At 38.1% G+C, this 72089-nt stretch overlaps 2 protein-coding genes across 2 annotated transcripts in view; one reads left to right on the top strand and one right to left on the bottom strand.

Annotated features, from left to right (window-relative positions):
* Positions 1–3516: 3516 nt before the first annotated feature.
* On the top strand, positions 3517–55430 carry MME (membrane metalloendopeptidase). Its single transcript, XM_062582236.1, has 24 exons — positions 3517–3585; positions 5845–5925; positions 6858–7027; positions 8301–8336; positions 15147–15308; positions 16551–16631; positions 17369–17464; positions 17566–17684; positions 18707–18772; positions 21719–21853; positions 24251–24352; positions 27427–27563; positions 27663–27756; positions 30812–30940; positions 32336–32434; positions 34361–34441; positions 35399–35502; positions 38941–38999; positions 44170–44289; positions 44973–45106; positions 47252–47317; positions 50709–50804; positions 51266–51342; positions 54574–55430. The coding sequence occupies exons 3-24, from the start codon at positions 6868–6870 to the stop codon at positions 54671–54673; spliced, it is 2253 nt and encodes a 750-aa protein (XP_062438220.1). The 5' UTR covers positions 3517–3585; positions 5845–5925; positions 6858–6867; the 3' UTR covers positions 54674–55430.
* A 16395-nt stretch (positions 55431–71825) lies between these two features.
* STRIT1 (small transmembrane regulator of ion transport 1) overlaps positions 71826–72089 on the bottom strand; it is a 5550-nt gene continuing 5286 nt past the window's right edge. The window contains exon 2 of the mRNA XM_062582239.1: positions 71826–71920. Coding sequence (XP_062438223.1) covers positions 71826–71920 — 95 coding nt within the window. The remainder of the gene's footprint in view (positions 71921–72089) is intronic.

Genomic DNA, 72089 nt, shown 5'->3' on the forward strand with positions numbered 1-72089 from the left:
ACCCACACTTGGATTCATGGTAACCCTACTGAAAAGAACTGAGCCTACACTCAGTGCGTTTAAACTTTAGCATCTAAATTCTCAGTACAACAGCACTGAACATGCACCAGACCAAGGAAGTTAGGCAGAAAAAATTTCCAGGCAATTTCTTTTTCTACTTTTGACATAGCAGATGACAGAAGAATATTACAGGATTAAAAAGGACAGTCAGAATCATACAGGCAACATTAAGCACTGACTTCATTACTTTGGGAAAGCGAGCTTTCCCTAAAGGAAATGAAACAATTACTGTCAACAATGTTTCATAGTAATGTAGATGATTCCTAACTTCCTAAACGTCATCCATTATTGATAATAAAAAGCCTTACTATTGTCAGTTTGGACCAACTGGAGAAAACAAAATTGAATGGCTTATTGGCTTTTCTTCACTTAACAGCCTGCGAAGTGAAGTTAGGCTATTGTGTCACAATTTGTTTTTCAGAATGCTGCACAGTGCATCAATTTTTGTACATTTTTCTGAACTACCTGGGAGCACAGTTTTTCACGACGCATACTTCACAAGCTACAGATCTTAAAGAAAGAATATTACTGCTATCAAGGTACTGTCACATCTTCTTAAGTTAGTATTAGGCAGAAACCTTTATTTTTCAAGGTCAAATACTAATTTAATTACAGTATACTCTCCCATTAACTCTTCTTTTCTCATCTGACTCTGTAAACTGTCTGCTGTTTTATTTGGTTCTATAAATTTACTATTTTAGCTGGTGGTTGTGCATGAGAAGCGTAGAGAACTGTATAGGGAAATACTGAGAATTGTCACATAGCAGCACCAGATTCCATTTATCCGTAATGGCTGGTCCTACAAACTCTTACTCCTGCTCTCTTTTTCACTGAAAGCAGTAAGACTTCTCAAAGAAGTATTAAGATAACTTGGAAGGGTTTATGAGGACAGATTATTTATTATCTCTAAATGGGAAGGTTTAATTACATTGTCAGTTCAGGAGAGAATCTTCTGTTGTGAGTTTGGGGTTTTTTTTCTCACTTAAATCAATGTACAGAATATTTTCACTAACAGTGAAGCTGTAAGTCTCTATCTCTAAAATTATAGGGCATAAAAATGGTCAGATATATTTGTGATCTCTTCTTGACTAGGAATTTATATTGGTGTAAATTTCTCATATGCTGAGCTTGGAGATCAGTGAAAGAGAGAACTTAATGCGTATACAGCCTACTGAAAACCATCTCGTCAGCTGAAGGACACTTCAGTGAGTAAGCAGCATACATTACAGAGCAGTAAATAGCTGTTAATAGATGAAGAGCCATCTTGTAGCAATAGTGTTACAACCATGTTGATCTAAGGATTTTCCAGCTATATCGTAAGCCTAGTGTAACGTACTGTCTCCTGCTACAAACTTTGCTTCTCTGATTGTTCACAAGAGCATAGATACTAGGTTTTTGCTCATTTCTGAGACAGAATATTACAGTTCACTTGATGAGAGTTTTCTCTAAATAAGGTCTGAACAGGAATTACAGTATTTGACTCACAGATCACACATCCTTAAGCCTGTGTATATACAAATGTCTAATTCTTCTTTTCCAAGCACAAGGTTCTGCAAGAGTGGAAATTCTCATAGTGTGTGTGTGAGGCATACTAGCCCTCTTTGAACTATTTACAGATTTCCAATTGAGTTTCCCCTCTTTCTCTCTCTTGGAAGTGGCAGTGGCACATTTTTGATTTATCTAAAAATTTTGAAGCAAATCCTCTTCTGCCATTTTATTTCAGACTAATTCACCTCATCCTTTACTTTCCAAGCTTTGCTATATTTAAGGGCACATAATGGGCATCTAGTTACAAAATTGCATATGTATTTTTAATGATTCATCTATTTTTATGGTGAGTGGTGAAACTTTGTATTATTGTGTCAGGGATGACTTTAAGGCACCAGCTAACTGTCAGGGCTGCAGGAGCAGATGGCTTGTCCTGCTAACCGAAATGGAAGTTTACAAGAATTAATGCAGGGCTACTGAGGTAGTAATATTAATTTGAACACTGATTCTGGAAATGACAGGAACAGCATTTTTTCCACCCTTAACTGCAAAAAAAAAAAAAAAAAAAAAAAAAAAAGCAGTATTTTTGTTCCGTAGTCTTTTTCAGAATGTTTTTCTTATGTTTACTACTTTTACTGCCTTTTCAGTTCAGTGAATAAAACACATCTTCATTCTTGTTCCTTTTTCAGGTGGTCATTTTGCAAATATGCTTAATTTTAATATCTTCTCAGTTGATGCTTTTATCACTTTCCCCTCTTAATTGCATCTGCTCTGTGGATCATTTGCTGTGCAAACTCTAGAAAATGAGTTCCCAGTTTCCATCTTAGGGAGGAGAAAGAGTACACCTCTCAAGCAGCAGATATTTTAATGTATAGCTGGTAATAAAAGATTGCAAAAACTTCAGGTGGTATTTCTGTCTGAGAGATAATAGAGGTGCCCTGAGGAAGGCAGCAGAAGCATACGATATCTGGTTTGGGACAGAGGTCTGACAGCAATTTGTCTTGCCTTTCCCAAAAACAAACTTTGCCAGTTTGTTGGTAAAAGTGAAACTTGAGGAAGAGAGGTCTCTTGATACTTGATTTGCTGTTAAATGTTAAAGCAGAGTTAGGGCTGCCTCTCCATGCAGAAAGTCACATCTCTCTCTCTCTTGAAAAGAAATCATTAAGAGAATGAGGGCATATGTTCTTGCAGAGAGTATGACTGCATTAATTTGACAAAGGCAGTGAGTTTACAGGGGAATAGACACCAAGCATTCCAAAAAACAGACCTTATGCATCCTCTCTCTGTCCCTTTCTTGAACTGAGTGGAGAGAAAGGAAAAGCCTGAGGAGGAAGGAAGGTGCAGCCTGCTTTTGCACTCCAGCCCAGCTGTTGCTTTGCATACTGCCTCGGTGCCTTTCACCCTCCTCTGGGGAGAGCGTAGGACAGAGGTGGCCTCCCAAGCCTGCAGTCCCACGTGGAGAACGGGGCAGCTCCATCGGACATAATGCACACCCGCACTGCCCGTGCCCGGGCTGCAGCCCCTTCTCTCTCTTCTACCTAAGCGCTCGCGGGAAGCTCTGCGAGGTGAAGAGCGTGGTTTACTGATGTCGAGCGGGGGGGGGGGGTTGTTTGTTTGTTTCCTGCCCCATCACATTTCTGTGATCGCAAAGAGGAAGAAGCCTTCAGGTCACCCGGAGAACTGCTCGTCCGGCAGCCCGGAGACAAGGGCTCCTTTGACTGCAAGCAGCTTCGCTCGGCGGCGGCGGCGAGCAGCAGCCAGCTCCCACCGCAGCCGGCGCGGGGAGCAGGGAACGCCCGGGCTTTGATGTCCCGGCGATGCCGGCGCCCCGCGCCCCTGCCGTTGCCGGCGGGCGGGCAGGGCGCTGAGCCCCGCCGGCGGCCGCCCGGCACCCCGCCAGCCTAGTCTGCGCGCCGCCTTCCCCGGGGCTCCGCGGCGCTGCCCCGCCGGCTCGGGGCGCCCCGCGCCGCCTCCGCCCGGCGCAGCTGGGGGATGTGCGTGGCGGCCCCAGGGCCGGACCGCTCCGAGCGCCAGTCGGTGAGTGCGGGGCCGCGAGCGCGGCGGGAGCGGGACGGGCGCGGCGGTGGCGCGGGACGGGGCCGGCAGCTGCTTTCCTGCCCCAGCCGTCACGCTGGGGCTTCCAGCCAGTCCCGAATTAGTTCCGTCCCTAAGTTGCGAGGTTCCCTGAGGCGCGTGTTCTGGGCACCGGGAAGTTGGGTATGGGCGGCGGCGTGCTACACCGGCCGCGGGTCGCGCCTCCTTTGAGCAGCAGCCCTGCTGCCCGGGCCACCTCGCCATCCTCGCCGCGCTGGAGCGGCGGCGCTGAACCGCCAGCGCTGCGGCTCCGCAGCCGGAGCCGAGCGCTCGCGCCCTGCCCGCCCGGCCGGAGCGCGGCGCGGCGCCGCCGCGGGCTCCCCCGCCGCCGCGGGCTCCCCCGCCGCCGCGACCCAGGGCGCCACCTAACGGCGGCGGGCGCGGCCCCCAGCTCGGCTGCCCCGGCTCGGCTCGAGGCCACCACGGGGAAGACGGCGCCTGGTTCGTATCCAGGGAACAGACCTGTGCGGCGAAGCACCGCTGCAGGCTCCTCACCAGCCTACCCGGCTGCTCGTTAAGGTGGGGGGAGCGGCAGGAGACAGTAGCCCACACTTCGGCTTACCACAGTGATGCTGGGTGGCACTTGTTAGTCATCCTTAACAGCTGTGTCTTGCTCTTGCTGAAATAGTCCTGGTGTAGCTCATCCACATGCATACAATACACGCTGTGAAAGTAAAAAAAATATATAAAATTTATGTAAAATAATACATATATATATCATTATATAGTGATTTTATGACATGCTATATTTTTCTGCAGAGACTAGGCTCAGAACTAGGTAAGCCACAAATAAATTTTTAACATGCACATTCCAAAATGAAAAGCTATGCATTAATTAACTCGCTGTGCCACCTAGGCCAGGGTAAGTCAAAAACTTATAGCTGTCTGTTGTATCTAAGCTTTAGAAGCAGCTGGTAGAAGGGATCACAGGAGCACTCCGAGAGAGGGAAGAAAGCCACAATATGTCAGTTTTTATCTGCTTGAATTGTTTTTATATTTTTGCAGTGCTTGCAATTAGCACATAAAGCAGCTTTTACTACGCATTCTTTAATGCAGGCACAATAGGCTCTCCAAATAACTAGAGGTAAAAACTAGTCAGTGGGATGCCTTAAAATATGAGGAACACTCCTGCAGGAACAGAAAGATTAGCTTAGAAAAACTCAGTTGACTGTAAGAAGCACATCTCCACATGAAAGGTACACTATTTCTTGCTGCTGTAATAGACTATTTTCAGTGCTTTAAGACACTTGCAGAGTCAAAAGACAAGCATCACTTTTTAAATTAGGCTTCAAGTTTCAGAAGATTCTGGGAGTGGTCAGCATTTAGTCAATGTGAAGATCTTCTGCTCCTTATTATGACTGGAAGTGAGAAAGGTGTAATGCTTCATTTGCTTTTATATTATCTGTGATTTTCTAGTTCACAGTTAATGCAGGGCCAATTTCTCCAAAGAGTTCTCACTTTTATCTGTTGTTTGATATTTCAAATGTAATAATGTAATGTAATAAGCTTATTTCTCAGAAACCACTTGCTGACTGGACCAAAAACTTACTCTTCAGAGCAAAACAGTGGCTTATCAGGAAAGGTCTAATGGTCCCTATAGGCTTGCAAAGATAGAGCATGGACAGACCTTGCAGGACTTGGCCTCCTGACCTACAGAAGACCTATGATTCTGGGACCATCTATTGCTTAACACATCTTGATGTCCTGAGAGCAGTGACAAAAATGGAGAAGGGACACTGAAATAATGATAGTCTCTCATTCATTTAGATAAATACTACTACTTTGAAAGAGTCAGGGATCCACTGAGCCAGCATGAGACAAACTCATGAAATACAAAATCTCTCTTTACTGAGATCCATGAAACTGAATTATTCGACATCTATTAGGGGAGTTCATCATCAAACATACACACTTTAGTTATGTATTTTTCAGTGGAGGAGCTAGCTTGTAAGGTAGACATGAAAGATAGAAAGAGCTTATTGAAACCAAGAAATGAGAATCAGATAGAAATAAAAGGTGAAGAGGAAAAGCAAGGACTAGGTATCTGAAAGACCACAGGAACTTGACAAAACTGAACAGAGGCTAGCAACACACAACTTAAAACCAGTTTGAAATAGTTGAAGTTCCAGTCTTGGACCTGAATGTATGATACGTACCAGCTGAGAAGGGCTCCTTTCTTACTGCTTCTATTCCTACTTACAGAAAGTGGGAAATAAAGGATGTGATGAATACAAGAGGACTTTAATGCCCTGACCTACCCCTGCACCATTGGTTGAGCTTCCTGTAAGTCTGGTCAATATAGGTATTTCCATTATTCATCCCAGTGGAACACTCATATTCTTCCCTGTGGAATGAAAGGGACAGGGGGAACTCCATCTCTGTGAATGCTGTGAACTGCAACTGTCAAGAACTTCCACTCATTGCTATATGTATAGGAACTGGAATCTGCATTAGCAGAAGAAATGGTTTGGTCCTAAGCAAGTGAGAGTGTACAAGGACAAGGCAAAGAATTTTAGAACAGCAGTACTGCAAAAAGCAGCCAAAATAATCTTTACAGAATGGCAGAAATGCTATCTCAAAATCTATTATTGAATGTACACTCTGTGAGCAAGCATGTCTGAGTCTGTTCTTACTCCCACCAGTTCTGCATCTATGTATTGTGATTGCTTCTAGTTTGCATTGGTCTAACCTCAAATGAAGAGGACCTGGTCACATGTTTTTTTTAATTAGTGTAAAGATTCATTATCTGTGAACCTGACAGGATCTCAGCAGAGCCTGTTCTTTTCTCCCTTATTTTTAGTGACAGCTTTAAAGCTATAGTCAAGAATTGCTTACATGATTTTTTAAAATGACAGCAAAGCACAATGGCATATTTTGACCTTTGGCATTAGATCAGCAATTTTGAGATTAAGTTAATTTTTATTCAAGCAGTAAAACTTGCCTTTTGCTTGCCTGTGAACTCCTGTACCATTGTAACAGATTAAATTACATGAGTGTTAAAAACAGGTGTTCGTTTGTTGGCCTTCCTTTTGTATTTGGTGGCCTCTTCATGTGAAGGAAGCACTCTTAGGTGGTATGTATTTGTGTATTTTTAATTCCATGACTGACATTCTTACTAAGTAACACTTCATGTTTGTAAGCCTCTCACACAGGAAATATTTTTGTTACTGTGTAGTTGAAGAAGTCCTCAGTGAATTTTCCCTTTTCCTTTTTAGACTCTGGGTTATGGGCAAGTCAGAAAGCCAGATGGATATAACTGAAATGAATACTCCAAAACCAAAGAAAAAACTGCGATGGAGTGCCCTGGAAATAGGGCTAGCTGTTGTAGTGGTTCTGCTAACTATTGTAGCTATCACAATGATAGTTCTGTATGCAACATATGATGGTGAGTACATTTAAACTGTCTTCAAATGAATAAATGTATTTGAATATGAAAATATTTTATGAAATTACACAAAAATGTTTTAACAAATAAAATCCAATTGTTTGAATTAAAGATAATATTGAAGTTGCAGTATATTAAAAGGTGTGAGAAAAGACAGTATGTTACATCGTATATATAGCTGCATTACATTCAGGTAATAGAAAGTATCTTAGTTCAGCTGAGAGTTACTCACCTGATAATACAATGCTTTACCTTACCTAGTACATAAAATCAGATGATAGTAGCTGCTCCATTGTAATCCTATTTCATATATATATGTATATATATATATACACATTTTTATATATGTATATATAAATTACAGGAAAATGAGCCAAACTCTACAATATATCACACTCTTCTGAAGAAAACCAAACTACAATGCATCCTTCACATTCCTATCCATATAAGAAAAACCTTTTTTCCTATCCTTTTTCAGGATATTGAGGCAAAGACTCTTAGTGCGTATAGTCACACTAATAGGTTTTCTGATTCAGTAGTCATACCAAAATGTTTGAAAATAGTTCATTTCAGGCAGAAATACTTTGGTTATTTTTGCAAAATACGATATAGAGAAGCTGATAATTTACATTTTGGGTCAAACTAGACCGTTCCGTTACATTAGAAATTAAATTCTTTGTTTTATTTTGAAGTACTTACTTTTAAAAACTTTTTACTATGGTCTAGTTCAATTATGGAATGGGAAAATGCCGTTCTGAAATTAAAAATAAAAATTGTTGTATTTTTAAAATTTTAAAAGGAAACATTTTCATGTTCCTGAGCTTTGTATTTTGTTTAGAAGCGTGAATGTCTCAAAATTATCATATAATTCCTCCAAAATCATCTTCTCATTGCAGTGAATTCATAAATTCAAACTGAATTTGCAACTGTCTTCAGTCCACACGAACTGTTTTTGTTTCTTGTTTTTCATAAAAATAATATTTTGCCCAGCTCTAAATTGAGTGATAAACATTTTCCTGTAATGCCTACAAAGATTCCACATGATGGTAGTCACCTAGCACTGAATGACCTTAAAACGAAAAAGATCACAGTATTTTTAGAGCCAGATCCTATAAACATTCACTTACTGAATGCAAGGTCTGGTTCTTTGTTTATCTTACTGTATACTATAGTGAAATGCAATTATGACTGTGTCAACGAAAATAAAACTTAGAGTAGCATTTACTACATTGACTTTCAGAAGAAATTAAGGGCATGATTGTCTCCTTTTTAGATGGGGTCTGCAAGACATCAGACTGTATAAAATCAGGTAAGAATGAAAATACATACCTTATAAATGGATATACTTAAAAAAGAAATTATCCATTATCACCACGTAATGCTAGCTGCAAACAAATATGGCAAACTGAGCCATGAGGTCTGCTAACCCAAGCAATTTTCTTAACATATTTCTGGCAATGTGGTATTATGAAATTTTACAAAGTCATAAGGGTCTGGCTAGTTTAATATTACAGACTTGCCGAGGAGTGCCACTGGCTGCAGAAAACGATTTAATTGAATTAGAAGGTGGCTCTTCCCCCTCTGAGTCAGAATTCAAGTGGGGAGATGGTGTGGTGCTGAGAGACTCTGTTACTGGAAAAGCTAAGTCATAAAATCTTGATCACTGATAGCCATTAAAGGTGACTTGCTACTGTCTGAGGAGATGCAGTATTGATCTTAATGTCCAGGAAAAATTCCAGATTTCACAGTCTACCAAGCTGACTTCATACTTTATTAATAACTGCATAAAAATTCTTCCTTATATCCTAGTCTAAACTCTACTAGAAAGCTACTAAAAAGCCCTAAAGAAATGCTGAGCTCCATATTACGTATCTCTCCCTTTACCTTCAGCTGTAGTTCTCTTATCCTTTCTGTCTTCTTTTGCTGATCAATTAATGCTGCTCTCCCTTTTTTGCCTGATCTACTTCTAAATTTCCCCATTCTATTCACAATGCTTCCTAGTGGAATCATTCATTAGTGGTGCCTTGGTGCAGTCCATTGTCTGAGTAACTGAAACATTGCTGTCCGCATAGTGTAGATATCTCTTAGAAGTTATTTCAGGTAATAATCACCGTGTCTTAGTTACACCACCGAGGTTTTTCTCTGCCATCTGAAAGCTCATACTGTGGTTTGAAAAGTCATCAAATTAGATACGTAATTTGATTACAGCATTTTCAAGAGAAAAGGTGAGTAAATGCTACTACATATGCAAGAACTGCACATTCTGGTTTCGAACAAAAAAAAAAAATGCAACAAAGATAGCTTTTGCATTTTAGCAAGTATTAATATTTGATATTTACACACCACACTGTAAGCATTTTGAGAGGAACCAGTGTGTCTGATTTTTAATCTAACTACATTTTAGCTGTGGGGCTATACCTCAAATGATATGAACAGATGCAAAAGCAAAGTCATCAAACTGGACAACCTACTTCTGACCATAATCTGTACTGTACTGCAATATACAAAGATACTATGTAATTACATTTCAGCATTGCATACACTGACTTAAATAGGACAAACTGTTGAGAATAGGGAATTTCAGTATCTCTCATACTAATTTCACCTAGGTAAGCACTTTTTTTTCTCCCCTCCCATATCCTCCCCAGGTCACTGGTTGTTTTATCAGCTTGTATTACTTTATTTGTAAGCTATTAAAAGCAACAGCTTAGAATTATGATTACTACAAAAAAATTAATCATTAATAGTAATTGTGACAAGGCTCTACATTCTACATAGCTAGGAAACTCAATAAACAACAACTAAAAAAGAAGCTTGTTCATCAAAGCAGTGTGGAAAAATAATGAAAACTATACCATGCTCTATCTGCATTTGTACAGGTATGAATCACTTGATATTGTAATTAAAATATCAAAATATTCATCAGTCTCACACTGATTATTTCCAGAGCAAAAACGTCTCAGTGTATACAGACAGGAACATATCACGAAGCTTCTTTGGGCATCAGGTATTAGAGAATGTTCAGGATTCTGCACAGCTTGTCTGGTTCTATTAACTTCAAAGGAGCAATTCATGTGCTTGGCACCAAGCTGTGTGCTTCAGGGCTCGGCTGGTAACAAAAATCACATTTCACTGATTTTTAATATACCCATGCTATCAGCTAGGTAATGGATGGCTGTCTTGAGAGAAAAACTTGAGGTCCACATGTGCAGATTACACTCCTAAGAATACCTAATACATATGTTCTGAAGACCTAAGTGTGACTGCAGTTTCCATGACTGAACTCTCATATGTTCACAATACTTGAAGTTTTTATTAACATTTGATCTGCATATATTCTAATTAATATTACCTAGTCTAGGCTTTAAAAACAGAAATGCTATGATAATTGTTTTTGTATTATGGTAGTAAGCAAAGGTGCACAGATGCTGACTAAAAATAAAACAACCTGATTCCAAGGTTAAAACAAGGTTTGAGATCACATAGATTGTTAGTAATTTGCCACATGTACAGAAGATGTGGATTTTTGCCTGTTTTTCTGCAAAAATGACAATGGATAAGAACCATCTTTTCTTGGCATCATAAGATTCTTCCATGCTGTTGTTATTTTATGACAGAGCTGGCGTACCACACTGACCAAGTCAGCTGTGATGTCCAGCCCTGGCTATTAGAATCGTTGTTGATGCACTAACACATGCCAAAATAATCCAAGGGACAATGTTGCCCTTTCAGTGCTGCTCTAGCCTAGCAGAGGGACTCATAAGTATACCCTTAAAACAGAGGAGTGATAATAATTACCAAACTACCTGTGTTACAGCAAATAGCTGGAGCTAGGACACAAATAAAATGAACCACTGAAAACATTTACCTTCCCTTAAATGAAGTAAGACAAACTAGACAGATAAAGATCAAGATACCAGAGTTTACAGAATCACACAATAGTTGGGATTGGAAGGCACCTCTGGAGATAATCTAGTCCAGTGCCCCTGCTCAGGCAGGGTCACCTACAGCAGGTTGCTCAGGGCTGTGTCCAGTCGAGTTTTAATTATCTACAAAGATGCAGACTCCACAACCTCTCTGGACAACCTGTGTCAGTGTTTGACCACTCTCAGAGTAGAAATTTTTTTCTTATGTTTAAATGGATTTTTTGTATTTCAGTTTGTGCCCATTGCCTCTTTTCTGAGTTTACAGGCAAAAGTAAACCCGTTGCTCTAACAGACATGATGGTAGAGCTGGATGCTTGGATTTCTCAAGAACTTAAAAAAAAAAAAAAAAAAAAAAAAAAAGTGCCACACTTGGAAAAAACATGATTGGTGAAAACATGACTGAATTCCACAGTTTCTGGCTGTTGGCATTGAAGTCAGCCTGCCATTGACTTCAGCAAGAAAAGAATCAGGTGCTAGACATTGCACCTATTTACATGGTATTTCTTAATGCTGCTTGTCGTATCTGCTTAGGCAGCCTAAAATTGAAAATGTATTCAGTTCATGTTTTTTTTCCATCTTCCAAGCACTGGAACATTGTAAAACCATCAGATGTTGGCCTCAAATGTAACTTTCCTAAGCAAACTGAAGATTCCAAGAAAAACAGAAAATAAAAAGCAAGCAAACATAAATACTACAGCTTGCCTACACATCTCATTTCTGCCAGAGCAACAGACATGGAAAATATTGAAAGTACTGGGGAAATAACTATAAATATTTAACTCGCCCATGTGGGAGGAATGAACACTTGTAATCACAAGTCTCACCATTTACTAAAAATAATGTTTGAAAAACGGGAAGGATGCTCAGGATTCAGGGAAATTCAGACATGTAACTAGCTATTGCTTGGCTCTTGGCATCTCTCCCTTCCCTGAGAGACTTGGTGCTAGAATACTAGTGGAGAAAACCTCGAAAAAACTAATGATTTAAGAATACAAAAAAGAAAAATGGCAGAAAATTTAATAACAGCAGCTGGGAAATGGTCATCAAGAAAAGATTTTGCTTGAGAATCTCGTGTCAACATTAGTCAATGACTATGAGGTCTCTGACTAGCCACTTTAATAGGGTCAATAGGGATACCAAGAAGCAGTACCAGTTCTAAGAGAAAATGCAGAGTAGGTCCAGAAAATCAAATGCAGAAGAGACAATAACTGCTCTAGTATTAGTGAGAGAATGCAAATGGTATGCAATTGTAACAGGAAAACATAGGAAAACTTTCCTGACAAGAACTTCAATAATACATCATCATCATTAACTGCTGAAATATTTGATTCAGCTGAGCCAACATATTTAAATATTACTTAAAATACATTATATTACTTAATTGTAGTGTCTAGATTGAAAGCAATTCACAGATTTGTCTGCTGCAAGTATTCTGACTTGAGTTCACCTCTGCACAATACACATATTGTACATGGGGAATAATAGGGCAGGGATGGTGTTGTGGGTGGGTGTTTTTGTTCGGTTTTGCTATGTGCAATTTCCAGAGCACAGAATACCAGCTCCAGCATGCATCAGTTCACATGGTCTGTTTTTGCTCCCAGCATTCCACTTATACCACTAATTGAAAGTAGTTTCTAAATGTCTGTTCTAGACTATTTACTGCGGATTATGTATTAAATGTTTTCTAGGATAAAATGTAAATGAATCATATAGCTTGCTTTTTTTGTATCTTCTGTAATACTTCTAATCATAGTTAGCCTTAAGATGATAGAAAAAGAATGTCAATCATCTCAATCCTAGCAATCTGTAAAACACGTTATTTGCACAGTTCTGCTTTAAAAGCTCCTTCAGGATTGAATGTATTTTAGTTTTTCATTTTTAGTGACTACTTCTCTATTTCTAATATCCTTTTCCCCCTTTTCAGATATTGTCTCTACAGTTTCAGATTGCAGTTGTTCCTTGCCCCATAATCCCAAATCTTTATGGAATCGAAACACTGCACAGTTGGAAGAGACTACAAAAAACATCTACTTCATCCTCCTATTCAAGCAGAGTTAACTATACCAATGCAGTATTTATCTCACCTGTTTATAGAGGCTGCCAGTACTGAAGACTCTACAGTCTGGAGATAATCTGTTTCTAGAGCTCTACTATCCTTATATTTAAAAAGATTTTTAATTATTAACCTACATCATCAGGTTATTGTGTGCTGAAGTGAAAGACCACTGCTACTTGCTGAATGTATACCTGGACCAAATTGGACTGTTCTTTGTGGAAGACTTGTGTTGGGAAACTATTCTCCTCTTTTCCTTCATTTTCTCCTCTTTAGATTAAACAACTCAGTTCATTCACAATTTCCTAATCTTTCCTAATGTTCTAGACCTCTGTTTATTCTTAATTGCCTGATTTTTATTTGCCCCACATTTTTGATGAAGTATTCAGTTTGCAGTACCGTTGGAAAGGTGGCTTTTACCTATGCTTAGTAGAGCAAATGAGTATTTGTGCTGGAAGTGATATTACTGTTTTTATTTTCCAGAATGAGGTTTGTATTTTCTGCAGGTACAACACTACTGCTTTATATTCAATTTGCAATTCACTGTAATCTTGAGTCTTCTGCTGCACCGTAAGTCGTCCCTCTCTATTCTGTATTTACATGTAATATTCATATTACATACTACTTCATATTTCTTCATATTACTTCATATTTATTTCTACTGTTTTTTTCAGACTGCATCTCCAATTAGTCATGAAAATACTACGTTTTAATCCCATCCTGCAACAGGATCTGCAGTCTGTCCCAGTTTCTTGTCACCAGCAGATTTAGCAGAGAGTACGCTTACTGCATCATCCAGGTGCTAGGCCACAGCAGATCCATGTGGAGTAAGACTGAACAGATCCTTGCATTTTGAGATAGAACTAGTATCTGTTCTCTGATTATGTTTATCCCCTTAGTACAGACAGCATTAAGACTGTATTTTCCAGTATCACATATAAATCTTGTACAAAACAATGTTAGGTGACTGTGTATAAGAATACTGTGTGAGAGACTTAAACTCCTCATAGATTTTGATCTCTGTCATCAGCTCCTTCTCCTGTAAGGACTTCCAGCTCCTCTGCAAGTCTTGTACCCTGAGAAGATAATTAAATCAACATGACATAGCTCAGTGAACTCGTATTGCCTTGCTTTCTTCTGAGTTGTTAATAACTGCTTGACTACTTGATACAGGACCTTTCCAGGAACTGAAGTTCATCTGAGTTGTCCATAATTTCCTGGCTTCTCCTTTCCTCCTTTTGAAAGACAGGTGCCATGTTAATTCTCCTTCATTCTTATGATGCCTCATCCATTCCATACGAATTCCCAAGAATGACAACTAAATTACCATCAATATTTTAGCAGGAGATTCACCTCAGTGGAAAATATCTAACTTACCTTGTACTCTTAGGCCTGCTCCTTCTTCACTAGAGGCTCTGATCTTACTCTTTTATAGGTTGTATCAAGTAGGGTAACTATCCTATTACACTTGATCCTTCTTGTGGAAATTGTTCTCCACTTAAAAGCCCAAACATCCTGCCTTTTTCCTTGTTTTCTTCAAGAGCAGGGAGGGTAGCCAGATGGCCCTTCATTCCTTCTGATATGGGTCCTATGAGTATTTCACAATGCCGCTAAATGAAATATGTTGGATGATAGATATATCCCTGGAAAACATATACAAAGAATAATGCGGTCTTTTGTTTGTTGCTATTTTTTTCTCCTTTACATAAAATGGCTGCAGTTTGTGACATCATGCTGTGGTCTTATATTAAGCCTTGTACAACAAGGTGTGGTGAGAACTTTACCTGTGTAGGCACTCAAATAAGTCTGCTCTCCAGGAATTTCTGGTAGTTACATTTTACATTTTACTTAAAAACCTAGTTAATGCTCAGAATGACGATTGGGAACATTAGAGTCAGTTTATTCTTCAGTAAACAGGCAACAGAAAAATATAAAAGTTACTGGAAGTAAAATATTTTGTTGTTCACTGAGTAGTACTTTGCTAAGCCTGAAATACTAAAATAGGCTTGAGCCTATTCTAAAGTGTATTTATTACTTCTCTGCTCAGAGCAAAAAATGTATTCTTTTGTTCTTTTTTATTCTTTTTATTTCTTTTATTCTTTTAAAGATTTTTCATGTATTGATTTGTCTTGTATTACAGCAGCCCGAATTATTGAGAATATGGACATCACTGCAGAGCCTTGTAAAGATTTCTACCAATATGCCTGTGGAGGATGGCTAAAGAGGAATATCATTCCAGAAACCAGCTCCCGTTATAGTAACTTTGACATTTTAAGAGACGAACTAGAAGTAGTTTTAAAAGGTCAGTGGGGTTTACATTTGTGGACTATATAAAGTTTCTTCTTTGGCTTACATGTAATCCTAACAAGATGTGTATCTAGCGAAGCTTAAAATACTGCTGCTTTCAGTTTCTTGGTATTCAATTCAGGATAAATCCACCACAAACTGTTTGCTTGGAAGACATGCTCTTGTTAGGACCTTCTTGATATCTGAATTCCACGTGCTCACCAGCATATTGTAGCTGCTGAAATCCACATTACCCTCATGAACTAACAACAGCAGCCAAACTAGGTGAAGAAGAAAGAGATCTGCCTGTGTCCAAGTCAGCTGAAATGCTGGAGGTTGCTCTATGGCGGCCCTATGTCCTGTACACCTGTATTCTATCAGCTACATGCCAGAAGGCAGGCGAGCAATTTTCTAACTAGACACATCATAGACTTTTCTACAAAATGTAGTAAGGTCAAATCTTCCATACTCCCCTTTTTAAGATGAAAAAAACACAAAGAAGTTCCTGAGTTTATATTTATGAAGCAGTCTCCAAATCATTCTCTCCAGAGTAAACACCTTTTATCTATTCTGTATAGCTTCTGGTTTTGCCAGGTTTGCAATTCATGGATGTCAAGATGTTCCTTAGGCTTCTGTTTCTGTGGAGCAAATCAATTATAAAGGAGTGGCAAGAGTGACCTGCCCCACAAGGGGCAGTGAGACAGAAGCTGATGGTGACAGCAAGGCAGAGAAGAGAAGAGGCCTCACAGACAAGGGACTCAGCCCTGCAGGACCCAAAGCAGAAGAGCAGAGCAGGTCTGGGGATGGTGGCCAGGTTCAGCCAGTAGTCCGGTGTTGACTGTGCAAGTCCACAGTGATGCTGTAGGGCCGCAAGCAAGTCAGCAAGACAAGCTCAGGCCCAGCATGGTACAAGGCCAAGTCCAGCTTAACTACAGTGCAGCTCAGGCAAGGACTGTGGGCAAGGGGGGATCTTAACTGCTGCTCCTGGGCCAACAAGCAGGGAGTGGAGTGCTCAAGCAGAGGCTCCAGATGAGGCTTTTCACAGCAATTCCTTACAATTCAGATATTTGGGCATGTCATCTCCAGAGCTCTTTCCCCTCAGCTTCTGAATGCAGAAGCTTGCCTGAAATCTGAGATGGACAGGCAGCAGTGATCCTCCACCCCCTGGTCCTTAGGAATGGATATCCTCTATGGTTTCTTCAGTATCTTTCCAATATAGATCAGATATTAACATATACTGTTCTCTGTGTTATTTTAGATGTCCTGGACAAACCAAACAATAGTGATATAACAGCAGTGCAGAAGGCAAAAACTCTATACAGATCATGTATAAATGAAAGTAAGTTCCTCCTGAATTTATTGCACATAGGCTATGTAAATATCATCCAAAGATTCACATCCTCCACAATCAGCAGTACCTATATCCTCCTAGTTTCTGTGGCAATTCCACAGAAATTCCACAGAAGATAGAAAGGAAATTCTTACCCTCCTTCCTGAAAATTAAAACATATCATTTTTGTAGAGTTAAATGTCAAACAGTAATGCATCTCTTATTTTAATTTTGATATTTTACGTGAGATTACATTACTTCAATTCTCCAATTGCTGCAGATATTTTAATTCAAATCTTTTCAGTTAAATTTCTTTTGAGTTGATGTCTTTTGTAGAAATTATCAGGAAAGAGGAAAACAACTGGAATACCAAACTTCTGGAAAGACACTGAAGATAATTTATTCCAACAATTTGAGCTACATGCTGCCAGTAGAAAGAGGAACAGTAAAACATTTAGCAGTGCTAGTTAGTACTTCTCAAAGCTATTATTTCAAGCTTTTTGCTGAGCCAAAATACAACAGTTCTTCAATGTCACTGTCCCAAGGATTTGCATAAATTGTTTGCAGTAATGACTTAAACATATTTTAAAAATTAAATGATAGAGTATAATCATACATGGAGCATGATCCTATTGTGCTGATAGTGAAAACAGATTTCTCAGCTTCAGTATTCTAAACTCATAATAGTATTGCATTATTTCTATGCTTTAAAATGTTCTGGTAACTCATTTTATTTTTTCCAAAAGCTACCATTGATAGCAGAGGTGGAATGCCTTTAATCAGTTTACTATCAAATGTATCTGACTGGCCTGTAGCAACAGATAACTGGGAGTCTTCCTACGGTAAGTTGATCTGTGTTTACTTTTCAGTTAAAATTTCTAAATTACTCTATTTTTCATTGTTTACCAAAAATAGAGACTAAGTACATCTTTCATTTGCCTAGGTACCACATGGACAGCTGAGACAGCTATTGCACAGCTAAACTCTAGATACGGGAAAAAGGTCCTTATTAATTTTTTTGTTGGCACAGATGATAAAAACTCCACAACACACATCATTCATGTAAGTCTCCCTGGGTGGCATAGCCTTATTGATCATAAAAGTGCAGCAAAGTAACTAGAATCACAAATATAAATAGCAACCAGAAGAAAAATTAGTGAGCTGAATTTTACTAGTTAGCCATTAGTAGATGAATTTATGAATCTCTGTAGTTTTCAAAGTTAATTATCAAGTTTACAGTGTACTATCCATTCTCAGGATAAGTATCTTTATTCTTGGCACTCATACATTGTTTTCTCAATAAGGTTAGAATAACTGAGACATACAGAGACATATAGACACAATACATATGTACACTGGCAGAAGACAGACATGATCTACTTATAAGTGCATGGAAGGAAACAAACATGAAGCTAATTTCTGTGCACCAAGAAGAAATCTCCATTACTGAGAACATGGACTATATGGCCAAAAGCCCCCAAGAAAGGGGCTTTTCAATGTGTTCAAATGCCAAATTATTAATGGGACCTGCAGTCAGCTCGCACAGATATGGAAGTGGCTGAGGACATTTGTGTAAGGAGTATGTCTAGAGTGCTCTGCCTGTAAATCTAAGGTGATCTCTGATGATGGAAAATCCCAAGGAAGACAGTATTGCAGGTGGTTAATCTTCACCAGCTACTCTTGAGATGCAGCTGCTGCAAGAGCTGTGATGAGCTAATCTTTCATGTAGATGGGTGGACAGATCCTTCACTAATTTGCATGTATGAATTTCAAAGATACAGTAACTACCTTGCTTGTCTGCGGACTGTTTTGTCTTCTGTACATCCAGTATTTTAGCACTGTAATACACGGTGTGCATTGTTCACTAACAGAAGACTAAAAAAAAAAAAAAAAGTATAAGGAGAGTGAAAAGAATTAAAGGAGGCCAAGAGGATGGAACAGAAAATCCCTTTTCGTCAGCCAGCAATAAGCAGAAGATATTCTTGCAAGAGTGAAACATCAGCGACCTGTAATTGACAAAAGAATAGTACAGTGCCATGCCATTTTCTCTCTAAGCATGTTTTAATTCTTACTTGAATTTATAGATCGATCAGCCTGGACTTGGCCTGCCTTCTCGTGACTACTATGAATGCACTGGTGCATACAAAGAGGTAAGATGGAGTTACATATCACTAACTATAATTTAAAAGCTTTCATCTGTACTTTCAAGGCAGGCATATTCTCAGAAATATGCAAAGATGACACTCAAAGGATCAGTCCTTCCCCAAGAGATTCTCATACTACTATTGGGAAAAATCACTGGGAGAATTAGGGGAAATGGGAGTAGAGAAATTGATAATGACAAACATTTAAACATGACTGATCTATAGATGAGAAAAGAGTATGTCACAGATTGCAAACAAGCTCTAACACAGTAAGTACGCAAGAATGCACATAACCCTAACCCACGGTAAGTGTGCAAGAACCTATGTCAGCGGAGTCCAGGCACTATGTGTTTATTGTGGCTCTCATACTATGTTTCCCCTAGAATGGGAAGGCATCGCCAGAGTGAACTGATCCACTAAATTTTATTTATTTGAGTTAACTTAGTAAGTAGGAAGATACAACCTGATCATACTGGGAAATGATTTTTATCACTAATAGGCTTAGAAAGGAAAAAAGACAAAGAGAACCATTCAGAACAAAAGATCAGACTTTTCTGTATAAGAGATCTGAAAAGATCACAGTCCCCTAAAATCAATTTCTAAATCAAAACGCAGCAGCTAAAGTATATGATGTCATATAGAACATTTCAGATACCTAAAATTTTGTATGTATTTATGTTTATTATTCATACATATTTTCATTAATTTTTTAGCACTGACATGGTGTAGCCCTCATTGCTAGTCACAGATACGGTTTAAGTCCTTGAGGGCTTAAGTATATGTACTTGCTGAAGTCATGCAGTAGTAGCTGGAAGAATTAGAATTAGTAGTAGCTGAAACCATGCTTTCAATTAGTCGGTTTTCTACCTTCTAACTAGATGCAGAAGTGATAAGAAAGCATACAGAACATTTCGGTTTTGTAGCTATTTTGCTGACATGAACTGCTAACGGTTAATGCTCTAATTAAAATTGATTACATTTAATTACAGATGATATGGTAGCAACAACAATCATTCACAAATTAACTGTTCAGATAATTTATTATTACATAACAGCCTCTAGGAGCCTGCTCACAGGGAACCTGTATCATGATTTCTTCCCCTCTTACTACATCCTCTACAGCACAAAAAGAGGATTTCTGCTCTAATCTTCTGACCTACCAGAAAGTATTATACTACTTTCTACTAGTGGAAAGTAGAGGACATGGTATTTTTAAAAACAAAGATTCATCACTGGAAGGCAGACTCATACTATTCTTACAAGCATGAATACTTCAAGAGAGAGGTATTCCTCCCTTTAGCTGTTGCACTCTGATAGCAGCCTCTTCTTGGCTCTGTTTCTTGCTGTGTCATTCTACTCTTTGAGCTCTATGTAGCAAACAAGATCGCTGCCTTCTGCACTTTAATCTCTGGCTTTGTCAGGACTTCTCACCATAAAACTACAAATGGAATTTGTGAAAAAACAGGTTTTTAACAATCATCATCTCTTGTCAGAGCTATCACGCTTGACCTTATGCAGGAGTTATTCTGACATCTAAGCTTCCATTAACATATCCAGAAGTATTTACAGAGTCCATCTGAAATTAGCTGACTTTATTCTTTGTCTGCTAATTGACCTTGCAATGATCTTCTTATTAGGCCAAAAATAAAGTTCATTAATGATATCTGAAGATCTCTGTTGACTTACTGGTTTTCAGTCATGTCTGTATTGAATTTTTTAAAAACTGTTTACTGATTTGGATACTTAAAATGGTATTTGTAGTCCTGGTAGGCACTCTCTTTTGTGACTCCTCGTTCTAGCAGTCGGGGATTTCATAGCCTCTTCTCTCTGGTAAAATAACCTATCTGGATTAAAAATAACACTGAGAGTTTAGTCCTGTGGGATGCTGTGAGCCACCTTTCTTTTCGAAGTCAGCTGTCAGTACTTTTCATGAGCTGCTCAGAGGTTTCCAGTGCACACAGCCTGTTACAGCACGGCATTGCTGGCAGGCAGGAGAGCCTGACAAGAGAGCCGTGGCAATGGAGGTAGTTACAGTATGGTTGTATAAATATATCATTCATTATAGGGAATGGGTCCTACTGCCTTAGAACCTGAACATACCAAAATATTTCTTTTAATAAAGTTGATTACGTGCATCCTTTAATAATACAATTTTTTTGTAATTGATATAGCAGATTAATCTGTTTTGCATAAAATCTAATATATTATTTGCATTTAAAAAGCATACTAAAAACAGCATTTCTATTGAAGATGGACTGTGGATTATCAGAGGCATTACAACAATATTAAATTCTTTAAAATACAGTGAGAGACCTGTAAAATACAGTGAGAGATCTGTAGATATTTTACAGTGTAACATTTAAAAGAATACACTTCTGTATTTCTATTCCTATCCTTGGTAAATTCAGATATATTAAATTTAATATATAGAATACTACCTACAGGATATTTAGATATATGAAATCTAGTTACAGAAAAATGATTTCTAAATACGCCAAGGAGCAATAGAGGAGTTGCACTGCTTCTGCGAGTTAATTTTCCCACAATGCTGATACAACACAATTCCATCCACATTTCTCTTGGTTTTATGTTTCTGGGAACACTGCTCTTTAGAAGTAGTATTTTTGGAAGTTGCAATTAAAGTCAGCTAGCAAAACATTGGTGATAGTTTAAATATGAATGTCCAAATGTCTCATTTGAAATAATAAAAACACAGCGTAGTGGTTGACAATATTTAGCTTTGAACAATAGTTCATAGAACAGTTTTCCATGAGAGAATTTTCAAAGTTAATTTCCATTTGTGATAAAATAGTATTTCAGAATAAACTACTACAAATCTAAGAAAGGAGTGAAGAAAAATAGGGCATAAAAATGATGGTATCTTCAAGGAAATCAAGGTACACAATACTTTGAAGAGTTTTGTCTTTAAATTATACGTATTCTTTCTTGCAGGCATGTTCTGCCTATGTTGATTTCATGATTTCTGTAGCTAAACTAATCCTCCAAGAAAGAAATATTCCTTTCAATGAGAGCAAAATCTCTGAAGAAATGAAAAGAGTTATGGATCTGGAGAAAGAGATTGCCAATGTAAGAAAAACATTTTAAAAGTATCCTTTAAATAACTGACTTCCTTCTTAATATCTAAGAAAGCTAGTTGTAAACTAACTGATTTAAGTTACTAGCTAATGTTATTTTGTGGAGCCAAATGCTGATCAAAAATGTGTGGAGTCTGGCGCACCTACAAGGAACACAGAAAAAGAGATGCTTTCTAATGAGCACGGGAAAATACTTGAGTTAGCTGTCTTCCAAGCAGCAAAATGCATTATCCTAACCTGTGCACTGATGTTCTTCAAGAGGAAAAAGAAAGAGCAAGAGAGAGACAGACTTGGTTCTCTGCAGTCTGTTTTAGAAAGTGTTCTGCAAGACACGTTGGGGGCCTCTTTTCTCTTTCTCCTTTTCTCTACTTCTGCAGTTTGGTTGTCAGAGCAGTAGATTCCCAACCCTTGGCCTGCCTTACAACACAAAGTAATCTTTGTCCCATACAAGCTGTTCCACACTACTGATTGTTCCAAGTGCATTTTTAATCAAACACTGTTCTCAAAGTATGCCTTGGAGAAATAGCTAGCATTTAAAAATGCATGGAGAAAAACAAATGGAAATTCAAACATTCATGAGCAAAAACAGAGCCTACAATCATTAAACATTTCAGAAGTACCTGCCTGAATTTGAGTATGACTGTAAAACAATCGAAACACAAATCTTCTAGCTTCAGTTATTTTTCAAGTTATACTGACAGTAATCACATGTGTTTGGTAGAGGGAGACTTTTTCCCATTTATATAAATTATAACCATCTGATTATCTTCACATTTTCCTGAGAAATACACCTGTAGACCTAGATCAGAGATGGAAAACAATTAAAATAAAAGAGATTCATTGGAGAAAGATCTGAAGGGAATTAAAAAAGGAAATTGCAACTGAAATTCTTCTACAGCAGTTGCTGCTGGTAAAGGCTACAGTTGGTGATGGGTAAGCTGCTGTTGCCTATTAGTTTTTTAACCTCTTTCACCAAAGCTTGAAAATTCAGCACCAGTCTGAATGTTACTGGAAGAGGGATGGCCTCATGCTCACAGGAATTTGTAAAGAAAATACAGAGGAAAGTATTTAATGCAATGTGATTAGAAAGAAAATTAGGAAAGAGGGAGTAGAAGAGAAATCTAGTTTTAAAAAGGATGGACAAAAGGAGTCAGAAGGAGAGCAGCGGCTTCTCCTTTTTCAACACAGACAGAATGGGTGAAATTTACTATTCTTGCTCTTGACAAGCCAATTGGGAGTATCCCAGGCAGGGAGCAGGCAGTATTGGTATGGATTCTCCCATGAATTACTCTCCTGGATTACAAAAGTCGTCTTTTCCCATAGTCATTTGGGTGCCTGCATTTCCTCTCCTTGCTATCAAAACCTGCCAAGGTAAAAAGGGAGTGGCAGTTTTAGTGCTGATGCTGTGCGGAGGTACACAAGGCACTTCCACATAAGAACAACGGTATGAAAGGGGATCAAGAATATATGTCAGAGACCTGCAAAAGTATCTTAGCAGAGGACACACTGATGTTTGAAGGAAAGAACAGAAACATATTCAAGACAATATTTAGAGACCAAGGGAGTAATTTGGATGCAGCAGTTACCATTAGACCCTGTGTTTTCTCTGTTCTTAGTATCTCTGTATTGTCCACACTGTAATCCCAGAGACTTCTGTGCTGTCTGGAGATTCCTATGTTAAACTTGTCTTACAAAGTACCACCACAGTACCAGTTTGCTGGCAGTTAGCTGGATATATTGTCTGTAAGAAAGGTATTAATGTATGCACATTCTTCACAACACATTGGTGCAAAACTGCAATCCCTAGACTGAAACAAAGCTTATTTCAGTTATGACTCTCTTTCTATACAGTGGTTCAGTAGGTACATACTAGAAAGCACTTGCATCCTGACCAGAATGTTCACATTACATTCCTGTCACAGCACACACGCCGCCCTATACTCCATACATACATCTCCTTTATTCCCTTCTCTTAGGATTTTGCACCTTGCATCATCCCATGAAAATTCCATGCACATTCTTATGTTAATTTTACCTACTGGTAACAGCTTCTACAAGGCTAACTTTAACTAGTCCTTTGAGTGCTATGTGTCTATGTTCCAATTAATGTTCCTGTGTTGCCTGCACAACTGATGCTTTAATAAAAAACAAATCCAAAAGCAAAGCTCCATATTATTATCAGAAATTTAGTTCATTTAATTTATCTTTTTATTTGCGTGTTTATAAAATGCTGTGCAGGCATATATATGCAAAAAGCTTCACATTTATGGGAACTTCACACAGTAATGTATCAAACTAGAAACGTTTTTTGCTTTTTACTTCCACTTACCAAAGTTCTTGGTATCTGACTCCATGTACATAGTAATTTTCTAATGTTCAATTTTGATAGGCAACAACAAAAGCTGAAGACAGAAATGATCCAATTCTGCTGTACAATAAAATGACACTGGCACAACTCCAAAACAACTTCTCAGTGGAAATTAATCATAAGGTGAGTGATCAATAATCTGCTATTTTGAACTCTGATGTATGGCTGATCAGATTAAACTATGAAGTCTGACAAATGGATATACTTTAAAGACTTTTTTTCTTGGATTTAGACACATTTGAAATTAAACAGAATACCTGAAGAGTACAGTGTATTACATGAATACTGTGCTTCTGTACCGCTTGTCTTTACTTGAAGGCAGATCTTGCCCCTCTGCTTCAATATAAAGATATGGAAAAGGAGAAAGGAAAAAAATAAATACTAAGAGCTTGACCTATCCTAATGGATTCAGGGTGCTGAACACTTGGGCACACTTAATCCTTGCTGGAAATCCAGACAGTACTATTTGCAAAATTCAAAGAAATCCCCTTTCTAAAATGTATTACACAGCAGTATGCTTTATAGAAGATCCAGCAGGCCCAGGACAAAAGTTGAGTCTGCAGTTGACTTATTCAAATATGCTGTAATTTAACAATTTAGGGCCTCTCTGTTTACCCAGAGCTGCAGATTCAGAACAAAGTCCTGTTTTTCCATCATTCCATCTGTAGGACAGGCTCCCAAAGCAAGCAGAAAGGAGTCCATGAAACAAGAACATTCCCCCTTTCCCTCCCACTTGATGTTTCAGCTCTGCTTTTCCTTTTACCCTAAGCCATGTACTGTTTACAGACTATAACCTTTAATTCGTGGTACCATAAAGTCCAGCTAAAGAACATCCAGAGATTTGATAACATGGGTGCGCCTCTTCAGTAACAGATCATGTCTTGCTAGACATGGGTATTTTTATCATAAACAACTTCTACTTCAGTATCTTGCATATAAGCAGGTTAACTTATTTGTCACATGACAAACACTGCGGTCTGACTGGCAGGACTGTATTGCTGAGTCTTTTGAGGCCAGTAAGGTACTATGAAATTTTATTATTCTTACCACAGTTTCATTATCACTGCCATTTTATTGACTTTAAAATCTTCAACCTTAAATTATATGAAAGTTCTATTGTGCCTACTTTACCCAATTCCTCATTTTATAATTTACCTTCTCCATAGATCTTACCGAACAATTATCATTACAATCATAATGTCACAATGCACTCATAATGTCAGAAACAAACTTCTCTTTCTCAAAAACCAGTATTGCCCTGGTTATTTTTAGTTCCTGGAGAGTGCTGCAGATCAGCAATAATCATCTGCTCTAAACTTATCTCAAAAATGCTTAAAAGACACATGATGGGAGTTAGTAGTGTTGTTGTAATGGTTCTAAGGATAGAACACTAATTATTCCTAAACTTAGCTAGAAGATTGCTGCTTCTCTTTCAAACCTGAAAAGATTGGATGCCTGAAAGCTTGTCTGCTTTCCCCAGCTCCAAAGGTTTGTCTGATGAAAGGTGTTACCTCTCCCAACAAAGCTTTCTTCTCAAAAGATACATACTGTGAAAAATCACCAATACTTTTTAAACTAACAGGCATAATACAAAGTTTTTAAATTAACAAAATTTTCTTTCTTCAAATAAACTAAAAAGATGATCTGCTTTTTTAAAACATAACACCTTCCTTTTCTTTACTTAAAATAGAATACCTACCTGATCTGGTTGAAGTACTGAGTAGTTCTAGAGTTTTGACATCATCCCTGATGATTTCTAGTTTCTGTTCTAAATCATTTTCTCAGTGATACTGTGGCCCACAGAGGCTTTCCCCTTGTGGCCATGGATTAGGAGACTGTGGGAAAATATGGAGAATTAAAAGCAATGTACATAGAACCAGCCATAACATCAGTGTCACTCACTTTAAAAGTGAATGAAGAAACTGCTGGAGCAGGATGTAACACTTGCAGTATCAGTACTCCAAGCTGAATGATCTGTCTCAGCTGGTACCATGCAGAGCAAGACAAGTAACACATTTAAAACTTGTGTAAATACTCAGATTGCCACCACCTGCAGATGCAAACTTCTTGGGGAGGGGGTAGGATATAACTCCCATTTAATATTACTTTGGTGCTTTGCGTTATATGAGGAGGAACAGTCATGTGGCTGCACTCAGTCTAGCCTTTTCCCCCATTTACAGCATAGCTGCACAGGTCAAATTCCAGTGCTGTATGGCCTACTAGTGACCACATGCTACACTGTCTTAGTCAAGAAGCAAGAGAATGATTCTGTGTTCTCCCATCAGTCCTTTTACCCATCTATTTTCTGAGACACATAGTATTAACCAAAGAATTATCACAGAGAAATTATTTTCCTTAGCACAAAACTTGTAAAAAATTTCAGTTGAGAGTGGCCATGCATTAAAATAATGTTCTGTTCAGACTGGGTAGACACTAACAAAAACTTAACAGAAAATAGTTTTAATATGTACTGGTACATACAAGTTACGTGGGCTTCTGCAAAGGTGCATACTAGCATAAAGAAACTGGAGGTTTAGGACCAAAGAGAAAGAAAACCAAAGAGAAAGCTATTCTTCGCCTGAGTTTTACCTGTCACAGCACACTGCAGACTGAGATGCTATCAAATCAGTTTCTTTTCCAGTGTCTAGTAATATGGCATGCAGTGGAAACTTCACCACAGAGAGCAGATTTAGTGTGCATTTTTAAAAGCCTACTGAAATAAATCCTTTTATGTACTTCCATGTACTTCAGAACAAGCCCTTACCATATGCTTCAGAATGGATTCTCATGTACACCAAGAATGTCTTATTGCCGCATAGCTATGGAGCCATAGCGTAATGAAAATCAGGCTTAAGTCATGCTTTGATTTAAAAATCTCTAGCAAAAAGGCAACTGAAATTCTGCTTAAAATAACATTTCTGGTCTTCCTGGCTAAAGGAAAGGATTGTAACATTTTTAATTGTGTTACTCTGAAAGCAATGTCTGGAACCTTTCTGCTAAATACCATCTCTGTTTTCATAGGATCTTAGAGCAAAGAAGGTTAGTTATTATCATGATAACTCCATTCACAGGTATTGAAACTATCAGGAAAACTAAAGGCAGAATATTTGTTTCATTCAAACATATCAGACTGGAAAAAATGGCTAATGATTGTTTCTTTATGATTAACCATACAGTAATGCACATTGCTTTTCCAGGTATTCAACTGGTCAAAATTCATAAATGCTATAATGTCAACTGTGGAAATTTATGTTGAGAATACAGAACACGTGGTTGTTTATGACCCAGAATACCTTATTAGGCTGAAGTCTATTCTTAATAAATATACTCCCAGGTAGGTATCACAGGTATTCTTCTTATTTGCATTTTATTTCCAGTATGCTTCAAGAACTTAAAAACATTACCAGCTTATTATTGTTGTTTTGTTACACAGAGAAATTCAAAATTACATGACCTGGCGATTCGTAATGGATCTTGTAAACAGTCTAAGCCAAAACTACAAGGATACAAGGAATGCTTTTCGCAAGGTGCAGAAATTCATCTCTCTTTTTAAATTTTAAAGATTACCTTTATGAACCGCAGAGGATAAATGTTTTATATAGACATGCTATATAAAATTTTCTTTATGTTTAGAATTTTGCACAAAGAAGCTAGAAATGTTTGCTGAAGCTTCTGCTGGAATGTACATATAATTTATATAACACATGCTTGATTGTTAGAATTAGGATCTGAAAGCACTGTTCTGGTACTTGGTCTTGCTGTTTTTTTCCGAATCTAAGTTAATCTTCTGATGATAAGGCTATTTCGGTAATAGAAGAGTACCATCTGTTTGCAAATGATTACTCTACAGTTCTGACCAACTTGTTACAAACTCTCCATCATCCGAAAGTAACATAGTCAAACATTATGGGCCCAATACTGTTATTCCGTGATTTAATCCTGCAATTCTTTTAGTGTTTTTAAGGAAATGCTGAGCAATCTCACAAACATACAGACTGAAGACAAAAGCCTGTAATACTTCACATGTAGAACATTCTACACTGTAGATTTGTTAAGCCTCATTAAAAAAGGTTTAAGGCTATTTTGTTTTATCTAGTAGTGATAGAAGAAACATTTAAACAAATGTACATAGCTTTTTAAGGGGATCATGTTTGTTACCAAAAAAAGTATAATCATGGAAGAGAGTCAATGAATGTTCAGTTTGGTCGGTTTTATATATCTGAATCTGGTAGTTTTACTAATTATTTGGCTATTTTCCCTAGTCACGTAAAGTATAAAACTATTTTAATATAAAGCTTCATATTTGCTCAGTATGCGTTATCAAGAAATATAATGTTTTGCAGTCTGAAATGTGTAAGTTAAAGACCTCCTCCACTACTTCATCTCAGGACTTCAATGAGGAAGTTTCTTTAGAAGAATTTCAATATTTGAAACAAATGAAAAGATTTACCATAGTCTAGATATAAAAACATACAACTTTCTAATAACTGATTAATAACAGATAGTAGTGCAAGTAAATCAGTACTTGTCTTGTTAGTTTCCCTTCAAATATAAACATTTTTGCACAGCTACGACATTCCCTGAATCTCCCATACTGTTTTTGATGGAATGTGTGGCTACCTGGTCGCTTATTTAAAAGTCCATTTGTTTTAAATACAGAGTGCTTAAAACATGAAACAGAAAGTGCTGGTGGTCCTAGCAAAAAGATCACTGGAGTTGCAACCAATCCTCTAAGAAATTAGCAAGAAGATCTGAACAAATTACCAGACTGCACATTTAGAAAAGCCTATATGTATTACTGTGGCTAGGCTATGACTCTAAATCACTCAAGTCTTTTTCTTCATCTCAAGGCCAAATTGTCAGTTTGCACTAGGAAATTTCTTCAAAATGCTGCCCTTCCAGCAGCTCTACCATCAAGAAGCCCAGATACAGGGATGGAAGAGCATGCAGAGTAGTCTGATGAGCTGATTTAATACTTACAGCTACTGGAACTGTATACTGAGAATACAATCCCTCCTGCTGAAGAAACACATCAGTATCTTTTTTTTCCAAGATTTATTTAAAGCGGAAGAACTATGTTTCCTAGTGTAATTGAAAATTTATGCCCAGTGAAATCAAGAAGTTTAATTTCTTATTGATCACCAGTATATACACACAAATCTACAGCACTGCAACTGCCTGCTACTTATAACAATAAGAACACAGATTAATTTCTGCTCCACTAGAATGCATCACTTTGTTTTTTATTGTGCACCTCCAGCGACACCAGGCATACTTTAAAAGAATCTAACTGACAATTCCTGTGAAGGGCAGTCTTACTCTGATGGAAGTCCCAGACATGTCTTTCTTTGACCACAAAACTATGACTAATTAACATTGTTTTTTTTCAGCTGCAGACAACTAAGGGAAGTCTGAGCAGCACTAAGTGATCTACCACAATCTCTGTTGCATAGACATTCTGATCTTATGATTTAATTAAGCTTAATATTTCTAATATTTATTACTGGTTTTGCTTTGTTTGCAAGTTTTGAGGTAGAGAGATTGCATTTACTTTTGCTAGACAAGTATGACTTCTGATGCAGCCTGTATGTGTCCAGGGAGTATCTAAAAGAGAAAGAAATGGATTAAGGATTGGCAGATCCTCTATTCAGATATACTTCAGCAGTAATGAATTACAGAAGGCCAAAAAAAGCTCCAACATTTCAGGTTCTTAAGGGAGGCCTGCAGTAGATACTTCTGTAGCCTGTTCTACCGGTAACATTTTCAAAAGACCCTTCTTTTGAAATAGTATTTTAAATATTTATTAGAGTGAAAAGAAAAACTTTTCAATACATTTCAGTTCAATGTGTAGCAGTTACGGAACTTTTAACACTGAAAGCCATTGGTCACTGTGTGTCTCTGAAGAGATGGTAACTGCTTCATTATAGAATATGATTTCAGTGCTTCCCTGTAATATGGTAACCTTCTATTACATTCCTTGCATTCAGGTATCATAACATTATCTTATTCTCTCAGCATTATCACTTTTTTATAAATTAGCATGACAAAATCTTTGCATACCCTATATCAGCATGGCGTAAACAAGCTTCTACCCTCTCTACAATGGTTCCTGCAAACTCCCAAATGTGGGATGCTCTGGTAGAAGAAGCTGAGGAACACACTGGTAGAATTCTGGGTGGGTGGAAAATACAATCTTACCCCTGAAGAAAGAGTGGTACATTGCATAACCACAGTGGTCCCATCAGAGCTGGAACTGCAATTCAGATCCCCACAACAGTGAAAGTTGTGTGTCACTATTTCTTTTTAACTTCTCCCTTTCTTGACTTTTAGTTTTCTTCTCTCTACCTTTCCATGTCTGGGAAGGATAAAGAACATTGCTAATGATTCTTGTGTTTCCTCAGCCTGTGACTGATGCTCCCTTTACTGAGTCCATCTAATTTCCATAAATAGTAAGTGAATTAAATGCATGTATTTAAGGTCAGTTAGGCTCCTCTGAAACATGTATTTGTCAGACAGTCACCGTTCTCCTTCATCTTGCCTGGCCCTGATGTCACTGTTTTATCTAATGTTTATGTTTCACAGGCACTTTATGGCACAACATCAGAAACCGCTGTTTGGCGTCGTTGTGCAAACTATGTCAATGGCAACATGGAGAATGCAGTGGGACGATTATATGTAGAAGCAGCATTTGCTGGAGAGAGTAAACATGTGGTAAAGCTTTCAACACACTTAACCTGTCTGCCATCCAAGTGGCTAAGTCTTACTGGGCAAAGATTTAGTAGAGATTAGTTTCCTATTAAAGTGTAGAAACCCAATCTCACTTCATTCTAGTTCAACACAGATGTCTAATTATAGTGAAAAGTCTGTCTTAGAAATGATGATAAGCTGTCCCACTTGACATAACTGGAAGCTGTTCCATTACTATATCTAATGTGCATGGATCAATTAAAACATCTAATCACTCTCTGAAGACCCATTCTTTTCAGAAACTTCTCAGCACAAGTGAATCATTCTGTTGTATAGAATAAATGCTGTAGATTATATTATAACAGGATTATCTAAGTGATGTTTCAACACAAAGAGAACAAGTAGATACAATTATATTCAGGCTTTTTAAGTCTCATTTGAGAATTACTTTACAACAATGTGTCAGTAAACACAAATGTCAGCAATCTGCAATGATGGGATTAGATGTTTTGCATAGGATAGGAGGACAGGCAATTAGTAAATGCCACTATGAACGGATGTCATTTAAGATTAGAAGAAAGCACTAAAAATACTGTGGAAGGCTTCTTAAAGCAGACAGGATTAAGAGATAAGACATTAAATTTGATTGTCTTTATTTAAAAGATATTTTAGATCACCATAATATAGTAATGGTATTTCTCAGTAAGACTGTTTTATAAGGCATGTTTTTCAGAGAAAACATACTTAGTTTAAGTATTGGAAATTATATCTTATTGCTGCTAATACTACGCTTATACACACTTCACAGTTTGACTGCGGGGTCCAACTGTTACTAGGGTCTGTGTTTAGTCATGAATTCCCTATCCATTTTCTAGGATTATTGGTCTAACGGAACAGTCTGTCAGAACTGTTCATTCTTACTAGAGCAAACACAGTCATAGCTTGTTCTTTGAGCCTGACACTACACATCCTGCCAACGTGGAGCACAGGGGCAGCCAGCATTTGGTTACAAGTTTGACTACAGTCACACAAAAAATTGGTTCTAACCTGAAGTTAAACTTCAGTTGCTTCCTATCACTCCTGTTGCAATTCAAACTTAAAATACACCATTTTTTGTTGCTGATATATACACAGTAATTTGATCAGATGCCTAAGAGTGGATGGGTAGCTGACAGAGGTCTTGTAACCTGAGTAACACTAATATGCACTGCCTTATTAGCTCATGTACATCCCCTTTCCTCCCATAAAACAGGCAAAAGCACTACTTAAGTTCATTTCCAGATTTTGTGTGTGGCCTGTAAACAGCATATACTCAAGCTCCTAATGCAAGAAAAACACATGTAGTAAAAAAACTATGTCTTTGGAAAAATAACTGGATCATTTCATGTATATTTATAACATATTGATGTTTTTTCCAAGGTTCAAGAAATGATTGCTGATATACGTGAGGTTTTTATAAAAACCTTAGATGAACTTACCTGGATGGATGTAGAAACCAAAAAGAAAGCAGAACAAAAAGTAAGTGAAATCTTAGAGATTTGAAATACTGTATATTTCTATAAAAATAAATATTTCAATTGTCAGTTTTCCTGAAAATACATCTTTCACTGCATTTATTGTGATCTTAGTGTCACACCTAAAAACATATATATCTCCTTATGTGTATTTATGTAAGCACCTACATCTTACAGACTTACTATAACAGAAACGGATTTACAAGGGAAATGGCCTCTCTGGGGATAAGCACACAAAATAGTAGAAATCTATAAAGATGGAGATAAAGACCTTCCAGGCAAATTAGTCATTAAGGGGGAAGATAATGAAAATCTTCAAGAAAGAAACATTGAAAATAGGAAGGAATGATTTATGGTGATCTGACCAGCAATTAGGATCAATGGGAGAAAAAACAAAAACTCAAAATGTATCATTGACATCATCAGTGAGTTCTCTTTTAAGGGAAGTCATAGCTTCAAACAGGTAAAGTACATTTGGATTATCTAACAGAAACCAATACCAGAGAGCCCTACACTGCGATTGAAAGAATTAACTGACAAACTGATTTGTTATATTGTAGAAGTAGTCAAAGTTTTTCAATTTTGACTTTTAAATGATTTTTTAATTTAGTATTAAAATTTCATTTTAAAATTGGAAAATGACAAGTTTTTATTAATTATAACATTGAACTTGGCATTTTTCTCCAGATTTTTGTGTTACATCTTCCAAAAAACAATTTTAAAAAATCTGTAAAATCTGTTATTAGTTTATCAATCAACTCTTGACTGTATAGTCTGCAAAAAACCTAATACGGCAATATATAACTAAGATAATCATGGCATCCAGTGGGCTTATACTGATTATTATGTGATCAAAGAGTATAGATGCAATTACATTAAACGGTATTTATATACAGCCCTAGCAATAGAGAATTATCAATAACAACACGGATTGATCAGATACAACCATATAATCCAGCTTCAATTCAGGAATGGCAGGACAAATGAGTTAGTGCACTGCAAAACCTAAATGAACTCTGTGCTATAATTAGACATAAACATTACATGTACAAAATCTGTCAAAGACTTGGATTGTTAAGAACACTTTAATGGATAAAATCAGATGCAAACCATCTGAAAAGCTATTATCAGAAACCCAAATACACTCTGAAAGCTGCTTATAATGTACACTTTTTTGTGGGAATAGCCTATACCAGAGAAGTACTTGTATAAATAATGTGTTTTAATCACTAACTATACGAAGACATATTTATATGGAAATATCAGAAAAAAATGCCATGAAATTATAAAAATTGCCATAGAATTATTTGCTATTTGTTTTTTTTTAATTATTTCTGACATTACCATCAAATAAAATGAACATTTAGCTATCAATAGAAATAGAGTAAGGTTCAAGTTAAAAAGACTTTTTTCAGTATTTCAAATATCTCAAATTGGGGACACTTAAATGTACTGTTTTACTCCAATAAATGTGTGAGCTAGTTAACAAATTTGGACATAGATGCAAACTGAGGTTCTGGAAATTTGAATATGTACTTTCGCGTAACATATTGAAGTTAAAAAACTTCCAGATACGACTTTTGTTTTTAATGATATGAGATATATCAAATATTTCAAGAGATCAACTATTTGTTTAAACCAAACTTTCAACTGAAAAGCATAGCTGAAATCTGTTTCAGCTGCACTGTCCACATTTCTGTAAGTTTACTTACAAAAACAAGGAAATATTTTCTACAGTCTTCCATTGTTATAAAGTAAACCATTAACCTTTATAGGGCTTCAAATGAATGAAGAAATGTTAACAAACGCTATACATAGCTAATGTCCTGTCTTCTCTGCAGTTGCTTCTATATTGCATTCATTATCTAATATATAATCAATTTAAAAATATGACTGAATCTGCTATGGAGATTGAATTGTTTTTTCTTAGGCAACAGCAATTAGAGAAAGGATTGGTTATCCAGATGAGATCCTGACTGATAGCAGCAAGCTGGACAGTGAATACCAGGAGGTAAGCATCCACAATAGGCAGCATGATTAGAATGGGATCTTAATAAAACTGTGATTTTGCCTTCATGCTCAAGCAGAATCATGTGCATCTGTACAGAGTAATTCAATCTTGGGTTTAATTGGAGAGGTGTAAATAAAAGTGTATTAAAACCCATTGTATATCTAATATAGATAGAAGATGATATACATTTGATGGTATTTCATGGGACAGTACAGATTCTAGTGGAATTAGACAAGAATAAAACATGTAGCAAATGGTGTCCAGTCCAGTACTTCTAAATCAGCCCAGACTGATTTCACACTGGTTTAAATGGATACAAGTATACCTAATTTATTAATGCGCTTGTTTTTCCATGGATTGGAGCTGGCCCCAATTTGTGATATTGGACAAATCATATAATTTAAACAGCATCTTCATTTTTTCAATGCAAAATGTGACCTCAGTATTCTTTTACCCTGCAGGTTCATTTTAAGAATAACTCCACTAACATATGTAATAGACATGCACATTCAGATAGAACATGCCTTAGCAGTCCAAGAGACTAACAGTTTTAATTTTGAAAAGTATCAAGAGATGTTTTAAAAACAGTATCTGGGCCTTATTTTCAGGTGTCCTTTCTAATGTGGAATAGCACCTTACCAGGCTGTTGCATACTGGTTTCAAGCAGACAGCTCTCAAAGGTCAGGGTCAAAACTAAGGCTGAACTCCACTTTATATATAAAGAGGGAATAGAGACTCCAAAAAAGATCATACAGCCAATAACACATACCTAGCTACAATATCCACTCAGTGATGTAGCAGAGCACTGTTAACCAAGTTCTAACTATAGATCAAAAAATACTCTTAAAAAGGCATTCCCTAGATCAGCATGCTTAATTCTAGATTTTCCACATTCATCTTCTGCAGCAAATCAGTAACAGTACTACTAAGTCTTTTTTCTCCCCTCTTTCTTTTCAGTTGAACTACAAAGAAGATGAATACTTTGAAAACATTATTCAAAATTTGGTATTTAGTCAGAAGAAAAGGTTGAAAAAGCTTAGAGAAAAGGTGGACAAAGAGGAGTAAGTATATAAAAATACTGCATATAGCTTTTCACCCAGCTTCCACAGTAAGAGCTATGTGGTTGGAGGGTAATCAGTGACGATTTCATCACTTGTCTTCTGCACTTCCTCTTCCTTGAAGAGGGGAGGTAGGAGGACATTGCTCTTTTCTCCAAGGCCGCATCAAGGTTAGCAAGTAGTGCAACAAAAGATCAGCTGTTTAGAGCAAAACAGTTGCTGCCAAAGACCCAGTATCCACACTGTTCATGTTTCTGGGGACAGGGCAAAAAAAGAAAAACTACAACTGTTCAAACTCCTTCCAGTCTGTCACTTTGCACCTTCAATCTTTCACCTTTTCAGAAGATGTATACTTCACACCTCTGGAATGGCCACTATGAATTCCCAAATACTACCTTGCTCAAGTAGTTTAACTAGAAATAAAAATCTCTAAGAAGTGAAACAAAAATACTAGAACAAAAGCCAAAGTATACATACATATACCCTTGTGACTCTCTTCCTTTAATCACTCAAGCAGATCAAAATGCAAGATGACTGGAGAATCTTCCTCTTTTTTTCTCGATTTCCCATGCTTTCAGGAGGTTTATTACACTTGATCAAACACACAGACCTACAAATGATGGTCACTGGTGTCTGCTTGTTGAGCATGCGGCTTTCAGTTAACAGCTTTTGACAACTATAGCCATTATTTTGGATAAATAGTTCCAGCTATTGCTGTTCAGTATTTATATATCATTAACTGAAAATGTATGCTCCACCTAACCGTCACCTCATTTCTGTTCTATTTTAACTCTTTTGATACAGAGCTCTCACAATCGTATATCAGCTAGGAGTAACTATCATAAATTTAACTGCATTCAAAGATTACATAACTGAACCTGGAAGTATCATCAGCCACAAGCGATTGTTTTGTAACATTTATCGTTTGTTCTGCAAATGAATTTTTACCTAATCACAAATCAGAATCTTCCTCACAATGAACTGTTTTTTTCTAGTTTAAGTAACAGACACTGTCAGAATACTTTTCATCACTTTTTATGACTGGCGTATGCAATACAGTTATCAAATATATCATTTAAGCTTCACTGTTATTTCAGAGTCTACAATGAAAAGACATACTTTCATTCTTTCAGCATACTTACAGACACTGTTTGTTAAGTATAATACAACTCAGACTTATAGTTCCCACTTAACTATTTATGGAAAAGGAAAAACCTGCTCATCACAAATCAGCATATTGGCTCATATCCTCCAAATTGCTAAGACCTTTAGCCTTTAATCTAAAACTAAGATGCATGACTTTATTTTTACTTTTTTAATCCTAAGAGTTCCTTGATTAGTGGCTATGTCCCAGTACTGTACCAGTGTGGGACAAGATCCACAGAATAAAAGGCCCAGAGAGGCAGCTTAAGCAGATAAAGCAGGGACATGGTAAAACGCAATGAAGAGTAAGAACACTATGAAATGAGAGAAATTAAACTGGTCTCCTACTAACAGTGCAAAACCCCTGCAGCCTGTGTATTTCTTGATTCTGCTTCCTGATTCTGTAAATTAAACCTTTATATTTAGCATGGACTTCCTGAAGTCAGTAGCAGGCAGTTTCTGCCAGCTGTATCACCTGCCACTACTGGTAACTTAGCTGTCTCCTCAAAACAATCACTTCTGTGTCTTCCTTATCATTTGAAATATTTTGGCAAAAAATGTATTTTCAATCAGTAATTCAGGTAAATACCAATATCAGTAATTTTAATTATTGATAAATTCTTGCACAAAGGATTAGAGAAAGCAACCTTTTGAACTCCATCTCGAGGTCTCACTGGAACTTGATTGGACTCTTCTGGCCTTCCTTTTGACAAACAGAAGACACGAATTAGAGAAATGAGGGGGCCTATGCTGATGTCTTACTATTCAAGTTGTTGACTGCTTTCTGTAACTAGGATCAAAATTCAATAAAAGCAAGGTGAAGCACAAACAGAAGCCAATGCTTCTTCCACTGCAGTTACTTACTTGCCTTATTGTAAAAATGAGTATCACTCAGCGAACATGAAGCCAAAAAAAATGACTTCAGTCATGTAAGGCCTCATCATTGTATTCTGCAGAACAGGTGCCTCATTTTCACTGGGATCTTTTCTGAAATATTATTAAATGTGTCTATTAATGATCCACCCCACAACACTACCCCACATGTGATTCTAGGAATTTCATCAGGTTATCACTGATGAAAGCAAGTAAAAACCTAAGCCAAAAAAAAAGAACTAAGACTCTTCTGGTATTTTCCCTACTTTTGGCCAGACTCAAAAAAGATGCTAAGGGCCTTCTCAAGGAAGGGAGATACTACTGAAGCGGAACTTGCTGGACTGTTAATCAAGGCCTGCTTCTGCCACAGATCTCGTGATGATCTTTGTATGTGTTTTCACCTCAAAAAATGGTGATAAGGAGAAAATAATAGTAGTTTCCAATCTGATACTTACAATGCATTGGTATTTCATATAGTTGAATATATGACAATGACGGGTGACACTGAAATCCATGTAATTAAGCAAGATAAAACTCAATTCTCCATTTAATCAATGACAATTTAAGGTACAGAATCATCTCTCTTTTACAGTGCTTAATAGCTTTTTTATACTTTGTAGTAAGTTTTAATTGGTTAAATTGGAAATTTTGCTTCACTGCAGATTTTTCGATTTTTCTTTGATGGCGGGGGTCTCAAATTATTAGTGTATCATAAATTGAAGTCCCAGAATCCCCAAATATTAAGATACTAATATAACCTCAGCTTCTGTGGTTCATTTGCTTTTTACAGGAAATTTTGCCTGTATAATGCTGCAGTGTGAGTAGACATAGAATACATAGGCTAGAAATAGATAGAATACAAAAAACTAAACAGCATTATTAACCAGTGTGGATAATGAAGACGTGCCACTATGATGATCAGTGCATCAGAGTGTCTGACATATGAGGAGAGGCTCAGAGAGCTGAGATTGTTTAGCCTGAAGGAGAGAAGGCTCAGGGCAGGCTCTTACCAATGTGTATAAATAGCTGATGGGAGGGTATAAAGGAGATGGAACAGACTCCTCTCAAGTGGTGTCCGGTGATGGAATGAAAGGCAATGGGCACAAATTGAAATACAGGAAATTGCATTTAAACATAAGAAAAAAAAAATTCTACTGTAATGATGGTCAAACACTGCAACAGATTATTCAGAGAAGCTGTGAAGTCTCTGTTTTTGGAGATGCCCAAGACCCAACTGGACGCTGCTCTGAGAAATCTTCTCTAGCTGACCTTAATCTAAGCAGGGGGATTGGACTAGACAATTTCCAGAGGACCCTTTCAACCTCAGTTATTGTGCAATTTAGCTTCTAGGTTTGTTGAAGTATTCAGTTAACCCTGCCATTAAGAACTGAATTTCTAACATGTACTCTTCTGTATTATCATTAGGTGGATAAGTGGAGCTGCTGTTGTCAATGCCTTTTATTCTGCAAGTAGAAATCAGATAGGTAAGGCTTACCAACTTACTATAAATGGATACAGCTTTAATGGCCAAATTATACATATATATTTTCTAAACACAAGAACTGAAATGAACTTAGTATTACTGGAGTTGCAGAAGGGGCTCAGTACAGCAAATTCAGAGGTTCCACTGCTTGAGAGCAGTGACTGTAGCATTTTCATTTCATTTTCTGTACTGCCTCTGTGCAGAACAAGGAAAAAAGCCTGGGATTCAGCTGTGAAAGCAACAGCAATGTAGTGTAGCTAGAAGTTCACTGACCAAGTAAATTTGGTTGTGCTAGCCATCTTTATGGGATGAGCAGGAGTTACAGTAACTCTTTTATCTGAAGGGAGCAGTGATTAAAACTACAGCACTTCCCTGCCATGTGGTAGATGTTACATACACCAATTCATTGACTGAACTTAAAATCCTGTAACATTTTGCACATTCAGGCCAGAATCACGAAGTCCCAGGCTGCTTCTCCTGAAGCAGTACCTTTCTTTATGGAAAGCAATCAGGCAAGTCTAAAACAAATGTCCATTTATCAAGGCAACCAAACATGTTCTGCATGTGATGACTAATCAATGCGGAAATATTAGTGCAAAGACAGCTTATCCTTGTTTTCTATTTTTCTCATCTCCAGTAGCTTCCCATACACAGCTGTAAGATCTAGTGCTCAGAAGACAAACTCCAGGGATGCAGCTTCACAGGAGCTGTGCTGAGCCAACTGTCCCAGGCCCCAAGGGATGAGGAGCTTACAGGGTCAGTGCTCCTGAAGCATATGTTCACTGCTTCAGAGCTACTTCAAGTCTAAGGCCATCTGACAAAAATCCTACATGATTCTATCAGCACCTTCTCTAAGTAAAAATGATCAAGACAATTTGAACAAAACATTTAGGGTTCAATGAAATCAGCTCAGTGAAAACAGTTTTCTCAAAAATTTTCTCACCATCTATTCTATGTTTAGCACTTCAAGATCTACTGATGAACCACAGAATATCAGAGCCCCATATTAGTATTACTTTAAGTAGTCATGTTTAAATTGCAACATTGCTAGTTGTTAGCATTGCCTATCTTAAATGCAAATACCATATAATCTTCTCTATACAGTTTAGTAAAAGTTTAAGGAATTTTGAGGCATCCTTAATTGCTGTTCTCATAGTGTAAAGTGTGCAAAATGACTTAAAGTTCATGGTCTGAAAGATGTGTCATCTCTACTTAATTCTGCTTCTTTTGTGTTGGAAAAATGAAAATGTGACTCTGGCAAATTAAACTAAGAATAAAGTAAGTTTAAAAAAGAAGGGAAAAGTTCAGTAACGACATAGTTTTAGTAATGCTTTTGTAATGTCAGCCTACCCAAAACGAAGACTAAAAATAACTTAGAATAAAAGAGAAATTATTAAAAATGCTTTTAAAGAAATACAATAATCAGTTATAGCTAAAGACTAGTACTCCATATAAGCACTAGAAACCTCTGGGATGCTAAAGACCAGTACTGCATAAAAGCACTAGAAACCTCCAGGGTTTCTCCTCTTGCGAGGAGCACCAGCTCTCTTCATAATAGTACGAAGTCTTTCCAAGAGTCTCAAAACATTTTACACCATTATGCCTGACAACCTTCCTGTTATATCAGTTCTGCAAGTATTATCCATATTTCACAAGCTGCAGTGTCATTTGTGAGACACTATGACCCATGCATAACTCCTGAAAAAAAAGTCTGAAAAATGAAGGACTTTGTGCTGCAGGCTTTTGCACAGAAATGAAACAATATTATTTGTTTATTTTTAAAAGCTTCCAAAGAAAATATTTGGTGGAGACATACTATTTTCATTGCCAGGAATGAAATTGCCATTCCTTTTCAGTCTTCAATAATAGCTGCCTGTATAGTCCTACTTCTCTTATCAAATGGACCATTAAAACCAAGGTGAAAAGTATCAAGTACTCTCTTCCACTGGGCTCTCACAATACTAGTGTCAGAAATGATGTCACTATTCTGCAAGACTGTCACTACCAGCAGGAGTTTCAGTAGCACCAGAGGTAATTTGAAGCTTTATTTTGGGACTATATATCATATTTTATTTCACTGCAAGAAGCATTTCCTGCTATGTAGACCGTAAGAACAGCTGCACTAAGCCAAATGGATGCAGTTTTCTTCAAACTTTTATAAGCTGTGTTTAATATGGTATACTAACATTTTCATGGTAGGTATTTTCTATCCAAAAAAGTGATCTAAAATGTATTTAGCATCCCTGATCACATAGGTCTTGATACTACTCCTGCAGGTTTAAAGGAATAGCATCAAATTTAAAATTGAAGAAAACAATAAGGTCAGATTTTTCCAAAGGATTTCTATCTTTTTCCTTTTTTAATTTCTTCTGTCCTCAGTGAGGAGTTAAAAAAGCTAAAAATAGCCATGCAGTCCTAGATTTTAAGGTTTTACTGAGTTAGGTGATATATTAAACAGGCTCCTGTGTATGTGGTGCTGATTTCTCCCACTAGTCTCCAGTGATTTGCAATAGCTTGCACTTGCAGAAGCACAGAGAAATGTTTCAAACACACAGGGACTGCAGCGTTATCAGTGTCAGCAACAAGCAGGCAAGAATGAGGAGGCATGGAAAAAGCTCTTCATGTTGGTGCAGTCTTTCAAGGGACATGAAAATACAGCCTACTGTGCATGGATTACCAGCACAGTGCTGTTTGCACAGGAATTCAGTAGCATACAAAACTCACCTGTTTTTAGATTTCATGTCTTAAGTCAAATCTTTGGTGCTTTGCTAAGGTTCCTGAATTTTCATGGTTAATCCAAACTGCTCTGGTTTTGCAGTGCATTCTAAAGGTAGAACATGAAGTAAGCACTGTGAAATCCAGGACAGACTTAAAAGAGACAAAAATTGTGTTGACTTAACTGAGCAGTGCTGTTTGGTTAGGGATGGCAAGACAGGGCTGTCAGTTAGTCCAAGTGGTGAGACTAAGCAAGTATTATGAAAATACTATTCACCATTCAGAGTAAGAATCTGCTCAAAATGCTTTGTTTAAAATAGCTTTAGTCAGTAACTTCTAGAAAAGGAATCACCATTTGGAGGACTGAAGCTGATGACTAGCAGTTAATATGAGCCATAAATTCTTATCTCATCTCTTAGCTATGGCATGACACAGGATAATTAAGGCAGTATGATCTTTACAGTCGATGTCTGAATTAGCTTAACATCCTTAAAAAGTATTCCCTCTAAAAAGGAGTTTTCTACAGGACGTGTAGGAAACATAGACCTCTACCATTATGTTTCAGTACAGCCCTGATGCTCACTGTTACATCAGCAGCACTGATTTCAAGAAATGCATTCCAGCTCAAAATCAGCAGAGCTGCTGTTAGTACATTAGCCCATCACGTGTTCCCATAGCGCTCCAGCAACCTCTGACCCCTCAGGCAGATGTGCAAAACTGAGCAGAGCCATGTTCCTGCCTGTTTGCGGGATACTGAGTAACACAGTCCTTCCTGATAAAAGCATTACTGTTCTCAGACAGATTCAATAAGAAAAGTAATGTGTTCTTCTTTTGTCTAGAGGTGCACAGTTTGAGGGAAATGCTTTATGCCATTTTCTGCCTTGGATGTTCTCGAAGTTGAGAAGTACAATCTGCTTTTACATTCCCAAACAGTTGTGCTTACCTCTTTCTTCTTTAGAGCTGTTTAAAATTTATCACGTAGGAGGAATACCTGTCCTCTTTGCACCTGTATTATGTAAAAGCAGTCATGGAAAATTGTTTTCAAAGGGCAGATGAAAAAAGAAATCTATGAATTCTGACAGCTCGGTCTAAAAATGGATGAGGTGACAGTGTAAATTAAACTGAACTGAAAACCTGAAGAACTGTTTGCCTTCAGAAAGGGAAGATGGTCTTATGTTACCAAGAAAAGGATAAACTGAGCTACCAGAGAGTTACAATTGTAGTATTCCAAGTCACCAGGACTGGTGCGTATCACACTGAGTAAATGAGTTGCTAGCAATAATCTCAAAAAAAGTCTTCTGATGCTGTACTCTAGATTTTTGCTCCATATTGGCAGACATTAAAATAGCTTATCACACAGTATAGTATTTGCATTCTTGTTTTTACTATCAGAATTTCCTGGTAACAATTTGCATCAAAACATTTGCACATTTAATTCCATGTCAAAGTAGCAATGTAATAGAATGACTATGTCAGCAGGCAGCAATTTGCACAGGACAGTAGTGACAATTAATTTATTTCTTTGTTTATTAAATTTCAATTTTTCAATGGTTCTTTCTCTTTGTGAGAAAAAAGGTTAGAGCCGCATTGGGATTTATAGAAAAATAAAAATATCTATTTTCTTTATTTTTCTACGTGAAACCTGTCATTAAATTACTCCTTTTTTTTCTCAAGTTCTGTGATGTTATAAATATCTCACTCATGATAAAAATACTTTGTATTGCTGCAAAAGAGTGAAGTATAGGGAAAAAGCCTGCATGAGATATGAAGTGTAACAGAACTCTATTTTATACCAAGAATAAAGTTTTTTTGTGTGTTAATGATTTAAACAAAGATCATAATTGCAATATGATGTCTTTTTGCTAATTTGACTTTTTTTAAATGCCTAGAAAAATGAGCACAGTGACGAGTGAAAAGCAGCTCTTTGTTCCAGTTCTTCCACTGCCAGCATGACCTATTTTATTTTATCTATTCTAGCGGGATTTACTAATATTTTCAGTGGGAGAATAAGTTCCTCTGACATTGACTTCTAGTAGGGGCAACGATCAAATGTTTTATTCATTCTAAGGGAACAACCTCCCACCTTTCATGATATTGTGAGGTTTATTTAATAAAGATACTTAAGTCTGACAATGTTAAATACTGTAAACTGAAAAATTACAACTGCTTCTTTGCAATGCAAAATAGTAACAAGTACATGAGTACAAGCTGATCACAACTCTGCAAGTATTTGGAAAGCTATTTTGCTTTACCGTAGGCTGGGGGTGCAGGGGGTTGGGGGAAATGGTCTTGCTGTACTGTTTCGACTACAGCCACCATGATGTGTAAACTGACATACTGTTGCTGAAAAATCTGAGGGAACCCATGACTTTTTGTAGAAGCCTACAAAAATGTCCTGTTCACACTGCGTACGCAAGATAGTAAGACAGTACCTTAATCATGTTGTTTCTTTGCAGTCTTCCCTGCTGGCATTTTGCAACCACCTTTCTTCAGTGCAACCCAGCCCAAATCACTGAATTACGGCGGCATAGGCATGGTCATTGGTCATGAAATTACACATGGTTTTGATGATAACGGTAAGGCACTGAGTTTCTAATTACAGAACTTTCAGTATATAGCATGTTTTACATAGTTCAGCGCTTAGCCATTTCAGAGAACAGATGAAGTTGCCAAATATCAGACTAAATCTGGATTTATTAGGGTTTACAGTATTGATCGCCATGATGATTTCCAAAGTACTAGTCAAAGATTTCCATGGACACTACTGTAGCTGCAGGGCTGCAGCAGCAGCACAGGATATGGATGCACTCAAGGGCTTTTAGTCTAGTTGAATGTCTCTAACTTTTCTTGAAGGCTCCATCTGAAGTATACTCATTACAGGGTAGAAATGCTCATAAACTATGACTGCAAACAGGGTGTATTGCTAGGCCAGTCTAGGTCTGAATTCAAGAGTCAAGCTATCAGACTTGCTGTTCAGTAACATTTCATTTCTAGACCCACACTACGATCAATTTGGCATCCAGTCACAGGTAGAACACGCCAGGCTTCCTAAGAGAGCCTCAATTCTGTCTTGTAATTCAGTGTGAATTGCTTTCTTTTTCTCCTTAGCTGGATTACACCCGCTCCAGAAAAAAGAGAAATAAAAACACATCATCTATGTGACTGCCTCATTACAGAAAGTTAGAATACTTGGTACTACCCTTACTGCATCAAAAACCTATTTTCTTGTACAGATAATTCTGTTCATCTATTATTACAGGCAGAAATTTTAATGAGAATGGCGACCTCATAGACTGGTGGACTGAAGAATCAGCACGCAATTTTAAGGAGCAATCTCAGTGTATGGTGTACCAGTATGGAAACTTTTCATGGGACCTAGCAGGTGGACAGCATGTATGCTATATTTATTTGTAGTTATCAATGCTATTTTAAATTAGGAAACACAAAATCCTTAGTCCTTATTCACAAAGGAGTCCATTTACTCAAAGGAATAAAGAGCAAAAGAAAATCCTAAAGATAATAGTAAAAAATCAACACAGATGTTGGCTACTGTGGAAGAGGCAGGATTTATATTCTGTGTGACAGCCTTTGCACTGACCTTGGCTCTCAAAGGCTAATTCCCTGAGAGAATAAAAAATGTAATTTATAAGGTTGAACCCTATTTTCCTGAAGCTTGATATGCAAATAATATATATCCCCACTGTAACATACCCTGTCCGCTGCTTTCCTCCCATTCAAAAGTTTCTTGCACTTTCCCCAAGACAAACATCTGGACCACACAGCAAGAAGGTAGGACAAGAACAACTACAGCAGGGGAGGAAAAGATGATACGCAGATTTAGGAGAGGTAGTCAATCTAAATGTGACTGCATTTATGGCAGTCTGTACACTCAAAATTACTAAGCTTTCAGTGTAGTATCTGTTTCTGGAAGCTCTGCTTCACTAGTTTGCAGAATTACTTCTGTTTTACGTCCCAGTAAGATCGATATTTCATTAACTCACAGGAACAGGTAATAGTTATGTTGGAATTATTTGTGCTGAACAAGAGTCCTGTCCCAATTCCTACTGAATACAAGCTGCAAAAATGCCACTAGAAGGAGACAGGGATGTCTACGTAACACAGCAATTCACAGCATGTCATTTTGGGGCATAACCAAATGCTCTGCTAATGCATCCTCATTGTTTCTAGTACACATTCTAGCTTTAATCATTTACAGATAGCTTAACTATCTCTACAGTGCTCCCACTCTGGTTCCATAGTGATTTTACTGTTCCTGGCTGGTACTACATGCATTTCAAAGCTACAGATAGCATGATTTCAAACACAGACGAGGTGCCTATATTCTGTCAGCACAGGTACATACTACTTCAGTGCTATTTTTAGTCCACATTGCTGCATCTTCCACACAGCAAGTAAATAGCAACCCCTGGGATCATTACTGCACAGTAAAGAAGCTTACTGCAACAGCACTCAATTGCATTGCATTGTGAAAGACCAGTTACTTTCAACATCCACCTTGTTTATTTTGGAGTTCACTAAAGAACCCTGCAGCACTGAACTGTGACATCACCTACATCTGTAAGGAACAACATTTCTCTTGGGCTGGACCTTCTTGCAGTAAGTGCTGAATGAGAAGACACATACAGTAGACATTTCTCCCAACTACTGCAGTCTATTTTTCAGAGGCTGACAACACATTTGGTCATATAAAACAGAGAAAAAATAAAACTCCCTACCCTGCATCTGTTTGCTAAATTGCTGGGACCACCAAAGTCTATCAGAAATAAAGGAGAAGAGTATTTCAACATTCTTTTGTTTTTCTGCCATTTTGCCACACATCAATTTTAATCCAATGACGACGCTAAATTTTTTATAGCTTCAACTATCCTAGCCCAATGTTTGGGCTAAAGATCAAAAATATGATTTCTTAAAAGTAGAATGACAGATTCTCCATTGCCAAAGCTTCATCACCTTCAGTCATACTTTACTGACTTTACTAATACTATACCAGCTACAGTGTTATGTTTCAAGTATCTTGCTACTAAAGAGCTACTTAATTTGCTTAATAAACAGCAAAATACTTAGTGACTTTACAGCAGATTTGCTGATATCTGTTAACTAATAATTTAAACTATCTGGAGTTTGGATTTAACTTGTTTCATGTAACTTGTACAGACAGATTCTGTCCTTTTCCTCTAACTGGAACTGTGGTAAGAAGCTGACGGTTAAAGACACGGAGAAAACAGAAAGAATGAACAAATGAATAGGCATCAGAAAGTCTGAGCAAAAGAGATATGAAAGCCTAGAAGGCTGCCAGGATGGGAAGAAAGAGAATTAGGGAAAACAGTAGTATCTGTTTGAGTTTTGAGACAAGGGAGGCAAAGAATTTTCAGAGATATTAATCTTCTGCTATAACTTCAGATGTCAAGGGAATTCTCCCCTTTAAAAAAAGTGTGAAAAAATGCAAAATTTCACACTACATGAACTGGATAATCTATTATTTTGACAGAATTACCTTCTTCCTTTCTGTCTTTACAGCTGAGTGGAATCAACACACTAGGAGAAAACATTGCTGACAATGGAGGTATTAGACAAGCATATAAGGTAAGAAATATCCATTTTTCTATCTCAGCTAAAACCAACACAGATTAAGAAAATTCATTTCAGAGCTTCTGAAGAAAGCCAAGGTTTTTGTATTAGGGACAGTACTACATCTACTCTGTCACTGATGCATCATTTTAAAATCACTGACCAGTTGTTTTATTTCTTTCATCCTATTAATTATTTCGGAATAGGTATTATCTGTTCCTAGCACACACTGGCTTTTTCAGTTCACTTGCTTTTTTTTTTTTTCGTTTCCCTTTGTGAATAGGGAATTTGTAGAATGAAAACATTTAATGAATCAGTGTCACATTTAAACCTTCACCTAACTAAACAGAAGATACAGAACAGCTGTCTGCCTCTGGCTATCTGTTTTCACCAGTTTTTGTTTAATCCAGGAAGGAGGGACAGAATGATGTTCTTCCAAGCTCTATCCATAAAATAGTCTCTGCCTACATGGGACACTATTTGCCACGGCCTGTTCAAAATATCATCTCATTCAAGGGTCACCTATCCAAAGATGTCAGTGATTCCTGCTGGACTCCTCACATTAAGCTTTCCATGAGGAGCTTGTGTGTTTTTCAGCTTTCCTTTCACTGTCTTCCTGAAATGGATACTTAACCTCTTAGATTCGCCTCTTCTGAGACTGGAGGTAAAAACAAGAGGAGGTCTTGTCTTTTTAACTGCAGGCTGAGAGGCAGGAAGCAGTCAGCCCTTCCACGCCATTCTGCTGTCAAACAGAACTGTACCAATCTGAGGGTGCAGGGCTTTATAACATGATTTTCCCCCTCCTTCCCTGAAAACCTTTCTTTAATAGTGAATTATTCAACAGCTTTGACAACTGGAGTGCTATGATTAAACAGAGTGCCCCTGGCATGCATGCGTCAACTCACACTTCCCAAATGTATCACGTAACTTCAGCAAACAAAGCTGACAGCAACACTTAGTTCACTAGAAGTATGTATGTGTGAGGACAAATACAATTATTAATGAGAATTTAAAGTATGATTTGGCAGCCTAAAGGAGGTATCAATATGGCATATTGTATTAGTTTGACCTTCAATTACTAAAGCATTTGTGCATAATAATCTAAACCTTTGAAAGAGTATATATCCTGTCTGAAAGAAATAGGAGTAGCCAGAGAAAAATTGTAAAGTTACTACAAAAAAATCAGACATTCAAAATTACTATGACATCATATAAATAATAGAAAAAAGGTCCAGAAAGAATCTTGAGAGCTCATCTAGTCCATTCCCCATCTAGCAGGCAGAATCAACTACATCTGTATCATTCAAACAAACAGTAAGAGAGGTTCCAGTACCTCCTGCTTGCAATTCAAGTGCCATGGCATCTTTGCTTTTGACAGTGGAAATAGAGAGCAATTTGTTCCTTTCTTTTCTGCAACCTTTTACATATCTGAAAAGTCTTGCATACTTGAAGGCCAAGACTTCTCTTCTTTAGACTAAACAAACGCAGTTCTTTCAGTCTTTCCTCACAGGTCATGTTTGCTAGACCTCTGCTCATTCTTACTGCTTTCTTTTGGACTCTCTCCAGTTGATCCACATCTTTCTTGAAGTGCAGTGCCCAAAACTGGACACAGTGCTCCAGCTGAGACCTAACCCATGCCAAGTGGAATGGAAGGATTATTTCATGTGTCTTGTACAAGATGGTCCTGTTTATACTTCCCAGTATGATCTTCGCCTTTTTTGCAATACCATGGTATTGCTGGCTATCGTCTGGCTTATGAGCCACTAGAACTTCCAGAACCACTCATTCCTCACCCTGTACTTGTACCGATTGGTCTTACTTGTGTAGTTGTTCAGCACTGTCTTTAGTCTGAACACTCATCCAATTTGTTGACATTTTTCAGCATTTGTCTATCAGTAATGATGTACTAACAATATACTGACACATGGTCTTCATGAGAAACCTGTGAAAGCAGCTGTTCTCACTGCTGAGATGTTTTGAAGTCTTCTGCAACTTATTAACAAAGCCTTTAGATTTACTTCTAGTCCATTGTAGAAATTCAGAATTTTGCAGGGATAAAAATTCTCCTTTTTCATAATGCAGGATTAGATAGATGACAGAACTCTTCACTGCAGAATGAGCTTTATGCTAGTAAAATCGGAATTATGCCATTGTATACAAGAAAATTATATATTATCATGGGTGTGTTATTTTAAACACTAACCCAATAGGTGGCAAAAGCAATGAAATGCATTTATATAATTAACTTCTGAGGAAAAAAAATATCTATAGAACATATGTGCTGTTCTGTTTCTAGAGTAAGAGAAGAGATTTTTGCCACAGTTGAACCTCGTTACCCCACAAACCTTAACTCTAATGGAAAGAACGAGGGTAGGAAAAGAAGATCAGCAGGAGAATGAATCCTCTGGTCACGTGTTAATTGTCTTAGAGATCATTTGTTCCTCCTCAAAAAGAGGCAGCTCAAGAAACGTAGTATGCGCACCTAGCCAACAGGACCCGCTCCACGTGCTGTGGAGTCTGTATGCAGGCTGTCGCACTGTCTCTGAGACTGTGCCTGAAGAAAGCACTTGACCACCATGCTTTTCCATGGAGGTCCTTACTATGCAAGGTGCATACTGAAGGCATTTGACAGTAACACCTGATCCACAGAATCTGCAGGAGAAATTGCTGCTGAGGATGAATCTTAGCTCTGAACTAACAACGGATTTGGAGGCTGGTTTATCACAGAGCTTGCTGATCCCTCAATACACCTACCTTTATGATGACAAATACTCACAGTCATTTCCATTATAGAAGATACTATGTTTTGTGTGTGTGTGTGGTTTTTTTTTTTAAATGGAACAGTCTTGCCTTATGCAGTCATTATCCAATCATTAATCCTGTGATTTTCCAGAAAATATTTAACAGTTCAAAGGAACTGGATACATAAAGCTTGCTGAAGTACAGAACAAACTCTAAGTAGCTATTATACTTCAGAACACAACTGTCCTCCTTTGCATTCTTTAGTTTTTCCCTATGAAAAGATACATAATCTAGTTGTCTGGTTTATCCATCTTCCTGAAATTACTCCACTAACTACTATATTTTTTTTGCGCTGTAGTAGATTGCCTTCTTTAAGCTTGTTTCTCCCATCATTTACTCCAGTACAAATCAGGCAGGTTCACTAAACCCAGTATTACACACTGAAGACCATTCAGTGAGAAATTTTTCTTGATACAATCAGGCCAGTGGTATTCCAATACTAAGAAATGACCCCTTCTTTTTCTGTTTAAGGTGGCATGCTGTAAAACGGATGACCAACATAGTAGTCCATGCTGAATTGCATCCAAGATTTTATGTTCCTCCTTGTCATCATTTAATAATGTAGACAGCAGGGTGTAATATCTCTACTCAATTCATTTTGCAGGCATATGAAAACTTTGTGAGAAAGAATGGGAATGAAAAACTTCTTCCTGGCCTTGGAATGAACCATAAGCAACTATTTTTTCTGAACTTTGCACAGGTATTTTATACTTCTTAATTGAAGGCTGTTAAAAAAAAAAAAAAAAGAAAAGAAAAGAAAAAAAGCAGTCTCAGTTATGCTTTTAACAGTGAATCAGAAAGAGTAGGCTGACTTTTTCAATTTTAGTAAGAGCTAGACAAGTTGCTAAGGTAAGCAGTGTTCACTGCAAAGTAGAAAAAACGAAGTCCTGTTAGGTAATTTTAGTGCTCCCTCCATACAGAAATACACCCAGGAATAAGTCTAGTAGGCAGTTTCTTGTGCCCAAGTGCCTTTGACAAGGCACTCTGAAGTTTGACAAGGACATATATTTTTTTTTTAATATGAAATACATTTTTTCTTCACTATGTTCTAATGTGAAATTTATTCACACAGTATTAAGTATTTCATAGTGAAATGAAAGCAGGTCTCTTTCTGAAAAAAATCTTATTCCTAACATATCCTTTTCTTTGTTACATGCATAGGTGTGGTGTGGAACGTACAGACCAGAGTATGCTGTCAACTCCATCAAAACTGATGTACACAGCCCAGGAAAATTCAGGTCAGCATGTATAATAATCTTCAACATAATTTTTGTGCAGTACAGCTTTTAGCTATAGTTTTCAAAGAACCTTATGCCAAGTTACCAGAGTGTATTTTGGCATATACAAAGGGTACTAGGATGGCACTCTGAAAATGCTCAAGAGAGAGACTGACCCTTTACATGTCACAGCGTCAGCATAGCTTTGTGCTGACAAAAACAAGCACAAACCTTCCCAAAGATCTCCAGAACAAAGTAAGGAGGAGTGAGGGATGTCCTCACTCATGGAACAGTGTAACTTAATTCTGCCCACAATACTGAAGAGCTTTGAATAGTCCTTGTCACAGGGATACAGACATCACCTGACTTCTCCACCTTATGTGCATAGTCCAGTCACTGTGCCTGAGATCCAGCGTTCTTACAGACATCGCCCAACACCTATGACAAGTATTTATAGAAATAAGTGATAAAAGAAATAGTTCATGATAGGATTCTTATTAGGACCAAAAGCTATGGATAGAAATCTGTACTCCACTAAATATAAAGGCAAAAAATCTCTAGTTAATTTGGGAAGTACAAAGATTTTACTCTGCCAAGCATGAAGAATAACTCATCTTCCCATAAACAAGAATACACACATGAGAGGTAAGGTCCTTCTGTTGATAGCCTATGTCTAAAGAGGTTTGTTAGAATTAAAAACTCTTCTGACATTTAGAGCTAGAAAGATGTTCTTTTATTTTAGCAGATGGGTAGTTCTGTCTTTGGTGCATTACTTCAGTGTCTGCAGCCCCAAAGCTGGAGCACTGCTGTGCGAGGTGTTACACAATATCACTTTTTCTCTCTTACAAGACCAGCAGAAGTGAGCTGTAGGTAGAAGATCGCTCACCTTCAACAGTAACAAACTCGTATGTTGTAGTGCAATAAGCAAACTGTGTATTCTCCCTTCATATCCATCAGCCTTCCCAAGAGTAGGTAGGCTTAATGCCAACAGAAAACACAGAATATAGGATGCTTAGCCATGCAGTATGGAAGCCTTGTTCCAGATTAGGATCTTTTCATTTTAACTTAAGCCAGAACCACCTGTTCATTAGTATTGTAACTGTCCTTGCTCCAGTAAGTCTGTTTGGACAAGTCTCGCAAGATCACGTAGCACAGCAGCCATCACAACATCTGCTGGCTTTGAAAGGCTGTGTCATCTCCAGGATTCACATACACAGTGGCTGATTTCTTTTCTGATTCAATTCAGTACATTAATTCCAATATCTTTCTTTCAACGGCTTTTCAAAGAGTTATTCTGCTTATCCCACATGCTCAAGTATTTGGTGAAAGCAGTGACTGTTCCTTCAGCTGCCATCTGACTGGCATTTCACTGTGGGTGGATTTTGTACTATCTGCAGATCTCTCCCTGAGGCAGTCTATGCATGAAGTCCTACAGTGGAATTTGGTCACAACGCTAGTGAGTCTCTGCAGCGATTCTTCAGAACTTTGCCTCCTCTTTGCATAACTGATTTGTATTATTTCATGAGTTCACTAGTTGTGCATCCTTGTGTAATTGTATTTGTGAATGTTTTGGATATATAATGTTATGTATCGTGCTTTTCTTGCATCAACATAAAAAGTTCTAAACTTTATATCCAATTACACAAGCATTCATGACAGATCATACTAACATTTTTAGAATTTCTCCTTTTTCAGACTTAGGATTTTCAGACCACCTTGGAGGTCTAAAACAGAAAACACTTAGTACATGAAACATACCCACAAAATTACTGCTTAGTGACATAGTATTACAGTCACAGTGGCCTCCCAATGTGCTTAATTTTATTTTACGCCTGCTACACCAACTGCAGACTATTTCTCTTTACAGGTAGGACAGGCCATTCTTGATTAACATTTTGCATAGTAAAATTTTAGTTTATGGACTGACAACTCTGAGTACTGGACAGGTAGAAGCTTTTATCCACTAAAAAAAAAAACAAAAACAAAACAAACAAAAAAAAACAAACCACATACTAACAAGAAGATATCTTAGATTAGATAATCAAAGCAAGGCAAAAGAATAGAAGTAACTTTTCAGTAAATGTGTAGTTGAGTAGTAACATTCAGTGTTAAAACATAACAAGTGCAGTAACAATCACAGGTCAATCCCTGCTTACTTACCAAACCTCTATGGTCCTAGGGACATTAGTGAAGGAAGAGTTCATATTCCAGTGACCTTTTTTTTTAAAAAAAAAAAAAAGTGTAAATAGTGTTTTATTAAATACAAAATACCCTTCTTCTCTGTTTCTGGCAAAATCCCACTCTATGGGTTCTAGTCCAGGGAATGTTGGAGGACTGCTGCATCACTTAAATGTATGAGGCGTTTTTTCATAATTTCTCTGGGCTATCTACTGTGTCGTGACTTCTGAGGCCAGTCAGGATGTATTTTTGGTTTATCATCATTATAGTTATTCACAAAATAATCACAAGTTATTCACAGAGTCAGTTCTTGAAATAATTCCTGATACACAATCATTATGGATCAGTATTTGTATTTAAAGCTAAAGTTGTTTTCCCACATAGGTAAGTGCATGGTGCATCTTCCTCCCCAAAGGAAGGAGCAATTCCCAGCGCATATACTCAGATACGCTCATATTCAGATATATCTGAATATATCCAGCTGGATTTAGCTATCCAGCTGAATTGCTTTAGCTGGATAGTCTTCATCATCACTTGAAATCTGTTGTTTGTATGAGTGTTTTTTTCCAGGAAATTTATTCACTGAATATTTGTGGAGACTATCCAGAGGAGCAGTATGATCTTGGTTAAGCTTGACTGGTTTGAAAATACAAATCAATATTCACTGGAAAGTTACATAGCGTTCCACCCTCTACCTCAGAGTTTTGCTTTCTTTTCCCAGGGGACCTTTCATACAAACAGAGCTATGAAAAATTCTCAGTGGAAACTAATGACAGGCAATAAACCTGTTGCTAGTAAAATAAATAGAAGTTTTGTAAGAGCCATCAATGTAAAAGGGACAGGCCCTACAGTTTTGGGGGTTGCAACAAGGGAAAAAAAAAAACACCAAAACATACAGACTGAAAACAGAATACCGCCACCATTTTAGGTGAAAGGAAAGCAATAGTCAGAGCTTAGAAATACAAGCATTTCCCACAGTATTCTGTATGAAGCAAAAGCAGTTACAAAATGAGGAGATTGTGTTTTAAACAAAGAGAATTAGTAAGGCCAAAATGTTCCTATTTTGTTTTAAAGGGTCATAGGATCACTGCAAAATTCTCCAGAGTTTTCTGAAGCATTTTCATGCACCACGACAACCTACATGGATCCTGCTAACAAGTGCCGAGTTTGGTGATGGAACAGTAAACCTTACATCTGAAGCAGCTTTCCAGAAAAAAATTTTGAACTAATTTTGAGAATGAGGGAAGAAAATTGAGGGAAATGTACTACAAAAGTCACCGTAATTGCTGGCAAACACACAAACATAAAACAATCACATCAAAACAATCTACTTCTCAAATGAACAATGAATACCAATACAGCAATTAGCTACCCTAGCTGATTGGCTGCTTTTCCCATGACTGAACCTTGCAGAATCTGAATCACTTGACATTGTACAGTGATGTTTCACTCAGTTACTCCTGTTCCCCACTGGTCATCAGGTCTAGGGGAGGGAAAGGGTGTTTTTTTTTTTCTTTTTCTTTTAATGTCAAAGTAGAACACTATCTCCCACTGCTCTGAAAAGTGCATTTCTGATCAGAGGAAGGAAATATTAGGTAACACATGGTTTAGACATAATAATATGACAATGAGGTAACAGTTTAGATCAAAAGGGTCAGACTTTTTACCCTCAGCTGTTACGATAGATCAGTTCTATGAAAACTTTCATTTGTACTTGAAACCATTTATACAAGAGTCCAAAGACCTGTTGTAATTAACTTCTCAGTAATTATTCCACTCTGTACTAGAGTCGCTATTTACATGAGTTTTACTGCTTTCCAGCCAAACTAAAATTGTAGGTAATTTATTAATTTTTCAACATATAACCTGTAATATTGTGCTCAAAGACCCTTTCACAATTTTCTAAGCTTTTTCTTGCTTTCTCTAAAGGTTGGTCTTTTTTAAAGTTTCTAGTAATGTATAAATCAGATTTTATATTTAATTCTGAACTACACTTTTGACTTGAAATATTGTAATATATTTTATCAGTGGCTGCACAAAATTGGGAAATTTGAGTTAATCATAGCATCAGGCAATAAGTCTATAAAACTGAGCTCTCCAACTGAGTATACCAACTTAAAGGTTTTCAGACTGTCCTTCTCAGTGTTTGGGACCCAGTCCTGCACATATTTTTCACATGTTCTGATTGATGTCAGTCCTCACATCAGTGAATTTGCAGAGCTGCTTTCAAGAATGGAGCTTTAAACAAGACAAGTAAAAGGATTTAAATCTGCAATAATAGGTACTGAACATCCTCATGCAGATTGCAAAGGAACTTACTGCTTTGTGTCACAAAGCAAATTGAGATTCCCCAAAATAGGTACCAGATACCTCAGATGACTGCTACAACAGGTATATTTAAAAACGTATGTTCCTTTTAGCTTTCCAAGTTTGTCATCTGATAAAAACATTTTGATAATAAACCGAAATTGAGTCAAACATAATGTGTGTTCCTTATAAAAAGTATAAAATAAAAATATATTCTCTGTAAATAAACTCCTTTATCTACCCCAAGTACAACACACCAACATTTGTAACAATTGACGAAAGGACAATTCAAATCATTTTACCCTAGTTTAAAAACAGATATTTAGCATAATTTCCTTGGGTACTAAACAACCTATAAAATTGCCTGCAATAAACTTGCTCTTACAAGAATTTGCCCCAACAGTCTGGAGAAGAAAACAGAATCCTTGTCAGGAATTCCCAGGAGAAAGAGCCATGCATAATGCAGGAGCAATAGCAAAGTGTTCAGTAGCAGCCCATACAGTTCCACTGCTGCTGGCAGCATGGCAGCTGTATCTTCAGTTTCTAAGAAGCAACGTAAGGATCTTTGCTTGCAGAACATCCTTGACAGTCCAAGTGGCCAAGGGCAGCCACAAACCAAGTTCCTACAGGCCTTTCCGAACGCATATGATGTCCAGAGCACGGAGACTGCTTTCAAGGACTCCACACCTACACCATTCTTTGTCTACTCACTGTTCTCCCTAAGCCCCTTCTGACCACAAAAGCACAACCAATAGTAAAAGAGGAGTTACAGAAAAGTGGAAGGAAGAACAAGATATGCAACAGGTTTTTTCTCCCCTTCTCTACTAGACCCCTTTCTTCACTCCTACATACATTTGTCATAGGTCTTTTTGCACTCTTCATCATTAACTGGATTATGTCCAAATGAACTCAGTCCTTTACACATTTAGGACCACAAAACTTTGAGACAGGAAATACTATTATACCTATTTTTACAGATGGATATAGTAATGTTTACCAAGGATACAAAATAAATTCAAACAGGAGGAGAATAAACCAGTAAATTAATAAAAATTAATATTAATGCAACTAAAATCTCTAAATACAGACTCCCTAATAACTTGTGAACAGAGTAGCAAATATATTCTGTATAGAAACATGGGTAAATCAAAACAGGTAAATAAATTCTAAGCGCTGGATCAGCAATGGCTGAGCTACAGTTAGCTTTTCTGATACTACTTCCCCCCCGTCCCGCCCTCCATTGCCTGCTAGACAGCCAAAATCTGGGAGAGAACATTTATTGTTGCTTAAACTGCCTCTCATTTTCAACAGCAGGCACAGTATATAGCCAAGATTTTTTCACTTGTGTATCACCTATATACACAAAAATAGCTACATCTTGTTTCCTGTTAGTTCCTGATCTTAGCTCTTGTAATGGAGCAGGAAAACTGAATTCATATATACTACCAAAGATAAGGTAATTTCTTTCACAGTCAGAAATAAAGCTCCCCTTATGGAAAGCATCCAAAGCCCTGGTTAGCGCAGCAATAGATACTGTTTGATGAAGCAGAACCTACACTTGACAGCTAGGCCTTGGCAAATCTCTAAAGCCAGCTTTTACATTCCTGAATGACAAGATTCCCTCCCACAAGCCCCCATTTCATTGTATTTCATTTTTTTCTTCCTCTCTCATCCAATTTATTACAGACTATCCACTTAAAACAATGAGCTAGGAGTTTGGAAGGGTGTGTGAAACAAACCAAGTAAGACACATGACAAAGTGAAATAGTAAAGTTTCACTAGTCTTTGTTGACTGTGCTAAGAGGCTGCAAGTATACTGCTTTCACTGCATGAAATCAAGCAAGTGGAAAAATAACCTAAAAAGACTCATTTCAATCTAAGATTTTTTGTGAGTAACAAAGCTTAACAAAGGGGAGAAGGGAGAGAGAGAGATCTGGACAAGGCAGGAACCTAAATACTCCTAATTGTCAAGGTCACGTTCACGTATGTCTATACATCTAAATACCTTCCAAAAAAACAAAAAACAAACAAAAAAAAAAAAAAAACACAACCCTAAGATCTCCTTCATTGATCTACACAACTGTTGGCTATACTAACCACAGGCTCAAATATTTAGGAGCAAATGAGGCTACTCATTTACTTTTGCACTCTTTGGAGTGGAGGTGGGGAAACAAAACAAACCTTGGCTCTACTCCCTGCCAAAGCAACTGAATGAGAACTACATAGAGTTATGACTACTAGTGACCACACTCTAGAGCCAAGAGCAATCACAGGAGTAATGAGAACTCTGCAGTACACCTCTGAATGTCAGTGTTTCCTGAGATTACTTCTACGGCAGGATATATCATACAACACATCACTTCAGTCTTCTCCAACATTTTTACCTAGAAGTCATTTAGCTTATCAGCTAAGTTTAGGTGAGTAGTGTCATTTCAAAATATCCAGGCATGTTAGGAATCCACGGCTTCCATCATCTTTCCTAAATTGTGTATTACCTGCCCTTCTTGCCCTCCACTATTTGTTAACTGATGAGCTCAGTGGGAATTCCACATTAGAAATGTCTTGCCTTGTTAGCCCAAATGAGATATCTCTAGCAAACTAGGACTATAAATCCACCGACCTGCTCTAACACCACCTTAACTGGAAGGTGCTGTCTGCATTAGAGTTCCACAGAATTAACCACAAGAGAGCATCTGAAAGCACAGGCCAGGAATTTTTTAGAATGCAATACTGACTTAATGAAAGACAATAGCTCTAGATGCAGGTGTTACTGGGGTTCGTCAGGGAGATTAAATTTATACCACCTGTTCTTAATGAATAGGAAAGGTGGTCTAAAAGGACAAGCATTGGAGGGAAGCCCTTCATGACTTCCCTAAACTGGAGATTGGTTGTCCTGGAAGGAAGGAATTCCCAGTGCCTTTAACATGAAGACAAATTTTATTTGCTTGATTTGGTAAAGAAGTCATTTTTAAACATCAAAGATTTTGGCCCAAAGTTTTGAAACAGATCTTCTATTTAATTTCTGCTGTCACATAGTGACAATAGGTTCATTTCAGCATCTAATACAAAACTAAACTAAACTATGTCTCAGAAACCAAACCTTAGCTTGTATTAATTGTGACTTCCACACTCATACAAAAGTGAAATTCTGGCCTTCGTAAAAGAAGCATAACACTCATTCAGAGGTGAATTATTTGACATTAAACAAGCAGTGACGATCAGAACATACCTTTCATCACAGCTTGCAAACTAATTAAAGCTAGCAAGGCTTTTCCTTCTCCAAGTGTTAATATGTCAGGGAAGTATTTATAGATATGACATGGAAAGTGTTTACCAAACACCTCAAAAACAAACAGCAAGGCTGAAGGACACACTTTTAATGCCACATGTGTTTTATTGCTTCTTCAATTCTACATCTAAGCACTCTGACAAATTTCACTGTTGGAGTTCAACTTGTATGAAAATGCACTGGTTCTTTCTAGCATTTCCAGGAACTCAGCATGAAACACCTAAATTCACTGCTGAAAGTTGTAACAACAATAAACATACTGTCAGTAATGGAAAAACTGTGCCGCTAAAGTGCTTGTATTTTCTGTAAATTTTACATGCCTCAGCTATGTTGCCGGAAACTATTTGTTTTCATTTTACTGACAAAGATGATTACAATCAAGTAGGCATGAAAAACAGAGAAAGGAACAATCTGTAATAGTGTGTCAAAAACCAGTACCTTATGAAGTGTGCATCAGTGCTTCCTTGTCAATGTTTAAAGGCAAACAGTCTTTTTAAAAAAATTACCTCAGTGGAAGGCAAGGACCTTCCGCAAGGAAAGTACGGGGGAGGGGGGGAATATTCCATACCTGCAAGAAAGAAAAAAAAATTATACCTGAGAAGTATTCAAACTGCTCTTGATCTGTGGGTGGCAATGAGATAACCCCTCCTTGTTAGATTCTTCTACTTCACTTGCCCTTGACAGCTTCATTCTTGGTATATATTTTCCAGATACTTAAGTTACCTTTGTGTATTGCCTTACAGATCGGTTCTTTCAGGTTACCACCTTCAGTGTTTTCCCTCATTTCCTGCTGATTTTGGAGAAGTCACCTGAGGAGTGTTATAGTCCCTCTCCCTGGAAAGCTTGGTCTTAGGCATATCCCATCTAGCCTTCTAAAAGGTTTAAAGTACTGTAGAAAGCAACAGAACATTAAGGGAAAAGATGGAAGGAATAGGTAAATTGGCTCATGACTTGTTTCACATTTTTTCTTTTTACTTGAAATGTCAGATCTAATTATCTCTATCACAGTATCATTAACACCAATGAAATCTGCAGAAAACACCACTTTACAGGTTCAAAAAAAAATACTTAATGGTTTTCTCCTGACCTACACCAGTGTAAAGAAAAAGGTAGAGTTAGACTCAAAAACAACTTTAAGAAACAGGGGAACAGAGATGCAGTAGGACTCAAAACAGCTACCAAACATACATAACACCCAACCATAACTAAGAAATGCATGTAATTAATATTGAAGTGCTCCAATTCATAGTGAAACAGCTTCAACTGCCCAGGGTCTAAACACGCCCTAATTAAGTCAGTGACAAATCTCCTATGATACCTATGGCAATAGGACTACACCTCTTCTGAGATGTGCTTAACAACTCTCAGGTGACACTCAAATCTGGACAAAAAAAGACAGAAAATTCAGTGGCAAAGATGTTGCTATTAAATGGCTTTTACAGACTTTCTTCCAGATGAATGACTCAATCACAATTTCTCCTGACCAAATGTAACCTGTTATCCTATGTAAGCCTTATTTATCTGGGGGGGAGGGGATAAAGGGAGAGGAGGAAGAAATCTAACAGTTTTAAATATTAATTTAAAGGCTTGTGATTCAATTCCAACATACATGAGTCCTGAGTTTTCTCAATGTGTTGTGACACCCAGTGGAAAACCACAGCATACAGTGAGAAGTAAGCTATCACATATACAGCACTCAGAAGAATCACAATGGGCTCATGCATCTTCTATCAGCTCGTTAGAAGTGCTATTTACCCTAACAGCTAATGAACAGCTTCACTTACTGCCCAGAAAAGGATTTTCTCTGACATCGTGCTGAACCAGAGACACATGCCTGCAGACAGAAGAGAAAATCTGAAGTGATTCACCCCCACATCCTATAAGCTATCTGGCGCAAATCACCACCCTGGCCCTTCAGGGCAGACTGTGCACAGCGCCTCATTCCCTGCCTGCACGCCAACATCTCTCACCAGTGTAGAACAACGCATGAAGGCACCAACACACTTGGCGCTCATCCCAAGCATCAAAGAGCTTTATCCATTAACTGTAATTAGTAAGTGTATTGTTCCTTCTAGACCCTAGCACCACTTCACAGTTTAAACGAAGACATTCAAATTCAAAGACTACCATACCTTCAGCTTCAATTCTTATAGGGCTGGAGTGTCTTGATGTTAGTCATATACCTCACAGAAACATCTTTCCCTCATGCCATAATGTAGGATGAAAGACTTATCAAAACATAGATGTGCACAAATGAAAAGAATTAAAAGTTATATTGATTTGGAACTGAGAGTATCTTTCTTTCACATGGTGTAGTTCAGCCAATAATCCACAGCAGCTTTGCATCTTCCTGGCACAACAGTAACCTTTACATTGCCAGAATGCCTTCCCAGAAAGAGCCTAGCACTGAGGAGCTCTTTCTTTCTTTGGGATTTATTCAGGTTCAAAACTCCTCATTCTTCTTTCCCCTCTCTCCAGGGCTTCTTAGTCTTTAAATTAACACAGGAGAAGTTTTGATCTTACTGCAATACATCACTATTTGTTAATAATCCTTTTGATATGCCCCAGTGCTTTTTTTTTTCCACTTGACCAGCTAGTTGACAAAGACTATTAAATACACTATTCATTTTCTTAGCTGAATCATCAGAGAATTGTTAAACCTCAGTGAGGCAAAACTCTTCCCAGCTGCACTGAGATATGTTCTACTCTCAGACTGAAACCCCTCCAAACATTGATCTTTTTTATTTTTATACCAACAATGAAACAGACAATCATAATTCGCACAGGCATCTGCATGAACTCAGTGCATGTGGCTAATTACTCTTATTTCACTAAAATCGCTGGGTAACTTTATTACCCTGTCACATTTAAATGACAAGTTTGGGCTCTTGACTGACTTTAAGAAATGGAATGAAAGAGATTGCTACATGAATACCGTCCACTTACAGTGTCTACACTACTGAAAAAGTACAGAAAAAAAACAAAAATGATAAAAGATTATAGATGTTGAAAATGGCCTTACAATTAAAGTTAAGACATTTAATCTATCTACTTTAAAAAAGATGAAGCTGCAATTCAATACTGACATACAAGTACAGCTGATAAAAATATTTCAGTAAGTGAACATAACCTAGAATTCATCTAGATATGCGATACAATCTAATTTAGACTTTAAATCAAAACTAAGTACCTTCAAAAAAATTACTGAGCTCTACTAGAAGATTTCAATTCATGAAGTAATAAGTGAAATTTTGTAGCCATATTATTCATAAAAAGATATTAAATGAAGTATTTCAAAAATTATCTAAGAATTAAATCCTCCCACTAACCTAAAAAAAGGGCAGAATCATTATTTTATCATGAGACACTGGATTAAATTCTCCTCCAGAAAAATACAAGATACATGTACTGAGTTAGTCAGTGAGAGTAAGGTAGAAATTGGAACTACTTTGTATTATTCAATCAATATTACACTGCTAAATCACTGTTTCCCAAAACAAAAAATATTCAGTTCAGAAAACAAATGAAACGAGGGCAATAAAGAATATACTGCACTGCTGAGAGGTTTGAGAGCAAGCAAATTTTCCCCAATTTATTCAGATTCCACACATCTCAATGTCTCACTTGACCTGCATAACACCTCCAGCTGTTTTCTTGTCACATCACATATTAAAATACCAGACCCAAATGAGAGGAGGCAATGGTAGCAACTCAAAAGAGAAGCAAGTTTTCCTAAATGAGCTCAGACCAAGCTCTCAGAATCAGTGAAGTACAGAAGGCACTTGGATTAGTGCTCTTAAGAGGACTACTCAGTTCCTGTATTATGAAATTATAGTCATTTTCCCATTCAGGTTCTCCCAGATATTGTATTATCCACTGTCTCAGGGACTCTGTTGTGTAATGAGAAAGGTAGAGCAAACATCCACAAAACACAAGCATCTCAGTTAAGAGAAGTGTTCCTCACACTTAGGAAAGGAATATATGCACTGACTTACAGATAATGCAAATCCCTTATAGCCTTTACAGGTACCACCCAAAATATTTCAAAGGTAACAGAATCTTAAAACAAAAACCAACCAAACAAAAAATTGATAAAATTTCTAATGCTAGGAAGATTTAGTTCTTCTATTAACATCTGCTGTTTTACACTGGCCTCCTGCTGAAAGACACTACTACTCAGTAGGTCCTCCACTACCCATGCAGACACTCAAGTAGCAATTAGATGTTACAATAATGGAAACAACAGAAAATACTGAAATAGCTTAGAACAGCTTTGGAAGATGACACATTTAAAGCTATTAAATGGATCATATTATTGTTCTGAAGATTCCTTCCTTACATGAGGACATAATTGATGGAAGTTTCAAAATTATGTGGAAGGACTCTAAACCATTTCCACTTAGCTGTTACCATTTCTCCCTCATGTATTCCAATCTGGTGCCTCAACCATGATACATCAGTAGAATGCTAACTGAGAGTAAGCTCCCATTTGCTCTATGGCAGCAGACATCCAATACAGCATCTGTTTATTTATGTGCACACATCACTACATATTCGTGCTGGCAAAGACAAGGTCAGAGAAGCAAGTATGGCACACACATAAAACCATACGAGATCATTTCTGCTGGACCTTAGATTTCAGAGTCCATTCCAGAGTTGAGCCAGGCCCTGAGAAAGATCTTTCTCCTCCACAGGTCACCTTAGTTACACTCTGCTTCAAAAATAAGCTTGTCCATTTAATTCTTTAGGCAGATTTTTTTTTTTTCATATTTTGGTCCTGTTTCAACTAGAGCCATGAAGATAAAGACTGACACCTGCAATGTGACTGAGTATTTTATGGGAATCTAACATAGAAGCAGAAAACAGATGTCCTGCTGGTGTGAGACCTCCTACACTAGCTGGAGTTTCTTACAGACTGGGCTCCATGCCCAGTGTATTACACATGCCTGTAGTCCAGCTAAGAGGTGATGAAATGAGGCAAAGTCATTAATCACCATAAGTTATGGTAACCTAGACAAAATGGATGGCAGAAAGCATTACTCACAACTGCTGTTACAGATGAACTTGTGTTAGTGGGAAAGCCAGCAGTAACTGCCAAGCTCTTCACCAAAGAAAGCAATTATTTGGTGCACCTTCAACTAGATGAAACTACAGAAAGCTATGGACTCACAAAATGCTTTCACCTATTTACAAGAAACATTTCCTACCATTGTGACAGTCAGCTTTCGGGACTGGATTCAGTAATCTGGATGTCTTTGTCAGTCCTATCTTCCTAATTCCAGTTAACTGTTGCTCTCCAGGAGGTCACCTCATCCAAATACTGATCTTCCTTGGTGACCTTCTTAGACATAAGATACTTATACAGAGCACAAGTAGTCACCATTTGCTTATTAAAATCTATGAACTAGTAAGTCAGTAAGTCAGTTCTAAGTAGTTCAGCTTGAAGCACATAATACTGGGGGAGTGACTCTTCATCCTTTTAGGACTATCTCCAGCTACCATAGCTATCTTGATATTTAAGAGGTTTTAATCATTAGATTGTACAATTTCATAAACATCAATAAAAAAGGCTATCATGGCTATCACTGGTGTGAACCCTACTTGCCCTCCCACCTGCATCTCAGCTCATAAATCACTGGTAGTGAAACTGTTGGCTATATATGCTCATATAGCACCCAACTCAAGAGGGTGCAGCTGGGAGGGTTTCCTGGCATGGCTGCCGTAAAAGTGTTAAATACTAATAGATTTTAAATCAACCTGCTGTGACTGCGAATAGGTACAAGTGACCCTCCCCAACACGGCTGAGGAGCCTCCACAATCTTCTCCGAAAAGGGGAATGCAGCAAGCACTGTGAAGAGATGGTTAAATGAGGGGACCCACGCCTTGAGTGTTTTTACTGTGCCCATCCGCTTTCCTGTAAACACTGCTTGCTCACCACTCCCAAGGGGTCGTATTTAAGGCTGACCCTCAGGTGACCACTGGGAGCAGGGTGAAGCACCCTGCTGCAGACGTGCCCACGCCGCTGCATGCCAACCCCGCACGCCGCATTGCTGCGCCGACGGAGTCGCCGCCAGGCCCCACAGCTTGCAGAGCACCGTGATGTACCGCAAGTCAACCGGCCCCCAAACCCACCAGCTCCCTGGGGCCATTTTCTTAAAGGTTAATGAACAAAGACAGCAACAAAATGCAGTCTTGACATTTGAGTATTGCTTTAAACAGAAACAAGCTGTAAATGAATAAAGGGCGGGAGTGGGGAAACTAACCTTAGATGCTCTGTATTTGCACATGCAGAAACCAATGTTCCCTGCAACTATGCACGTAAAAAAAACGCATCTTAAAAAGCAGGTGTTATTAATCATGTACTACTGGTTAAGGAGTAAGGCTGCAAAGCCTCCACTTTATTCTTTGGATGGAAGTGCAGAACTGGTCTGTAAACTCAGATCAAACCCAAGTTAGAATTTTTTTTCCCCTAGAGAAAAAAAAATGCTATTAAGATGTTTTTAGAAGCATTATGGGCCTGAAAAGACTGATAAAATTGCTGTTAAAAGTAACATCCAAGAGCCACCCAGCTCGATGCAGAACGAAGGCAGGCGCATCACCGCCGCTATCTTACCAGCTGCGGCTTCGCTCCTCACACACAGCTAGGGAGAGCCAGGCAGGGCTCCAGGCACCGCAGCACCGGGTGGCTCTGGTGATACCCAGGCAGGCACAACAGTGCCCACCACACCCCTCCACCATTTCATGAACACGCACACGTTCCCCTCTAACCACGGCCGCCATTTTATGAACCCCAGAGGGCGCCGCTCCGCCCCCTTCCAGAAGGTTCCCGCCCGGCCACGCCCCTTAAAGGGGCGGTGTCAGCGGCGCAGTCTGGGTGCGGGGGGGGGGGGGGGGGGGGGGAAGGGGAGGGTTGCTGTGTGGTGCTGATGCTGCTGCAGCCATTTGCTGCCTTTCCTCGTGTAGCTCGCCGAGGGCGGCTGCCGACGGGCTGCGCGCTGGGCCCAGCAGGCTGCCCCGCTCGGAGCGCCCCGGGTAGGTCGCGGTAGGAACACAGTCACCATCCTGCGCGCCGGTAGCGTCGCGCAGCACGAACAGGAGCCGGGAGCGGCGAGCAGCAGCCACCCGCAGCGCCCCGGGACAGACGGATGGATGGACGGACAGACAGACAGAGACTCGTCCCTGATCGATGCCTGCACACGCATGTGGCTGTTGAGCGGGACGGGGGAAGCTGTGCAGAGACCTTAGGGTGAACAAGGGGGACCCACTCGCTACAGGAACATCCCACTGCGCTTTTGTAAATGAAAAGATGAGTAATAATCAGTGAAAATCGGTGCACAAAAATCATCACCCTGTCTGGAAGGCAATTACGATAATGCAAAGGGCGCTGGAAGAAGCAATCCAAACTCGTCCACCCCAAACCCATGCAGGCGCACGGGCTTCGCGTGCAGAGGACGGGCTCCCCGTGGTCGATACGGCTGTGCAGACCTTGGTGGTGTTAGGCTGACAACCAAGCTGAAGGCCTGTCCAGGCTTGTTAGCAATGCAAATATTCCATACACAGGCATAGCAGCAGAAAAACTGAATTGCTGCAGTTGAAAAGCAATGCACCTTAATTTTGGTAGAAATCTGAATATGTTTTTCTGAAAAGTACAGTGAGTGGATGGGTGCTAAGTTTCTTCATTTTCTCAAATGGAGCAGGATGCTAGTGACTGGGGAGAGAGAGAAAGAACTTCTCTTACCAAATCCACTCCTACAAGTGTGGGAAGCTTCAGCAGAACGTTTTATTGTTTAATGATGAAACGGCACATGAGTGGGTTGTCCAGAAGGTGATTGCAAAAGGCTACTTTACAGAATGGTCAATGCACTTTAACAGTGTGTGGGATGTGTATTTTCCTGGAATAATTGTCTTTTATTGCTCTAGAAAACTGACAGGAAACTTTTCCTTTGTGTAATGAGTTAGCTTGACAATATTGGAGCCACCCTAGAAATTCAGCTTTGTTTTGCTTCATCATGGCCTTTCGAGCAATGCTTTCAATTCATTATCTCATTGTTAAATATATAGGAAGAAAAACAAAAAAGATTCTGAGAACTAGCTAAAAAGAGAATATCTACAGGACTGTTTGTTTAGCTTTCCCAAATCAGATCTTTCTGCTCTCAAAAATTAGATAAAGCTAAAACATATTTTAGTGTTTATATTTACCTCCTTACATTGTATTTGAAATGTTAAGTTGCTAAAACATTCTTTGCCAAATAAACACCTGAAAAAAACACTTCGGGTCTTGGATTTTTCAGAACTGTGTATTTTCATCAATGCTTTATGAATAAATTGAAATGTAAAAATACATACGAGTTCATCATGCTTCCAGACCATAGTTTTGTGCCGCTTTTTTTGGGGTGCTCAGCGCAGCTTTGGCTGGGCCGCAAGCATGAGGCACCGTGGGGTGGCTCATGGATGGGCCGGTGCATGGCCGCCCAGGGGGTGCACTGTGGCCACGGATCAGAGCGGAGATCAAAGCTGCCAAGCAGCTGCTGGAGAACTGCTGTCAGCTTAGTGTAGCAGCACTGGCCTAATGCAAACCAGATAGAGCTAACCTGTTGTTCAGGATTAAAAAAAAAAAATCACTATTTGTCCACTTGCAAAAAGGAAGAATGAGTTCATGGGAAAAGGCGTAGATTGGGACTTAGTATAATTGCAATCTTTTAATTTCTCAGCATAGTGTTTTCTGGGAGATTCTTGAAAGCACCAAGGAATTGAGCTGTCATGTAAGCCTACCTCTCTGTGCCTTCAAGCAGCCTTCCTGTTATCTAGAGTTTGGACAGTCAGGGGCAGTATCAGTCCAGACAGTCTTAGCCTCAGATAATGGGGCACTGGTCCTTAAAATAAGGTATCTGTTTAAAATACATGCTTAGGCTAGCTTCTCAACTTACATCGCCTGGATGTGTGAATGAGTTCAAATGGATGGTATCATACAGACGTGAAGAGAGGATAGTTCATGGAAGTTTGGAGGTCCTCACATGGAAGCAGCTACCATGGAGGCTGGAAATCTCCATTTCTACAGGAGACTCTGGTTTTACTCCTTCCATTTCAGGACACAGTGAAATAGTATTGCCCACTTTGTTCTCAGTTCACTCACACCACATAACTCAGTTTTAAGACAATTCCCTAAACTGAAGGTCAGGCTTCAGTGCTTCAGCTATTAACTGCAGGAGTTGCAAAGGAATTTTTGTGGCTGCACCATGACCAAATACACTTTCTCTCTCCTTTTTTTTTTTTTCCCCCTAAAGGATACCATATACTGACCACAGCTGGAGACAGGATGTCTGACTGATGTGCCTTCCTTGTCTACTCAAGATTATACAGATTGCTTGAGCAGGAGTCATGAAATAATTCTCTTCCTTATCCAACCCCATTAAGGGGTCATTAAGATGTTTTCACTTTCCCTTAAATATGTACCTTACCATGATCTTCAGGACACACTTCCCTCCCCCAATCCATTCTCTGCTGTTACTGGGGATTGAATCACTGGTGATTTAGTCTTCTAAGAACTGAAACTTTTTAGTATAAAAATATTTAGGCTCAAAATTGAGCCATCTAGGAGAATGCTGTGGCTAGGGTGATCTGATGATCACTTTGGATTTTAAATGACCAAGTCACTGGAAGGTCTCAAGGCATTATGTAATAAAAAATATCCAATTATAATTAAAAAAGGGCAAAATTCCCTGGTATAAAATCAACCAGGAGGCTGGGTAGCAGAGCTGGGAATAGAGACCAGATCTTACATATCTCAGTTCAGTGGTCTGTCCATCAGGAAATACTGTTCCTTATTAAGGCATCAGACTCACGTGGAAGTACATCAGAGTGCTGACCTCTTCCTGCATCCATCTCACATTTGGAGAACAGCCACAGTGCATCTCAGCTATGATTTTAGACATGCTGCGCTGTACAACAGACCTCCCAACTTCAAGTAAGTCTGATGCTTTCTTTTTGGAAGACATGCATGTTTCTGTTTTGTAACAATAGATTCCAAGAAATTTTCTCCATAATAAGGCTAAGGGTTAATAAGGTTTCTCCAAGCCCCACAAAGAATTAATTCTTCTGTTTCTAAAATGTTTGCGGTTCCTCCGCTGGTATCAGCTATTGTAAATATTTGATATTTAGCAATGTCTCATGTGAAGCCAAGTTTCTGAAGGAAAGCATTAAGAGTACTGTGCCATGGGTGATGCTGCCTACACTACAATATCTGCAGATAAATGCAAGGAAGACAGTTCACTACACCACATTTTGGTATGTAATGCAATATCCTACTATCGTTGGCATGGTACAGTCTAACTTACCTAAAAGCATGTGATCCTGCCAGCCATCATCTGTGTCTTTTAATAGGTGATAGTCTGAACTGCCTTGATAGCTGCAAATGAGCAGATAGCTGCACAACAGAGCACAAAACCTAAGAAATACAGAGAATCAGCCTACACTACTTCTCTACAGATGAAACTAAAGAAATGGTTTTCTCATGTGTATGTAACTATTCCTCTTCTGAGTATCTCAGGAAACATGTATGAGGTTTTAAAAACATGCAAAATTAAAGCACTAAATACCCGTCAGAAGGCTTTAGTCCTCTTTACTATGTAGTCCGTATTTAGACGAGGATCATTAAACTGTAATGCATTCATCTGAACAGTAAACTGCATGGTCAATCTCATTGCTGTAATAGTGCTGCTGGCTTTCTTCACACAGCTTTATCTATGTACTGTATGCATGATCTGTATCTCCTCTGCTATTCTGTATACAGACTTTCCCTCTCAGTTGAACCAATATTAAATTGAGAGTTTCCTTGCATGCTGAAAAAAGCCTGAGATTGAAAGTAGTACTTGTCTGCTGTTACCATCAGCGAGGTCTCTCTTTTCTTGCAAACAGCCCTGCTGAACTGGAGTGCTTTCAGAGTCACTGAGAATCATGCATGAGGAGACATTAAATGGGCACCCTTGGGCCCCAAGGCAGGGTTAGCTGTATTCCTGCTGCCTCAATGTCTGTCCGTCTGTTCTAAAAGGCTTCCAGTAATCAAGAATCTACAGTAATACCCTAAAATTTCTTCCAGTAATGTTCTACCTTTACCCTAAGGACAGCCTGGATCTCACTTGCTGATTCCCCATTACTTCTGCCCTGTACATCACTGGCAACAGATTATTCCCTTCTTCTTTCAAAAAGTCTTTTGTATATTTGAAGAGTTACGTTTTCCTCAGTCTTCTCTTTTTTAGGCTGAACCTCCTCTGGAGTGTGCTTGTATTATCATTGGTTAAACATCACACACCTCAGTTCCTCCTTGTTGCTCTCCTCTGAATTCCTTCCCATTGGCCCACAACTGGTTCCTGAAGTGCAGTGACAAAATCAGAAGGCTTGGGAGACCGTACCATTGCTGAATGGAACAGGAGGAGGATTTCGTTTGTTTTATAGGCTATTTTTCTGTTGTTCAAACCTGTTCACACCAACATTATGACATTGCTTCAGTTTGTGATACACTATAATTCTCAGGTTCTTTTCTGAAAAAATGCTGTCTAGCCAGTTGCTCCCTGTCCTATATTTGTGCTGCTAACAGTTCCTGGTAGGTGTAGAACTTGGATTTTCACCTATTACATTGATTTTTTTCCAAGACTAGTTATATAGTTTCAATTTAAATTCTAACCTTTCTCTCTAATATCTAGTACTGCGCTCTGTTTGGCTTCATCAGAGGGGACTGCTAGCATGCCCAAAAACGGAACCGGAATTCCAAGCAATCTTAATCCTGTTCAGTTCCCACTGTAGTCTAGCCATATTTAATTTGATGAGAATTGGATTGGATTCCAACTAAAAAAGTTTAAGATTTGGCTCTGAACATAATTTAAACACAAAAGACCAGTGGTTAATTTGGTATTTTCTACATATAATTAAATAAAACTGAAAGCTTTTAGGATTTATAAAGGCTGAGTCATGCATTTTAAGATGCATTCCCCATCTCCCTTTCATCTTCCAAAGGACTTTTTTGATTTATATATTAGTATGTTTGTGTGACTGTTTGCTTTCTTAAAAAGGAAATTAATGTAGTTTTGGAAAACTTACTTAGACAGTAACATTCTAGATATTGGGAGAGGGAAGAGTGTTTTGCCACAATATTTTAGAGTTTAACATAATTGATTTTTGATTACAAAACTTTTTAAATTGTGACTTAACTCATTTACACTTCTCCAAATACATTGAGGTACTTCTTGCCCAGCCTGGCACATTCCACAAATGAGCTTAATGCATTTTTTTTGTGTGTTACATTGCACCAGTACCTCTGGGAGGTTTCAAAAAATGCTAGAATTCAAGACGACAACAACAAAGTAGTCTGGAGAACATGCAGATACCTCACCTACCACCAGGCTCCAAAAACCATTCACTCAGTTCTGAATGATAGGAAAACTGGGGAAATGGTTTGATGTGATTCTTCCTAACTCTAATTAGCATCTCACACTTTTGTTGTAGATAAAAAGTGTATACTATGTCTACAGTGTGGATATTAAAAATAACTCATTTTATACATATTTTAGTGGTTAGATATTTCATTTCCAAGTTCTGGAATATAATGTCCAGGTTCTTTTAATCAACGTCATTGTAAATTCTTCTTTCCTGTAGAAAAAGAAAATTATATTAGAAAAGGTAGCAATGCAAACCAAAGGAAACATGGATGGTATATGATACAAATCACTTACTTCTATCAAGAGAAGACAATGTAAACCATTAATGCACAACCCACTATCCAGCCAATTCCAAGGAGTATAGGTACAACAAGACGTGAAAGTGGGAGCTCAGCTGAAAGAGAGAAGATAGTCTTTTTCAGAAAGGTCACACTAGACTGATTCTGAATTCATGAAATTAAACATATCAGAACTATTATTATCACAGAACAAAAAGACACCTGTGGGCTTGGGCCACATAATCTATCACTGCTATTTTTAACATGGGGTCACCATATCTTGGC

The sequence above is a fragment of the Rhea pennata genome, chromosome 9, assembly GCF_028389875.1.
Source record: "Rhea pennata isolate bPtePen1 chromosome 9, bPtePen1.pri, whole genome shotgun sequence".
Lineage (NCBI taxonomy): Eukaryota > Metazoa > Chordata > Aves > Rheiformes > Rheidae > Rhea > Rhea pennata.

Excerpts from the sequence above, each read along its gene's own strand:
- MME (XM_062582236.1), top strand. The coding sequence starts at position 6,868 with ATGGGCAAGTCAGAAAGCCAGATGGATATAACTGAAATGAATACTCCA. Across the intron at positions 17,465-17,565 it reads TAACTGGGAGTCTTCCTACG|GTACCACATGGACAGCTGAG; the intron begins GTAAGTTGATCT and ends TCATTTGCCTAG. Across the intron at positions 27,564-27,662 it reads CTTAATAAATATACTCCCAG|AGAAATTCAAAATTACATGA; the intron begins GTAGGTATCACA and ends TTTGTTACACAG.